The sequence below is a fragment of the Petromyzon marinus genome, unplaced genomic scaffold, assembly GCF_048934315.1.
Source record: "Petromyzon marinus isolate PM22_M1 ecotype Great Lakes invasive population unplaced genomic scaffold, UKy_Petmar_22M1.pri1.0 PM_Scaffold_8, whole genome shotgun sequence".
NCBI lineage: Eukaryota > Metazoa > Chordata > Hyperoartia > Petromyzontiformes > Petromyzontidae > Petromyzon > Petromyzon marinus.
The window spans coordinates 2,241,626-2,313,714 of record NW_027423688.1 but is presented as its reverse complement, the minus strand read 5'-3'; the positions used below and the strand labels follow the sequence as shown (position 1 = coordinate 2,313,714).

The following is a 72,089-nucleotide window of genomic DNA, read 5'->3' as shown; positions in this document are numbered from 1 at the left end:
CTCAGACAGAAATTGGGCCAGTTTGTAGGGAGGTGAGTTGATAGTGGAAACGATGGGTCGAAGTGGAGTATCTTCTTTATGGATTTTTGGAAGACCATATAATCTGGGTGGTCTATTAGCAGAAGGTTTTAGGGAGAACTGCTTGAATGGTTCGATTAGAGAAGTCGAATTGGTAATGATATTGTTTGTTTTTATAGCCAGGCAGTTGGTCGGATCTTTGTTGATTTTGGTGTAATTGCTATCATTAAAAGGTCCTGGATTATGTTGCTGAATGTGGTTTTATCCATGATGACAGTAGCATTGCCCTTGTCGGCTGAGAGGATGACTTTGTCCTCTCTATTTTTTAATTTGGTGAATTCAGAGCGCTCGTCCTTGCTGATGTTATTAATAGGATTCTTAGCATTTTTAAAGATGGTGGCAATTTTAAATCTTGCCACGTCTGTCGGGATGTGTCCCAAGCCTTTGAGGGCTACATCTACCTGGGTTTTTATATCATCCACTGGGATGTGTTTGAGGGTGACAGCAAAATTCAGCCCTCTAGCTAGTACCGATTTTAGGCTATCGGAGATTGTGCTGTTACTCTGATTAATAGCAGTCTTTTTTATGTGTGGATCTGGTTTCTTTTTTGACAAGTTATTGAATTTAGCAATAAGGTTAACCTTGCATTTGGAAGACATTGTTGTGGCAGAAGAAGCAGTCATGTTGTCTACAAGGTTCCAATCAGATGCGGACATTTTATCTTTTGATTTAAAGCTTTCGTGACTGCAGTAATTCATATTCTTAGTTTTTTCGGTAAAGTCACGTTGAAGGGAAACAACAAAATAATAAAATATATATAACAATAAAAAATTCTCACGACGTTTCGACCATAACTCAAACGGTCGTCTTCAGGTGTGTTGGACCAACACCTCGGCCGTGACAGATCATTGTTATAATTCAGTAGGCTCACATGACATTGACTTTTCCAAGACAGAGGTTCTTTGTAAGCCATCTGGCTTCCATGAGAGATTCGTTCATGAGGCTATCCACATATACAAGCACAGAGACAATTTCAACCGAGAAGATTGATTCTATCTTAGCAATCATTGGAAAGATTTGATAAACCATTTCAGGTCTTAATTGATTGTTCACGCTTACAGTGGCTTTCAGACAGCATACATTATAAAAAATAAAAAAATAAAAAAAATCGTCTCCCCCCTCCTCTTTTCAGAATATAGATGGACTAGTCCTAAATAAACTGCCAAATCGTTGCGCATGGCGCTAACGTTTTTTATAAATAAATAAATGCGCCGTTTACAAATAAATTTATGCAAACCAACACACCTGAAGACGACTGTTTGAGTTATGGTCGAAACGTCGTGAGAATTTTTTATTGTTTTATATATATATTATTATTTTGTTGTTTCCCTTCAACGTGACTTTACCGAAAAAACTAAGATTATGACTTTTTATCTGTTAATGTTAAGTGTGATTGTAGGAGACATTTGTCTAAATTATCAAGTTCAAGCCGGAGTATTCTTATCCTCTCTGAGATTAGAGAAAGGCTAGCTCTGAATAAGATCCGTTTAGAGTTGGGTTAAGTGACAGAAGCAGATGTGAGTTTAAATGTGGTCGGTATTATCTTGTTGTCGCGGCATCTCTTCAGAAAGGTGAGTGACTCGATCATGTGAGCCTTCTTGTCTCGCAGTCTGTTAATGGTTCTAACAGATGTGTGGAACCTATTTGCGTGGTTAGTTTATTAACCTTCCCCCACACTGTTGATTAGCACCATTGGCTACATGCGGTGCAAAATAATTTCAACATACATAGCTGGGATTGGCAAAAACATCCCAATCCTGAAATATTTACCCTATAAATTGCTCAAAATTAAGGTTCACACACCTGTTGTTGTTATTCTCCTCGTGCCTACAGAAATCCTGGCTCACTTTGGCCCTCACTTGACCGACCGCGAAAAGCTGGAGCTCGCAGCCATGCAAGAAGTGTGGTACTTTGCACTCGACAACAAACCCAAGGGATGCAACAGGCATGGATATGATGACGACGAACGTAATTACATTCTGGTGAGGCTCACCACAAAACTACAGCCTTGGGGGCGGTCACAGGGCCCAGAGGTAGCGGGGTTTGTGGCTTCTTATTATTGCACCTGAATTACCAACCAGGGCACACACCAACGCGCTTCAAAATCAGAATGTTTAATCCCGAGTAAAGCCCTTTTAGATAAGAAGCAATTTTTCAAGGGAATCTTCGCCAGCAGACAGTATCAAAGCATTCGACAATTACACCCACTCACACACTTACTCACCCACCCCCAGACGCACTCACTTGCTGACTCACTCACTCATTCACCCACTCAATCACTCACCGACCCACTCGCCCACTCACCAATGCACTCACCCGCACACATCTGAATTAGAAGTTTATTTCCCGAGTAAAGCCCATTGAGCTCAGAAGCTCTTTTTAAGGGTGACTCAGCCAGCAGACATCTGAGCATTCCAAATTATGGTTAAAAATAACTTCATAATTCCAAGCAATTTTTTTTGTTAAAATTACATTCGCACTTCTTAAACGTTGTGATTTTAACAATAGTCAGTTTAAATGATTGTACCTTTTGTTCAGTTCCGACATGATCACCTCAACTACCGCTATGAGGTGCTCAAGATGATTGGGGAAGGAGGTCAAGGCCAGGTGGTCCAGTGCCTTGACCACAAGAGGAACACCCTGGTAGCTGTAAAGATCCTGGTGTCACCGTCGAGGTAAGACTTCAGAGACGTGCCATCACGAGGCCGACGTTGTTAAGTCCATTGCCGTGCAATGCGGTGGTGACACTCATGCTTCACAGCGAGAAGGGGGGCCTTGGTTCGGCTCCTGACTCGGGCACCATCGTGTGTGGAGTGTGTACCTTCTACCCCTGTTCTGCATCGGTTCCTTCTAGGTACTCTGGTTTTTCGTCTCTAAAGCTTAAAATACATACACACAGTGTGAACTGGTATCGGCCAAAACATCCCATTGCTACAAGATTACCTCCACATTACAGTAAGTCATCATTTAATGCTGCAGATACATTCATGAAAAGTTCCGCGTTAATCGAAAAAGCATTGAGCGAAAAGAATCTCTCCATAAATAATGTAACAATAAAGTTTGCCGAGATGCAATGTATGCATACACTGTGAGATGATGATACCAATAACTGAGGCTATGCTATAGTAATAGGTTTTACCCTTTTAACTGGCACAAAAACTGACACCTTCTTTGGTTCTTTCGGTAATGTCACGTAGACTGAGAATAAAATAATAAAATAATACAATAAATTTTCTCACGACGTTTCGGCCACAACGCAAGCGGCCGTCTTCAGGTGAAAGTTACAGACCTGTCGGGACGACAGAGCTCAACACACCCGAGACGGCTTTTCTTAGAGCTTAGTCTCCACTGGTGTTGGACCAGAAGAGTGGAGACTAGGCTCTAAGAAAAGCCGTCTCGGGTGTGGACCAATCAAATTCAAGGACAGTGCATATTATTATCAGAGTTGTCTCTTTTGTTTGCATTTTGACTGCTTGTGTTGTGGTTATTGCAAACATGATGCCTTGAATAAAGGTGTCAGTTTTTGTGCCAGTTAAAAGGGTAAAACCTATTACTATATCTTGTTACTGGCAAAGGAGGTCTCATAATGAGGCTATGCTGTCACGTTACTTTTATCATTCCGAGTACTGTATCATACCGCTCAACAGTGCAGCTCAAAAAAGTATTTTGTTGTCGACTACTCACAAACCACGTCATGATGGGCTTATTCCGTGTTATAATGGGTGCGTATCTTGTTAGAATGTGCGTGTTCCATGTTGTAATGGTCGCGTTTCTTGTTACAACGGACACATTCTGCATTGTGTAAAAAGTGTTGAAGAACCACGTTATAACGAAAACGCGTTGTTTTAACGGGCGTTTGCATTTAGTTTTCCCGAATGACCAATCCGATTTGAATGGCTCTTCACCTTCAAATCCTATTGGGTACCCTACGCCAGCTCCTGCGCCCCGTATGGTACCAATGAGAGTCGAGAACGCTACTCTAGCTCACAATGCCGTTAGACCTGGTGAAAGTATATTTAATTATTAATTCTGAATAGCATTTGCCTCTGGGTGTCCCTTAAGCAAGTGTAAGTTATTAATTTGTGGACTTCCTCTGCGCAGCTCCAAGGAAGAAACATTGCAGAGGATGGAGCTCCAGATAGCTCTGGAACTTCAGAGTGAGGACAGCAATGAAGATTACAACGTCATCAAAGTCCTAAACAGCTTTGATTTCAGGGGACACCACTGCCTTGTCCTGGAGCTGTTGAAGTATGTACCGCGTGTTCCATCTCCCCCTCCCTCCGCTAATAGCGTGGTTAACTGATTAACTAAACAAACTTTTTTGTTTTCGTGGGAAAGTCCACTGACCTATTAGTTATTTTTTTGTAAGCGACCTGCCCACAAATGATAGCTTAACAAAGTAACTTATCACGTGGAAATGTACGGCAGCCAAATACTATGAATGCATGTCGATTCGAAATGTGGAGGGGAAAACCAGAGGACCTACAGAATAATCCACATGATCACAGGGAGAACATGCAAACTCCAAATGTACATGCGTCAGGTTCGGGATCAAACCCCACGACCTTACCAGGCGGAGTTGTTATCTTCTCCCCATGGATAACCCTCTACCACCTGGCAAAAATGCCAATGAAATCAAGTTGTCAAGTGGGCAAATGAGCCAACTAATTTGGTTCATCGACAAACCAACGACCTGAACCTACACTGAACTATGACTCTGAATATTGGTCGTGAACATGCACGAACAATATTAAGATTGTTGTTAGCAGAATCAGCACAGCATTTAAGGAGATGACACTGACACTGTGTTGGTGTTGTTTCTGCTTTTGTCTCTCTCACAGGGAGAGCCTTTATGATGTGATGAGAGAATCGGGGTTCCGGTTGGACATGGAAATGGTGAAAAGTTATACCAGGGGAATCCTCATGTTCCTGTCCCACATCTCTTCCAGGAACATAGTTCACGCGGACATCAAGCCAGTGAGTGGACACAGCATTCAGTATGATTTTGTTGCAGAGGCGTATTGTTAGTAGGGAATCGTTCCACGGAGAAAACCGGCCACATTAGTCACAAGGTCTATGCGTTCGCTGTTTCCATCTAACTGGAAGGAGGCAGGGTCATTGTACCCCTGGTGAAGATAATGCGGTATGAATTAAACTGTAGTGTAGAGTCGTGTCGGTATTGGGGACTCACCATAGACAAAACCGGCAACGTTGATCACAGCGTTGCCCCAGTCCTTCGGAGACAGAAACTGGAGCAAATAAAGACTATTTCCTAAGTGTGCCAAACGTGTATTTTGACCTGACAGCTGCCCGTTGTCGGCTTCCACACTGCGAATGGAAAACTTCCGAAGACAAACGCGCGGTGGATAGCGTCATGGAATACGCGAGCTCTCATGTGTAGCTTTTGGTCCGTAACCCGTTAAAGGGCACTCTTGCAGCTGTGAGCTCAATGCACTCTCCTGTCAGAGGAACCATGATCAGTTGTCAATAGAGCTGCCCTCCTTTACTTCGATGGTCCCTTAGAGTGCTTTGAACATGAGCCTCAAATCAAATCTTTTTTCTAGATGCAATTGAAAGGGGCAACCCCCAGTAATAGCTGTCAACAAACATCAAATGTTGCACTTGACTGACGCTCGTTGACGGCACTACGCCTCGTCTAGTTCCCCTGTTTAGCGTAGGTGGTGGTACGTGATCGTTCCACTGCTGGCTGAATGTTATCGGCATAACCTCTGCATTTGAATTCATTCTGCCCCTTCTCCTGCAGGAAAATGTTCTCATCAAGGACACCGTGACCGGCACTGTGAGGGTCACGGACTTTGGCACGAGCTTTTTTGTGGAAAGTCAACGTGAGTGACCTCTCCTGGGTGTGTGAGCGTCTGCGTGTGGGTGTTTGTCTGATTGTGGATATGTGTGAGTATCTGCATCTCTGTACATGTGACTGTTCATGTGTGTGATGAAGATGCTGTTTAAGAAACAGTGAGTACACAAAAACATATATGTGTTGTTCTTGTGATTGGTGTGCAGCTATGAATGTTGGTGGGACTCTGGAATACTCGGCTCCGGAGCTGCACTTGGGCTACAGCTTGACCTGTGGCGTAGACATGTGGGCGCTGGGTTGCACGGTGGCGGAGTTGGCGACGGGCAGGCAATTATTTCAGTCCGACAGTGACAAAGATTACCTCCCGCGCTGCATTGAGGTATTTCCCACTGGGCGTCCATCCGCTCGTGATGCCCCTCTCTTTCCTTGGAGTCGTGGGTTTTGGGGGTGGCAGGAGGGGAGGTGGCCACTTAGTGATCTGGCGAATAGCGGCCGTCGTATGTTGTGTATGAGTGTACACGTGTCCATCTTGTACGTGTGAGGGGAGCAGTAGTGTAGCGGTTTGCATGCTGCGCTCATGGCCCACACTAGTGATGATTATCTGAACCGGTCCTGGGCCTCCCTTAGTTAGACTCAGCCTTAAATGAGTACCTAGTGCAGTGTGTAAAATACCTGGGTCAATGTGGCCCACCACCCCCTGTCTCTGTGTGCCATAATGCTTGCCCTCAACAAGCGCTGCTGCTGTTGTTACGCTATACTAACAGCACTTGCCCCTACAGTCAGCCGAGGATACACGGGTGACCTTTGTCTTTGTCTCAACCATGTGCAGATTCTGGGAATGCCTCCACGATACATGGTGAATTCAGCTCCCGACAGAAGGCAGTTTTTTGGTGAGTTAAAGGGTGGTGCGAGTGACGGACCGGATTCAGTTTTAAGAAGAGGCCTGCGGCTGTTGTTATTTTTTTGGTGGGAGGGGGGGGGGGGAATGGCCTCTTTTTATTTTAAATTCCTTGGGTGAGTGGGTGGGTAAGTCGGTGTGTGGGCAAGTAGGTTGTAGGGTAAGTGGGCGAATTGGTCAGTGGGTAAGCGGGTGGGCGGGTGAGTGGGAGGTGGTTCGGTGATTGGGTAGGTGAGTGAGTGATTGTGTAGGTGGAAGAGTGGGTGGGTGGGTGAGTAGGTTGATGGATGGGTCGGTAAGTGGGTAAGTAGGTGACGTGGTGGTTGGTGACTGCATCTGTCCCGCTGTGCATGGCTCCCGCAGACCGTCAAGGGAAGATGTTGTGCCCAGGCAAGAAAAGGGTACCGGGGAGCTTCCCACTTGAAAGTGTGCTCAAAAGCCACGACCCGGCGTTTGTGGAATTCGTCAGCTTCTGTCTGCGGTAAGACACACCCACCACCCCCTCCCAATGAGGATCCCCCCCCCCCTCCAATTGATCGGCGATCACTCTCCACCGATCGCCAGGAAAATGTGGAGCTGAGTGGGACTGCCGATGTGCAGTACCACCGGTGTCAAGATCGCCCTCTGTGGAGGATGGGGAGGTCCGTGCAAGACGCTGCTGGCCAATGCGATGCTCGGGGCATTTTTAGTCTACTGGGCATCAGAGGATTGCCACTGTTCCTGCTGCTTCCGCTGCTGCCGTGCATTCCTGACCTTGTAGGAGAAGGGAAGCAACTTCAATGCTCTCACCACGCTTCTCTCACTACGTGTGGCGCGTGTGTCTCCCACGCGTCTCTCAACAGATGGGTTCCGGATTCTCGTATGACGCCAGCGCAGGCGCTGGATCACAGCTGGCTCCGGACCGCGGCCACCAGCACCACCAGCAATGCCACCACCACTGCTACTCCTGGCCGTGTCCAGTGCTTTGGAGCTGCTGAACGACGGTAACCCACATTCTGCTGACCAATTTTCAAGGCAGTCCATAGAGAGGTGTGGGGCCCAGGGCAAGTCACAACTCCCACATGGAGAAAGTGGCCCAAGTATGGGCATCAAACCCAGGTCCCTCTTTGGCTGTGAGTTCCAGCCCTGCCGCCCACAAACTAACACACGGAGAGTTCAAATCTCACCTGTACATTCGGTTATATACGGATGTATTTTTATAATTGCTTTCTGGGTGAGGACAAATAATGAAGTGGCCATATCTTTGCCATGTAGGTAACCCTTCATCCACTGTGACATCGCCAGCTCCCCCCCTCCCCCCCGATGGTGGGGGAGGGGATGGCTGCGATCTCTGCTGTAGCAGTAAGTTGGAACAATGTCGTGCGCATATCTTCACAGAGCGGAGCCGGCGCTGCCCCCATTCTCTTTGCTCGCCTGGGCCTCTGATTGGAGGCTGAAGGTTGTGGAGGAAGAGGAAACCCAGGTGGAGGAGCTGGTGTTGCAGGAGGAAGAGACCCTGGTGGAGGAGCTGGTGGTGCAAGAGGAGGAGACTCTGGTGGAAGAGCTGGTGGTGCAGGAGGAGGAGACCTTGGTTGAGGAGCTGGTTTTGCAGGAGGAGGAGGCCTTGGTGGAGGAGCTGGTGGTGCAGGAGGAGGAGACTCTGGTGGAGGAGCTGGTGGTGCAGGAGACCTTGGTGGAGGAGCTGGTTTTGCAGGAGGAGGAGACCTTGGTGGAGGAGCTGGTTTTGCAGGAGGAGGAGACCTTAGTGGAGGAGCTGGTTTTGCCAGAGGAGGAGACTCTGGTGGAGGAGCTGGTGGTGCAGGAGGAGGACACCCTGGTGGAGGAGATCGTTGTGGAAGAGATGGTGGTGGAGGAGAAGGAGAAAACAAGGAAAGAGGATCAAGTGATGGTGATGCAGGAGAAGAGGAAGCCAGGGGGCCTGGCCCGCATGGGGAGAGTCATCCACTCACTCCTCCGACGCGTGCTGCTGTGTGGTGGTCGGTCCACCGCACAGTAGAGATGGAGGTGGTCGTTGATCGGTCTGATCCATGACCACTATCACCACACCTACCACACACACCCTGTACCCACCCACCCCGTGACACCCACCATCCACCACACTCCACACACACCCTGCACCCACCCCATGACACCCGCCACACTCCACACACACCCTGCACCTACCCACACTGTGACACCCACCACCCACCACACTCCACACACACCCTGCACCCACCCACCCCGTGACACCCACCATCCACCACACTCCACACACACACCCTGCACCCACCCACCCCGTGACACCCGCCACCCACCACACTCCACACACACACCCTGCACCCACCCACCCCGTGGCACCAACCACCCATCACACACCACACACACCCTGCACCCATCCACCCCGTGACACCCACCATCCACCACATTCCACACACACCCTGCACCCACCCACCCCGTGACACCCATCACCCACCACACACCCTGCACCCACCCACCCCGTGACACCCACCACACTCCACACACCCTGCACCCACCCACACCGTTACACCCACCACACACCACACTCCACACACCCTGCACCCACCCACCCCGTGACACCCACCACACTCCACACACCACAAACCCTGCACCCACCCACCCCGTGACACCCGCCACCCACCACACTCCACACACACACCCTGCACCCACCCACCCCGTGACACCCGCCACCCACCACACTCCACACACACACCCTGCACCCACCCACCCCGTGGCACCAACCACCCATCACACACCACTCACACCCTGCACCCATCCACCCCGTGACACCCACCATCCACCACATTCCACACACACCCTGCACCCACCCACCCCGTGACACCCATCACCCACCACACACCCTGCACCCACCCACCCCGTGACACCCACCACACTCCACACACCCTGTACCCACCCACGCCGTGACACCCACCACACACCACACTCCAAACACCCTGCACCCACCCACCCCGTGACACCCACCACACTCCACACACCACACACCCTGCAACCACCCACCCCGTGACACCCACCACACACCAAACACCCTGCACCCACCCACCCCCTTGACACCCACCACCCACCACAATCCACTCACACCCTGCACCCACCCACCCTGTGACACCCAACACACTCCACACACCCTGCACTCACCCACCCCATGACACCCACCACTCACCACACACCCTGCAACCACCCACCCCGTGGCACCCATCACCCACCACACACCCTGTACCCACCCACCCCATGACACCCACCACCCACCACACTCCACACACACCCTGCACCCACCCACCCCGTGACACCCATCACCCACCACATACCCTGCACCCACCCACCCCGTGACACGCACCACCCACCACACTCCACACACCCTGCACCCACTCACCCTGTGACACCAACCACACTCCACACACACCCTGCACCCACCCCGTGACACCCACCAGCCACCACACTCCACACACACCCTGCACCCACCTACCCCGTGACAACCACCACACACCACACTCCACACAAAGGGTTAAGGGTTTTGAGGGTTACGTGTTTAAAGGATTAGGGGTGGAGAGATCTAGGGGTTTATAGAATTATGGTTTTAACAGTAAAGGGGTATAGAGTGTTAGGGGGTTTGGGATTTTTTGTTGTATTTGGGTTATGGTTTCAAAAGGTGAGGAGTTTAGATGGATAGGGTTTTATGGGTAAATCGGTTTAAAGGGTTAGGGATTTAGAGGATTATAAGTTAAGGGTTTAGAGGTTTACAGGGTGATGGGTTTAGGGGTTTAGAGGGTTAGGTATTTAGAGGGTGTGTGGTTTAGAGGTTTAGGGGTTTAGAGGCTGAGGGTTTTAAGGGTAAAATGTTTTAGAGGTTTAGCGGTTTAGAAGGTGATTAGCTTAGAGGGTTAGGGTTTTAGAGGGGTACAGTTTAGAAGGTTATGGGTTTATAGGGTTATAATTGTAAGGAGTTTGGTGTCCTGAGGTTTAGACGATTTATGAGTTTCGATTGTTAAAGGGTTAGTGGTTTAGAGGGCTTGGAGTTTATAAGGTTACGTGTTAAGGGTTTAGAGGTTTTTTAGGGGATAAGCGTCTTCGATGTTTTGGGGGTTTCTAGGGTTATGGTGTTTAGGGGTTGAGCGTTTTAGGGGTTGAGGATTTTAAGGGTTAGGGGTTTAGAGGGTTGGTGTTTAGAGGGTTAGGGGTGCAGAGATCTAGGGCTTTTGAGAATTCGGATTTTAACGGTAAAGCGGTTTAGAGTGTTAGGGGGTTTGGGGTTTCAGGGTATTTGGGTTCTGGTTTCAAAGGGTGAGGAGTTTAGAAAGGATTTGATTTAATGGGTAAAGGCGTTTAGAGGGTTTGGGATTTAGAGGATTATAAGTTGAGCCGTTTAGAGGTTTACAGGGTTATGGGTTTAGGGGTTTAGAGGTTTAGGGGGTTAGAGGGTGAAGGTTTTAAGGATAAAGGGGTTTAGAGTGTTATGGGTTTCGAGAAGTAGCTGTTTAATGGGTTTATGGGTTTCGATTGTTATAGGTTAAGTGGTTTAGAGGGTTAGGAACTTAGAAGTTTCGGGGTGTTTCGGGGATAAGGGGTTTCGTGGTTTATAGACTTCGAGGGTTTAGGGGTTGAGAGTGTTAGCGCTTGAGGGGATTCAAGGGTTAGGGGTTTAGAGGGTTAGGGTTTTAAGGTTAAAGGGCTTTATAGTGTTAGGTGTTTAGAGGATTGGGCTATTAGTGGTGTAGGAGTTTAGAGGGTGAGGGGTTTAGCAGGTTAGGTGCCGAGAGGGTTTCGGTTTTAGGGGTTGCGGAGTTTAGAGGGTTTGGTGTTTAGACAGTTAGAGTTTTGGGGGTTTATGGGTGGGGTTTTCGAGGGAGAGGTTTTTAGACAGTTAGGGTTTTAAGGGTAAGGTCGTTTAGAGGATTAGGTGTTTAGAATGTTAGAGTTTAGAAGATTTTGGGGTAAAGAGGGTTGGGGGTTTAGAGAGTTAGGTGTTTAGAGATGTATGGGTTTCGATTGTTAGAGGTTGAATGGTTTAGATGGTTAGGAGTTTAGGAGGTTATAATTGTATGTGTTTAGGGGTTTAGAGGTATGGGGGTTTTGAGGGTTAGGGGTTTATAGGGTAATGGGGTTTAGCGGTTTAGAGGGTTATGGGTTTTGGGATTTGGGAGTTTAGAGGGTTTAACACCAAGACTTTGACAACTAATATTATCCATACTAAAGGTGTTTTGGATTTCTCTCCAACACTTAATGGCACTTTTTTATTGTCATGACAAACTTTACTAATTGGCTGTGTCGGGTGGTGTCTGGTTTAACGACACATTTATATTTACACGATCTAACCCGAAAATATATTTATTATGCGTTTAGAGGGTTAGGGGCTTAGAGTGTTATGTGTTTAGAGGGTTAGCGTTTTAGGGGTATAGGTGTTTTAAGGGTTAGGTGTCTTGAGGGTTAGTTCTTTAGAGGGTATGGGTGTTAAATGTAGATTTGAAGTTTTCGTGACTGCAGGGATCCATACTCTTTGGTTCTTTCGGTAAAGTCACATAGGTAGAAATAAAATAAAACAAATCGCGACGTTTTTATCGCAACACAAGCGATCTTCATCAGGTGGGACAAAACACAAGCGATCTTCATCAGGTGGGACAACCACAGCAAGAAATGCTGAAGTCGGCGGGAGAGCTGCCATGGCAAGAGGTTATATAGTTAAGAGTGGGGGGAAGAGGTAAGGGGACAGAGAGAAAAGGGGGGGGGGTGTGGGGTAGGAAAAGGGGGGGGGCACGTAAGCGCTAGGGGAAGAGGACGTTAGGCTGGTGGGGGGACATGGGCGGGGCAGCAGTAAAACCGGCAGGTAATGATGGAAACAACAACACAAGTTAAGGCATTACCTGGTTGATAACATCCTTCCAGTGATTGTTTAATTTGTATCCATCTTCTCGGTTGAAGTTTTGTCTGAAACATGGCAGAACCAATACCTCTGCCGTAGTGGCCATTGTTATAACGCTGTAGGCTCGCATGATATTGTTATTTTCGGAGGCCAAGGACAAAACTTCAATCGAGAAGATGGATACAAATTAAACAATCACTGGAAGGATGTTATCAACCAGGTAATGCCTTAACTTGTGTTGTTGTTTCCATCATTACCTGCCGATTACTGCTAGCCCCGCCCACGTCCCCCCACCCCAGCCTCACGTCCTCTTCTCCTAGCGCTCACGCGGCCCCCCTTCCTCTCCCTACCCCACACCCTCCCCTCTCTCTCTCCCCCCTTGCCTCCTCCCCCATCTCATACCTGTATAACCTCTTGCCACGGCAGCTCTCCCGCCGACTTCAGCATTTTCTTGCTGTGGTTGTCCCACCTGAAAATATCACTTATGTTGCGATCGAAACGTCGTGATTTGTTTAATTTTATTTAATTTATACCTACGTGACTTTACCGAAAGAACCAAAGAGTATGGATTCCTGCAGTCACGAAAGCTTCAAATAAATATTAAAATAGTTTAGTTTAATTTGTTTATTTTTGAACAGTTTGTCTTTCCTGTCATTTTTTGTATTTTTTTAGTTATGTTCTGACCTGCCCGATTGGACAGCTGTGAAAACAGATCTTTGTAGCTCATCGATTTCATCCAGTGTAAATAAATATTCAGATTTAAATTCTATTGACCTCTGTGCGAGTCTATGGATTTCTGAGTTTGTGGGCCTCTGTGAATGTATGGGTCTCTGTCTGAGTCTATGGATCCCTGTGTCAGTATATAGGGTCGCCGTATGAGTCTGAGTGTCTGAAGGAATGTATGGGTCCCTGTTGGAGTCTATGGGTTTCTGGTTCTGGGTCTGAGTGGGAATCTATGGTTCTCTGAGTATGGTTGTTTGTGCGAGTCTTAAGTGCACAAACTGAACTTAAAAAGGGCATTGAGGGGTGCGGAATCCAAGTTGACTATTAAGCTCCCCGCAGTGCAAGCCAGCTCTCTAGTCGTGTCATCATACAGCCCCTGTAATTCTTTATAATAATAATTAGACTTACTCCAGGAAAGCCACGCTGAGTCATAGTAAGGTCCTGAATTTGTTTTTTATTGTAAGATCTTTTCAATCAATGAATAACGAATGCTTACACAAGTGGGGGGAAACCGGAGCACCCGGAGAAAACAAACGTATGTGAAGGGGCAGCAGGCAGCATTTTAAACCGTACAGGTGACGATGGCGATGATCCCACTTGCTATAATGCCTTCTCCTGGCCAGTCAGATGCTTTCTCCTGGCCAGCCAGGAGAAGGCACCTCAATGTCCACGGGAAGGGGGTTTCACAATATTTACTGTGTGATCCACCAACCCTTGCTGCCTTCTACAGTGCTGGATCGCAGGCTTGCGTCACCACCTTCTGGCGAGTATTTGTAGTTATTATTTAAAGCTATATAGCACTCACAAGAACGACTCAAGAGGCACGAGGAGCCACAGACATGCAGGAAGGAAGCCACGTGGTGAGCCAGCACCAACGATTGTCCAGGCTCTACGGTACTCTATGTATGGAGGCATTATTGGCTAATTAATAACGAGTGTTTGTACAAGTGGGGGAAATCGGAGCACCCAGAGAAAAGCCACGTGTGTGAAGGGCAGCATTTTAAACCGTACAGGTGACGATGGCGATGAGTCCACTTGCTGTACTGCCTTCTCCTGGCGAGGCAGGTTATGCACCTCGACTTCCACGGGAAGAGGATTTCACAACATCATTGTGCGGTGATTTACGAACCCTCGCTGCCTTCCCCAGTGCTGGATTTGAGACGTGCACCACTAACACCAGGCGAATGATAACAACAACAATAACTATACTTATTACTTGGTAGCAACAGGCGAAAGAAAACAACAGGCAAATTATAACAGTCCAATTAAAACAGGCGAATGATAACAGGCAAATGAAAACAGGCGAATGATAACAGGCGAATGATAACAACAGGCGTATGTTTAGAACAGGCGAGTAATAACAACAATTATTATTACACTTAGAACTTGATAACAACAATATTTATACTTATAACGTGATCAAGCAGGCCTCAGAGGTGCGAGGAACCACAGACAATCAGGAAGGAAGCCACTTGGTAAGCTGGCACCAACGATTGCCCAAGCTCTGTGACCCTATTGATACGTTTTTATCGACCAGATAGGGAGCGTTACGTGTGGGGGGGAAACCGCCCCCTTCGGTGCCTCCATGGTCCAATAGCTGGTCTTCTTGGCGCCACGGTCCCGAGCCCCCTAAAAGTTCCTCATGGAGCAAATCAACGGGTGGGCCATTGCCTTGTCAGGGCTCATTCATTGCTCCGGATCCCACCTGAAAATGCCAGGCGCAGATCCCCACATCATTAAAGCCACGGGTGCATTTATCCCAGATATAAACAATTGCAAACTATTTGACTATTTTTTTTTTACTTTAACCAGGCAAGGCCCACTGAGCTATACAGCTCTCTTTCAGAAGCGGCCACACAATTACAGCTCAACAAATTGGCTTATTACGTGGACATTAGTAGCCAAATACTCTAAACATGTGTTAATAAATGTGGAGGGAAAACCCGGAGGATCCGGAGAAAAATACACGCGACCACGGGGAGATAACATACAAACTCCAAATACAAAGGTGTCAGGGTAAGGATTTAATACACGACCTCCTGTATACCCTACAAAATAGTTAACATCTCGCCACCGTGGCGCCCAATTCTGATCACATGACATAGCAAAACGAACGTCGCGGTGCATAGCAATAATTCAATTGGGCAATTACTGAGCGTTCATAAACGTGAGGGGATACAGGAGTACCCAGAGAAAACCCACTCGTGCAAGGGGGCAACCCTCTATCCCATGCAGACAGAGATGGTGCTTATCCCACTTGTTGTACTGCCTTCTCCTGGCCAGCCAGGATATGCCACCTCAACACCCACTACACCATGAACTTTGTGAACCGAGTTCAATGATAGCGATGGTGTCACCATCGCTATCATTGAAGACCTGGTTCATCAAGGACTGCATACTGATGTACCCCCCCTGGTGAGACATTGCTTAACCAACACTTACTTCACCTGGAATGGAACTTTCTACAAACAAACTGAGGGCACCCCAATGGTCTCCCCCCTATCTCCGGTTGTAGCCAACGTATTCATGGAAAAATTTGAAACTGACGCCATCCAGACTGCCACTCTACGCCCGACCTTATGGAAGAGGTACGTTGATGACACCTTTGTCATCTGGCCACATGGCCAGCCTGCTCTAGACCAATTCCGCGACCACATCAATTCCATACACCCAGCCATCAGATTTACCATGGAGGTCGAAAAAGATGGCAAACTACCCTTTTTGGATGTCTTAATTAAAAGAAGACATGATGGTTCAATGAGCCACTCTGTCTACAGGAAAGCTACCCATACAGATGCTTACTTGAAACCGGATTCCCACCACCATCCATCCCAAAAAAACTCCCTCATCAAGACTCTATACCATAGAGCCCAATGCATTTCCGACCAGGAACACATTACCAGTGAACTCAAGCACGTACACCAGGCTCTCAGGGCTAATGGCTACTCCGACTACACAATCCGCAAAGCCATCACTCCAGTCATGAAGAAGGATCCTCTTGTGGAGCCACTCAAAACCATCACCTTACCCTACATTGCAGGGGTCACTAAAAAGATCTCCAAAATCCTGAACAAACACAAGATCCAGGTCCGATTCAACACAGTACATAAAATCCGTGATTTAGTTCCATCTGTAAAAGATGCTGTTCCAGACATACAGTACCCGGGCGTTTACAAACTAAAGTGCCTCTGTGGTAGTAGCTACATTGGAGAAACCAAAAGACATATCTCGGACCGCATCCGCGAACACAAAGCAGACTTGAAACACGGTAGGACGAACGCCTCTGCCGTGGCAGATCACTGTTATAATTCAGTGGGCTCACATGACATTGACTTCTCCAAGACGGAGGTTCTTTGCAAACCAACCGGCTACCATGAGAGATTCGTTCATGAGGCCATTCACATATACAAGCACAGAGACAATTTCAACCGAGAAGATGGATTTAGGCTTAGTAACCACTGGAAAGATGTTTTAAATCATTTCTGTTCTTAATTAATTGTATTTTTACGATGACCTTCAGACCGCAGCTCTTTCGCCAGCCTTGCCTCTTAATACCTCTCACACCACGGTTAATGGTATAGTTTTACAATATGGAGCATACTAGGGCCTCGCAGCTGTCTCTCTCCCTCTCCTCTGTTCCGACCATGGACGAACTCGTCCGTCTGAACGGGACCCGTAGCTATCCGTGGGGCTGAAATTTGAGGGTAAGAATCCACCCATTTTTTCGCCATATAGCATTGTGATATATAACGACTTATTGTTGGTAGCTTAGCTGATTGGAGAATATAGAGTTTATTGATAACATGAAGGTAATTTATATTTTAGTTTTTATTGGTTCACTATATAGTACTGTGAATAGCTCAGATGTGTAGTCATTTCTGTGACCAGTCACTAGCTAATCACTCAGTTGTTTCAATGCTGGATTCGCCTAGTTATTTCAATGCTAAATTCTCCTGTTTGATTTGTACTAAGGGCCTCGGTGAATGTGTATGCTCTGACTTTAACGTAGCTATTTCTGCAGCAGGTACAAGCTAACCACTCAGCTATCTCAATGCTAAATTCTATGCTAATTCCATTGTCAAGATGTGTATGCCTTAACTTAGCTATTTCAATGCTAAATTCTATGCTAATCCCTTTAACAATGGGTGCCTCTGCGGGTGTGTATGCTTTAACTTTTAACATAGCTATTTCTGTGACCAGTCACAAGCTAATCATTCAGCCATTTCAATGCTAAAATCTATGCTAATTCCTTTGTCAAGGCGCTTTGTTCCTCTCACACAGCTTAAAGGCCGTATCTGAACGTGGCTCTTTCACTCCAGCGCTGTCCTACCAGACAGTCTCGCTCCCTTCACCTGATGAAGGCCGCTTGTGTTGTGGCCGAAACGTCGTGAGAATATTATTGTGTTATTTTATTTTATCAATTTATTATTTTATTATCATTCTACGTGACTTTACCGAAAGAACCAAAGAAGATGAATCATTGCAGTCACGAAAGCTTTAAATCGAAACTCTAAACATGTGTTAATAAATGTGGAGGGAAAACCCGGAGGATCCGGAGAAAAATACACGCGACCACGGGGAGATAACATACAAACTCCAAATACAAAGGTGTCAGGGTAAGGATTTAATACACGACCTCCTGTATACCCTACAAAATAGTTAACATCTCGCCACCGTGGCGCCCAATTCTGATCACATGACATAGCAAAACGAACGTCGCGGTGCATAGCAATAATTCAATTGGGCAATTACTGAGCGTTCATAAACGTGAGGGGATACAGGAGTACCCAGAGAAAACCCACTCGTGCAAGGGGGCAACCCTCTATCCCATGCAGACAGAGATGGTGCTTATCCCACTTGCTGTACTGCCTTCTCCTGGCCAGCCAGGATATGCCACCTCAACACCCACTACACCATGAACTTTGTGAACCGAGTTTAAATTTCTGGCCACGGCGAACATCAGTGGCTATCTCCCTCTTCCTCTCTCGTCCCTGCTATTATCTCCCTCTTCTTCCCGCGTCCCTCCCACTATCTACCTCTCCAATCCGTCCCACCATCTTCCTCCCTCGTCCCTCCCACCATCTCCCACTTCCTCCCCAGTACCTTCCACTATCTCCCTCTTCCTCCCACTTGGCTCTACTATCTCCCTCTTCTCCCGTCCCTCGCACCATCTCCCTTTTCTTCCCCCATCCTTCCCACTATCTCCCTCTGCATCTCCAATCCCTCGCACTCTCTCCCTCTTCTTTCCCCTTCCTTCCCACTATCACCTTCTTACTCTAACCGATCTGCCTAATCCTCCCAAATCACTCCCACTATCTCCCTCTACTTCCCCAGTCGCTCCAACTATCTCCCTCTTCATTCCCCTTTCCTGCCACTATCTCCCTCTTCCACTCCCTTCCCTCCCACTATCTCCCTCTTCCTCTCCCGTCCCCCCCGCTATCTCCTTATTTCTCTCCCATCCCTCCCACTTTCTTCCTCCCCCGTCCCTCCCACTATCTTCTCATCCTCCCCCATCCATCCCACGATCTTCCTCATCCTCTCCCGTACCTTCCGCACCTTCCTTATTTAACACCATCAGGTTCGCAGACTCGCCTTCGCTTCTCCCAAGTCAAATAGCCTAGCTTAGACACAACCCTCACCATGTTACACTGACGGCATCGACCGAGACAGCCAACAACTATCCGGCCGCCCAATTATCTAGTGAAGACGGCAGCGACAAAGTCGGCAAAGACAGTGCCAACGAGACGACTCCACTTCCCAGAACCTGCAACCACGAGCTCTCGCTCTCCGCTGCTTTTATCCGACTCGGCGCGGCCTGGCTCCGCCCTGGCCGCGCCTCCCTTCTCCAACCCACGAGCGGGTTCCAGGGTCTTCCAGACAGGGTCTCTGTGATCCTTGCCCCAGTGCCTCCGCCCTGCTGACAAACACGCGTGAGGCTCACTGGCGTGTGTACTCCCCGTCCACCGCAGTTGCCGCTGCTGGACAACAACTATTACTCTACAGTTGTACTGCCCTTCTGTACCGTGCCCCCGAGCCATCAACACGGACTCACAGCATCAACACAGACTCACATGATCAACACAGACTCCCACGATCAACACTCACAGCATCAATACGGACTCACACCATCAACACGGAAACACAGGGTCAGTGAGCGAGATGGCGGATGAGTGCATACATGATGTGAGTGGTGGTGAGTTCAAGTTGAGCACCCAGTTTTAAATCTCATTTACTCCCACCACCCTACACACCCTACATACAACAGTCGGAAGTAAATGCCTACACACCCTACATACAATCGTCAGTAGTAGGAGTGGGGAGAAGAGGGCATCAGTGGGGGCGAGGCATGAAGCGTTGAGAAGCCCTCAGATACTCCATAAAACCCCGAGTTTCATGGAGTATAATTTTCAGCATTACAGTTCCATTTTTTTTACGTTAACAAATGTCTCGCGATATATTACACCGTATAGGTAACTAGATTGGGCGAGGGATGGTCTTTTTTGTTGAACAATCAATAAAGCTACGGTGTCGTACTGTGCCCATATCCGTGTACGGTACTGTGCACTAAAGGAATAAAAATCGAGCGGCTGAACCTCACTGCCTCCTTACCGGAGGCTGTAAACATCAAGTGACCTGAAAACTGCGATGGGACGTGAAAGACAACATGGAGAGACAAGAGGGCGCCACGTGTGTTCTTCCATGCCAGCAGCAGCATCATCGCAGGCAATGAGGTTCAAATGGGCACAGGAACTTTGAGGTGGACCCACGAGTGGTCGAGCCACAGGGGCGCGCAATAGGCGACCTCTATACGCTTGGCGCAATCCGCACCGTCATTTCACGGAGCCCTTGTCCGCTCGACGAGTGCGACGACGCCGTCCCACCGTCATTCGGCGCCTCGTGGTGACATCACAACAGCAAAGCGACAGATGTTGATTATTCATTTCTTGAGGCAATTCGAGGGCCCGGTTACATCACGTTGTGATACACGCACACACCGTCAACATATACTACACCGGTCATAAAAAAAAAGCAGGGGATAAAAAGGTGGGGGAGCGGACCCGACCACAGGTATTGTTTAAAAGACGTCAAGCGGACCGGTGGTTTTAAATGCAAGTCCATGCAAACACCAACATCCGAACGATTGTACCAATAAATCCTGAACCTTCTGGAAGATTTCAGCTCCCGCTGGTTTGGATCAGGGTGATGTTGGGGCAAATTCCATTAATTGGGAAAGGTGGCAATCTTGTGGGAATGTCCTCGCCAGAGAAGAAACTTGTCGTTTCATCCAACGTCCCATTAGCGAGATCCAGAGCGTGACGGACTCATATGGAGTCGGCCTCCTGTAATTTTTCTGGTCTCATTCTCACCATAGGTGAAAGCAGAGCCACACATCAACGTGCCAATGGGGCCACGGTTGAAGTGGTGGGGCCACGGTTGAAGTGGCGGTGGCCACGGGTCATGTGGCCTCGATGTATTTTCCATGTTGAAGGCCGATTGCCCCAAACATTGCCCGTCATATGCAGTGTCACTGAATAACGTGTGAAACATACTGTAGCATATACAACATTTTATTTTCTTCATACATTAAATACAATAAACACAATAAACATGAAATGCATATAGGACATTTATAACTCTCTCAATGACCAAACTTGTATTTTATGAACACACTTATACAAGCAAAATATGACAAAAGTGTTCCAGATTACAGTTTCAATTGAGACTGAAATCCGGAATCATTACCCCCTACTGACAGACTAATAATACCCGCTCGCAGGCCAAGTGCTGATTCACCTTGGGGCCTCGCCTGGTATAGAGGTCGTGGGTTAAATCCCGACGCCTGTATATCTGGAGTTTGCATGTTCTCCCCGTGACCGCGTGGATTTTTCTCTGGGTCCTTCGGTTTTTCCCTCCACATTTAGAAACATGCGTTTAAAAGTATTTGGCTGCTATATATTTCTGCGTGACAAGCCACTTTATAGCGCTTTCATTTGTGGCCCGGTCGTTCCTGAAAGAGAGCTATACAGCTGAGTGGGCCTTACCTGGTAAAATAAAAAGAGATTAGTTTTGTTAGTTTATTTTGTGCCACAGGGGGACAGCTACGGGGGGGGGGGGTGCCCATTAAAATGGTCGAGATGAGATGCAACTTAAGGCGCTTGTGACTTCCCAAAAATATTATTTATGGCAGGTTTTCACATCTAAACATCCCGGGTGGCATTGAAGCCAAGAGCTCCCACCCTAGGTGAGTAGCTACGAGAGCGGTGCTGTGCACGGCGACACGCCACTTTCTCCATCTGCCTGACTTGGTATTTTCTTTTTTGTTACTTAAATAAATGTTAATGTTTCGTTTTGTGTACGCGTGTATGTACACCGTTTGGGGAGCGGTGGTGCAGCAGTTAGCGCACTACGAACTCAGCCATCTGAGTACGTGGTGTGGGGTGTGTATAACATCGCAAAACTGGGGAGGACAAAGGCAGCCAGACGTGGGGCTGGCCACACAACCACTTCTGTGCCATGCCGGCCATCATAGGTGCTACCCGTTAACAGCACTTGCCCCAGCAATCTGTTAACGGCGATACGGAGTACCTTTGTCTTTTTGTGCAATTGTGTGCTTCTGTGTGCGACGCATGCGACGATGTGCATGTTTGTGTTTGATAAATGTACATCCGCAATGTGTGTGTGACGCGTATGATGCGCGTGTGTGACGACGGTTGGAACAGCGATTCACGCACTGCCCTATCCACGCGGCGACCTCTCCTCAACGTCTCGAGCCTCGGCGGAGAGCGCCGCGAGGTTCGACTCCAACTCCGGCTTTCCAGGGACAAACCCCCCCCCCCCAATGCCCCTCCCCCCAGGCCCATGGGGGGGGGGGAAGTCGCTCCCCTCCCTCACTCCACGCTCAGGAACTTCCTCTTCTTCGCCGTGTTCATGTACGGTCGCCAAGGCCACTCCACCTCGGCGGTGGCCGCGTTGTCCAGCGTGCCCAGTTTAATCTCATAGACTGCGCGACACACAAAAGCAAAGATTACCCCCATGCAGCCTTTAACAGACGGCGTGGGAAAAGCGCTGTTCGTGTGTTAGCATGTAGGAAAGCCAGCACGGCACACCAAGGGGTGGGTGTGGGTGGCCAGCATTACGTCCGATCATCTTTGAATTTACACATCGCATCCGGGGTGGGGGAATGCGAGTCGGGTCACGGTACAGCGAATGCTACCAGAGCAGCGACCCCACCGACTCAAGTTCCGATCCGCTCTACAAGTCACCCGCGGGCCACCTAGCCCGAGGCTAGACTCTTACATTCAGCCCATCATCCTCTCAGGGGTCGATAAAATTTACAACCACTTCGTAGGGAAGTCCACAAGGAATGTGGAATTTCCACCGCCTCTGCTGGGGTGTAAAGTGGAGACGAGTAACAATGTGTCAGGCAGACTTACGCTCCATCTCGAATCACGGTCCCACCTCCTTCAACTCGATGTCCTTGCCGTCGCGCTTGTAGACGTTGTGCCTGTTGGGAGGGGGGAAGGGGGGCACAGAAGTCACGGGAGGGGTCGCGGCAAGTCACACGGACGGCGCTGGACTCTCATTACGCGTCCTCGCAGACGTTTGCCAGTTAGAGGCCAGCGGCCACCCTGTTTAAAACTGCGGATGCATTAACAAATGAACAACATTACGCGCCTTCAGCTTCAGAGATGGCGTTAAATAAAAACTCTGTACTGTTGCTCGAAAACTAAAGTAAAACGAAACTATTTTTATTTTACCACTGAGCTATGTAGCTCTTTTTCACATAAAAATATATAGCAGCAAAATACTCGAAATTCAAGTTTCTAAATGCGTAGGGAAAAACCCGGAGGACCCGGAGAAAAATCAAAGTGACCAGGAGGAGAACATGCAAACTCCGAATATACAGGCGGACACACAGCACCTGGCCCAAAAGTCTGCTCACTCTTTCCCATTCCGAGACATCTGCAAGTTGCCGGGTGGTAGGTGTCACGTTCACCGCTGAATCTCGGTACGCGCGAGCGGCTCGGCGTTAATTTTATTTATAGAGGCGTAGCGCTGCTGTTTTTAAAAGGCGTTGCCCTCACCGCAGAGAACCGTAGTGACACGACCGGCACTCTATGGAACAAAACTGTGCCACACGCCCTCCCGCATAGTCTTATGGGAGCAAAAGGTATGTCTTCAGGTCAGAAGACGTACTTGAGTTTTTCTTACGGTTCCGTTTCGACGACGTATATGTACATCATGGAAATGAGAAAGGGTTATAGCCTATACGAGGGATCTTTGTGCTTTGGGGATGGGGGAGGAAGATGTGGGTGAGACTGGCACGGTGCCCGCACGCACCCTCTTTCCGAGTCGCGACGTGAAGTTGTGCATCACGAGGTGTGGGAATGCCTCGGACATCATGTCCACGTCCGGATGTCGTGCCGCATCACCACGCTCGAGAGTGTCAAGTACACCGTGGTATCGTACCACGTGTCACATGAACAGCATGCCGGAAAGTTAGACACACCACAGGTGTCACACAGACTGTACTGGAGAGTTAAACAGACTGCCCTTCCATCTGCGGCATCATACCACATCACACCACATACACAGTTAAAACACCACAATTCCATGTCTGCAGCGTCATACTACACACCGCACATCGTACGCACAGCTAAATACACCTCCATCCCCGTCTGTTGCACCGCATCACACACGTCACACCATGCATCACACCGGGGAGCGGGAGCGGAGTGGCTATCTCATTACACTACAAATCCGGTGACCTGACTTCGATTTCCGGTGTGTCCAAGCATCGACAGTGGGGAGACAAAAGGGGCCAGATGCGGTAATGACCACACCACCCACCCCGCCGTGTGCCCTGCCGGCCTTCGTAGGTCGCTCGACAAACAGCATTTGCCCTGACAGCCTGTTAAAGGCTACACGGGGGAGCTTTGTCGACTGCGGTGCGTGCGCGTGCCTGGCATACCGCGGTGCTCATGCAGGACGTTGAAGTCGTTGACGGCGTTGGCGCAGCACGCCCACACCAGCGCCTGCAGCTTGTGGCCTCCGTGGTTCATCGGCTGAGCGTTCGGCAGGATCAGCTTCATCTCCTGCGGTGGTGGTGGGAGGGTGGTGGTGGTGTGGTAACATGACAGCAAGCGGTCACACGCCGAGTCCACTCTTCCCACCGGCGTCCGTCCCGGCCACGCTGCGTTCGCCCCCCCACCTCCCCGCCCCCCCACTGTATCCGACTCGGGTTGTGTTGTTTGTTTTTTCCATTGCGGAAGCCGAGCCGAGCCGTGCCGGTATACGGGGTCGCCAAACCCCGTGTTGGCACAACTGGGATGCACCATTGGAAAAACTTTACTATTTTTATTTTACCAGGTAAGGCCCACTGAGCTATGCAGCTCTTTTCCAAAAGCGACCTGGCCACAAATCATAGCTCAACTAAGTGGCTTATCGCCATGTGGAAATTTATAGCAGCCAAATACTCTTAAACGGACGTTGATTCTAAATGCGGAGGGAAAAACCGGAGGACCTGGAGAGAAATCCACGCGACTCCTCGGAAAGAGGCACGCAACTCCAAATATACAGCAGGCATCAGGGTCAGGATTGAACCTGCGACCTCCTGTATACCAGGTGAGGGAGTTAACATCTCGCCACAGTGGCGCCCCCAATGGTACATCTTTCCGTGACCACCGACCGTGCGTAGTGCTACAGTAGATACATTTTCGATGAATGGAAGGGATCGGTCATCGCGAAAAGGCGGACTGAATCGCGAGGAATGAAGTTGACAAAAGCTGCATGCACCAAACCAAAGTGTCCAACGCTCCACCACTTACGACCCCCCCCCCCCCCCACACAGCCTCCACCTTTCATCAACAACCAGATTTCTTCTGGTTAACTCAACGGATGCGAGTTGTCTCACACTGCACAAGCCCGATGATTGGTCGACACGACTCGTGTGAGGTGCAAGGAACTGATTCTAAAGCCGATAGAGAACACGTGTGTGTGTGCGGTAATTTAGCAGTTAGCATGCTGCCCCACAAACCTAGTGACCCGAGGTTTATTTCCGTTCATGGCCAACACCAGTGGCGATTATCTGAACTGGTCCTGGGCCTCCCCTAGATCAACTCAGCCTCAAACGAGTACCTAGTGCGGTGTTTAAACATCATTACCAGAGAGATAAAGGTGGCCAGTTGTGGTGCTAGCCACCTACACCCTCGCAAACAGCACCTGTCCCAAAAACCTGTTAAGGCTATATGGGGGACCTCTGTCTTTGCGCGCTTGTACACATGCAATACACGAGGACCCACATTCCTCGTGTGACTCCAAACCCTGTAGCCCCTGTGACCCCGTGCCCGCACCTTGATGAACTGCTTGAGGAGGGAGCTGGGGTCGCGTGAGGTCGTCGCCATGATGTGTGGGTCCTTCACGCCGGCTCAGCGGTACTCGTCATCCATGTGGCTGCTCACTCCTACTGACACGGGGGGGGGGGGGGGGGTGGATAGAAAGAGGTGGTAGATGGGGCAGGGGGGACGGAGAGGGTAGGTTATCATTTGCCATACTTCACCGTGCAGGTGAGTGAAGGTGTGTGTGTGGGTGGATGGAAGGAGCGAGAATATCACTCTGCAGTGATCGCGTTGATTTTGTGTAGCGAGCTGAGCAATAATGAGACCTGGATGAGTCCCAATTGCAAGAGTGGGTGGGTGATATGGCAGGTGAGTGGGTAAATTGAGTAAAATGATGAGTGAGTGAATGAGTGCGTCAGTGCATGTTAAACCTCTTTGTTACAGCACGTAGCCAACCGTGGTAATCGGAAGTGTGACAAACTAACCACAAAAAGTAGTTCTCAAGAAATGAGTTTGTCAATCTAGACGATGATTTAAAAGTGCAAAGCTCCAGTGGCTTCCTAATATTGTAAGGAAGACCACTCCAGAAGGAAGACTGCTCCAGAAGCACACGTTATGTGGTGACCACGGCCTTCATTTGACATTCCACAAAAATTTACGCCAGCCATCACACACACACGGCCGACTCTTTTTCCACGTTCACGCCACGGGATTTTTCAAAGTCCACTTGGGAAGCAATCGCCGTGCAGTATTTACGGTCAACGCAACTGCAGCATTAAACCCATTAAACCGGTGGGGGGGGGGGGGGGTTGAGGGCCCGCCGTTCTCGAACCGCGAACCTCCGCGGCAAAACACGGTGCCACCGCTTGGCAGGAAGGACCGACGGCGAGCCGGGGATGCGCGCCAACTCGGCGTGTCTAGCGGGCGGAGACGCACGACGCTTATCCCTCTGCCTCGGGAGTCTCGCGGGAAGGAAGAGAGAGAGAGATGCGAGGAGACGTGATGGTGAGGGATGTGAGATCACCCTCCCCTCCCTGGTCGAACTCCACGGCCTTCTGGAGTTCAAGCGCCTCCCACCGCAGGTCCGTAGGCAGCACCAGGTTTTCTTCGGTGACGACGTCAGGGGGACAGGGGGCAGTGGGTGGGGGGCGGGCAGGGGAGAATTAACAAGGAAGAAAAATCATGCGCACGCATGGATTCATTCGGAAATGCTTTCCAACGCGCGGTTGTCTTCTCGCCTGTATTGTCAGACCGTCTTGTCCCATCTTAGTCCGTCTTGCGTGTCTCATTGTCTCTAGATCCGTCTCTAGTCTGTCTTGCGTGTCTGAACGTCTCTAGTCTGTCTCGCTGTCTCTCGTTTGTCTTGTCGTCGCGAGCCCATCTCTAGATCCGTCTCGCCGCCCGTTACCATCGAGCGCCCTCTTGAGCCGCGCCTTCTCCTCTACGAGGACCTTCTTGGCCTCCTGCGCCTTGCGGTAGAGGTACTCGCCGTGCAGTTGCGCCTCCTCAGCTGCACCACCAAACAAAGACAAAGATCCCCCATGTAGCCTTCGACAGGACTGTCGGGTGCAAGTGCTGTTAACGAGCAGCACCTTTGATACACGAAGGGGGGTAGGTGGCCAGCACCACATCCGGCCGCCTTAATTTCCCCAGTGGCGATGTTTACACAACGCACCAGGTACTCATTTGAGGCTGAGTTGACCAAGGGGAGGCCCAGGAACGGAATCGTCACCAGTGTTGGCCGTGAGCGGGAATTGAACTCGGGTCGCTGGGTTAGTAGTGCAGCGTAGTGCTAATCGCGAGACGACCATAAACAACAACCGCCATTCGCCACGAAGTGGTGGAGATGTCACCACGGCGCTCGTGCCAGGCTACGTGCAGGTTAAGGCCACATGAAGCGTCGAACGCCCGCTGGCAGCAGGAGGTCACAGACAGACAGACCCAGGTTGCCATTGGTTGCTTCACTGAGATGACTGGCCGATGCACCACCTGTGCCCCCTACTGTGCTACACTACCGCTCCCACCTACACAAACTCTCTTGGGCTATACTCTTTGGTTCTTTCGGTAAAGTCACATAGGCATAAAATATAAAATAAATTAAATCACGACGTTTCGGGCGCAACACAAGCGTCCATCATCAGGTGGGACAAACCACAGCAAGAAACAATTGCCGACGTGGGCAAAAGAGCTGCTGTAAACAAGAGACTATATAGGTAAGAGAAGGGGGGAGGATCAGGGAGGAGAGATAGAGAGGGGGGGTATGAGGGGAGTGCTGAAGAGAGCGGGGCTGGGAGTGGGAAGCTTAAGAAATTAGAGATGCAGAAAGTTAAGGCAACACCATAAAGCAGTTAAGGTTTTACCTGGTTAATAACATTCTTCCAATGATTACTCAATTTGTATCCATCTTCTCGGTTGAAGTTATGTCTGTGTTTATATATCTGGATGGCTTGATGAACAAACCTTTGATAGTAGCCCGAAGGTTTGCAGAGCGGCACCACGATACTCCTAGCGACGTCGTTGATTAATGTCTGTAATTAATATCGATGGTGAATCTCTGTAATTAATATCGATGATTCGATTCCACGAGAACAGATTCCACAAGAATCGATTCCACAACTATTTTAGTAAAGCGAAGTACGCGATTCGATTCAAACGTGTTCGTTCCGGTCTCATCAGAATCGGTATTGATTCTGTGCTGGAGGAATCCAATGAGCTATAAAGCTCTTTGATCACAGATGTGCCAGTAGGGGGCACGGGGTCAAACGTCACAACAACAAACAATACAAAAACGATAGGAGTGCAAAGGGAATGGTAGCAAACCACTAAAAATAGATGAAATAAACCATATAAGTTCATACTCTTTGGTTCTTTCGGTAAGAAGTCTCGCTCTCCGTTCCACCCACTACAACTGGCGTCAGAAGTAGCCAAATAGTAAGATGAATCGCTATAATGGAGACGTGAAGAAAAACTCGTACCAGGGCTCCAGTGGAAGAGGAGGACGACTCAACACCACTGGGGTTGGCAGCCCCGGAAGGGGGAGGAGAAGCGACGACGGCCGAGCTGCTCACTGCCCGGCCGCCCGGCGGCTCACCCCCGTCGGAGAGGGCGCTTCAGGTGGCTCACTCCCGCCTCGCCCAACTCCTGCACGCGGCGGCATCCATCCTCGACGAAATACATCGCGGGTTATAACCACAACAAATATAATCACAATCACTGCGACCATAATCGCCGTAACCACAAATATAATCATAACCACCAGCTACATAACCACAAGTATAAACACTACTGCCACAAATATAACCATAACCACCACAACCATAACAACCAACATAACTACCACAACAACCACAATGATGCTGATACACTCTCACACCATGTGGGTCCCCTTGTCTCCTTGTGTCTCCCTGTGGGTGAGTGGATGGGTTGGCGAGAGAGTCGGTGGGTTGGCAAGAGAGTCGGTGGGTTGGTGAGAGAGTGGGTGGGTGGCAGAGTGAGTGACCGGTGGCAGAGTGAGTGACCGGTGGCAGTGGGTGACCGGTGACTAAGTGGGTGGGTGGCAGTGGGTGACCGGTGACCAAGTGGGTGGGTGGCAGTGGGTGACCGGTGACGAAGTGGGTGAGAGAGTGGGTGGCTGAGTGGGTGGCCGAGTGGGTGGCTGAGTGAATTGGTGAGTGGATGAGTGCCAGAGTGGGTGGGTGAATGGCTGAGTGGGTGGGTGAGAATCAGTATGTTTTTGCTGGAGGAATCCGATGAGCTATGAAGCTCTTTTTCATAGATGCCCAGAGAGTGGCTGAGTGGGTGGCTGAGTGAGTGTCGGTGGGTGTGAGTGGGAATGAAATCTAACCTGCACCTCTGCATTGCAAATCCAGCGAGCTAACGCCCTGCGTGTGGTGGGGTAAAGTGTGGGCATGGCCACTTTGCTCCAACACGTCCGGACCAGCGTGGAAGAGTAGACCAAATACCTCTATATAGCGGTCTCTAGTGGATGCCTTTTCCAGCAGCAGGCGATTCGCATCCACAACAAACCCGTCCCTCCAGGGATAAAAACACACGGCAGTCTGGGAGTGCCTCTCATCAGCTATGGCTCAACACGAGGGCCACTCTGGGGCCGGTTTCCACCGTCAGCGCCTCATCATCAGCAGCAGCAGGGCCGGGCTCTGCTTGAAGCAGCGCCGTGAACTCAGCAGGCGTCTAGGACGTGACGGCTGTGGGCCAGGCGCCTCCTCCTCTGTCTCCCCCCACCACCGCCGCCACTGCTGATGTGTGCACACCGCGCGAGGTTCTCACCTTCAGGCTGAGTCGACGTAGAGGAGGCCCAGCGAGCCGCCGCTTCAGAAGCTTTCGCGAGCCACTGACGGTGGCCGTGAGCGGGAAACCAAATCAGCCGCTCGCCACCCACAATCCACAGCGCGCGCCGCCTCCACTCGCCCCCTGCCTGACTGTAAGTAGCAGCGGGGGGAGGGGGGTGGGCAATGGGGGCGTGAGGGGGGGGGGTTTGAGGGGGAGCATGGGCGGGGGTTGCCAGGGGGGGCAAGGGGGGTCGCGAGGGGGGGGATGCTTGGGGGGGGGGTTGTGAAGGGGGAGGGGCAGGGGGGGAAAGAGGGAGCATGGGGGAGGAGCTTAGGTGAGGGGGAGGAGCTAATGGCTATTACACCACGCCGCGTCTCGCGCCACGTGCTTCCCCTGGCAGTTTGGCCGTTAGGCGTGGAACCGAGCTGTGGGTGAGTGGTGGCTGTGGTGGTGTGAGTCTTTCTACGTGAGTCTGTGTGTGAGTCTCTCTAAGTGAGTCTGTGTGTGAGTCTCTCTGTGTGAGTCTGTGTACGTGTGTGTGGGTCTGTGTGAGTCTGTGTGTAGCAGTGACCCGGTCTCAAATGAGTACCTGGTGCGATGCGTAAACATCGCCACTGGGGAGACAAAGGCGGTCGGGCGTGGTGCTAACCACCCACCCCTTCGTTTACCGTGCCGGCCTTCATACGTACTGCTTGCTAACAGCACTTGCCCCTACAGCCTGTTAAGGCTCTATGAGGATCGTTGTCTTTGGTGTCCTGTATTAGCAGGAGGAGGAGTGGTGGTGTTAATGTTGGTGGTATTAGTGGTGGTGGTGTTAGTGATGGTGGTGTTAGTGGTGGTGTTTGTGGTCTTAATAATGGTGGTGTTGGTGTTAGTGATGGTGGTGTTAGTGGTGGTGGTTGTTCGAGGTATTGTTGCTGGTGTTAGTGATGGTGGTGTTGGTGGTATTAGTGGTGGTCGTGTTAGTGATGGTGGTATTATTGGTGGTAGTGTTAGTGGTGGTGGTGTTAGTGGTAGTGGTGTTGGTGGTGGTGGAGTTGATGTTGGTGGTGGTGTTTTTAGGGTTCGTAGTGTTAGTGGTGGTGTTAGGAGTGGTGTTAGTGCTGGTGTTAGTTGTGGTGTTAGTTGAGGGGAGCGGTAGTGTAGCGGTTAACGTGCTGCGCTACAAACCTGGCGACCCGGGTTCGATTTCCGCTCACGGCCAACACCAGCAACGATTATCTGAACCGGTCCTGGGCCTCCCCTAGGTAGACTCAGCCTCAAATGAATACCTGGTACGATGTGTAAACATCGCCGCTAGGGAGACAAAGGCGGCCAGGCGTGGTGTTATCCACCCACCCCCTCGTGTGCCATGCCGACCTTTATAGGTGCTCGCTAGCAGAAATTGCCCCTACAGTATATTCAGGCTATACGGGGGATCTGTCTTTGTTAGTGGTGGTGGTGTTAGTAGTGGTGTTAGTGGTGGTGCTAGTGGTGGTGTTTGTCGCGGTGTTGCTGGTGTCCGAACAAAGGAGCGATGGTCACAACAACGACCTTTGACCTGGGCGGCTGAAATGTAGCACGTTGGCACAGTCATCTCAGTCAGTCAACTCTTGGCACCTGGGTCTGACCTGTGACCTGTCAGTGAGCCTTCAGCATTTCACGTGGTCTCAAAGTGCACCTGGCCTGGCATTTGCTGCTGCTTAGTGGCAAATGGCGGTCTTTGTTGTTTTTGTTGTGTTTCGTGTTGTGGGTGAGTGGTGAGGTTGTGAGTCTGTGATGATGATGTGAGTCCATGTTGATGATGAGAGTCCGCATTGTGACATGACACGTGTTTAGACATGAGTATTGTCGCACACCATCGGTTTTGTGTGACCCTCACCTGCGTCTCCCGCTCTCCACGCAGAGACCCGGACCGTGCGAGAAACGCAGTGAGCTCTGAGCACCCTACTCTGCAAGTTGCTGCCATGGAGGTACGTGTGGCTCTTCAACTCGTGTGGTAAAATATGGGTGGACGTGTGTTTTCCCCTCGACTTGTGCCTACCTGTCACCTACCTGTATACCTGGATGTGCTTCTCCTTGTCCGCCTGAGTATGTGTATGTCTATCAGAGTGTGTCTCCGAGATCCTGTTGGTGTGCCTGCCTGTCTACGCGTGAGCATTTACAGCACTATTATCTATCCACTGATGAATGAGAATGCCTTCCTCCCTGAGACCTTGCTACCCCTCAAATGCTGTGATGGAATAATCCGCCAAGCGCCGATTTTGTCGCACCATCTCTCTGGTGGCTCTCCTCTCCGATGTGTTTCCTTCCTTGGCTGCCGCTCCGTTATTATTCTTCACTATCAGCCATTGTTGTCCCTCCTTGCCATGGCTCGTCATGCCCGATCCCCAATCACTCTTTAACAATTTGAACAATCCCTGCGTGTGACCTCAAAATCCACGCATCTTTCATTGTTAATCCAAGCATGGCATCTGATATTGGCCAAATATTCCAATGCTGAGAAACGACAACATCTCGGCAGGACCCTCCTGATTGTGGAGCCCAGGATCTCAGAGATGCTGGCTCAGTGCTCGCCTTCTGCACTTGCTCCAACATCTTAATCAAGCCTATGTGGTGGACCTTTGTCTTTGTGTGTGTGTAGATGAGCCGAGCTGGAGAGGCTCGGAGTAATGACACGTCTTGCACCACGTGGAGTGCGCTGTCCTCAGACGGCACCGGCTCCATCTGTAGCAAATCGCCGAAAGGTAAGAACAGTAATGAGGGACGTCACAGTGGCCACGGTAAATAGTGGGACATCATGATGGCCATGTTGCATGGGGGACGTCACAGTGCCTTTGGTGTATGAGAGATTTTATGGTGATTGTATGGGTGATATCAAGATAGCAATGCTACATGGGGGACTTAATGGTAATCATGTTTTGATTTAAAGCTTTCGTGGCTGCAGGGATTCATATTCTTGGTTCTTTCGGTAAAATCACGTAGAAGGGCAACAATAAAATTATAAAAATATAAAACAATAAAAATCTCACGACGTTTCGACTGCAACACAAGTAATCATCATCAGGTGTGAAAACCACAGCAAGAACCACAGCAAGAAAAATTGAAATTTTCTTGCTGTGGTTTTCACACCTGATGATGATTGCTTGTGTTGCAGTCGAAACGTCGTGAGAATTGTATTATTTTATTATTTTATTGTTTCCCTTCTACGTGACTTTACCGAAAGAACCAATAATATGGTAATCATGTTGCATTAGAGACTGCATCATGGTTGCCATGTTACATGGGGGACTTCATGGTGGCCATGTTGCATGGGGATAATTATCTGTGCTCTGGCCTCAGTACTGAAACAACATCAAACGCTTTCAGAATTGCTTCTGCGGCCATCTTGAATGCTCTTCCAATATTAGGAAACACTGAAGCTATCCGCGTTTAAATCATCAAGTTTGACAACTAATATCTATACTCATTCGCTCTTTCGGTAATGTCACCTAGGTAGAAATAAAATCAAACAAATCACGACGTTTCTATCGCAACACAATCAATCTTCATCAGGTGGAACAACCACAGCAATAATAAAATGCTGAAGTAGGTGAGAGAGCTGCTGTGGCAAGAGGTTATCGGTAAGAAAGGGGGGAGGAGCAAGCGGGGGAGAGAGAGGGGAGCTGCAGGGGAGAAGAAGTGAGGCTGGGGGGGGACGTAGGCGGAGGTAGAAGTGGTAAGCTGAGTATGGGACATGGTGGGAAAGTAAATCTGAAAAATCTACTAGTACCTGGCGCGTGTGATGGAAACAACCACAACCAGTTAAGGCTTTACCTAGTTAAAAACATCCATCGAATGATTGCTCAATTTGTATCCATCTTCTCGGTTGAAGTTATGTCTATGTTTGTATATCTGGATGGCTTCATGAAAAAACCTTTGATAGTTACCTGAAGGTTTGCAGAGTACCTTGGTCTCGGAAAAAAACAATATCACGCGAGCCCACAGCGTTATAACAATGGTCAGACACGGCAGAGGTATTGGTTCTGCGATGTTTCAGATCTGCCTTGTGTTCGCTAACACGGTCCGCGACATGTCAATTCGTTTTCCCAATGTAACTGCTACCGCAGGTACAACTCAGTTTGTCGACTCCAGGATATTGCATGTCAGGATGGGATTAGATCACGGATTTTGTGTACTGTATTGAATCGGACTTGGATCTTGTGTTTGTTTAAGATTTTGGAAATATTTTTGGTAACACCTGCTATGTATGGTAAAGTGATGGTCTTGATAGGCGTCTCAGTGGATTGTTTCTACATGGTTGGAGAAACAGCTTTGCGAATAATGCTGTCCCAGTACCCATTCATCTTAAGAGTCTGGTGTACGTGTTCCAGTTCACTGGCTTGGTGGTGTTGGTTGCAAATGCAGTGGCCCTATGGTGTAGTGGTTTGATGAGGGAATTCTTCTGCGCCGGATGGTGGTGGGAATTAGGTTTTAGATAGGTCTCTTCTCAAACAAAACATCCAGGAATTAGTAGCTTACCATCATTCTCCACTTCCATGGTGAATTTGATGGATGGGTGTATGGAATTTATGTTGTTGAGAAATTGATTCAATGTTGGCAGGCCATGTGGCCAAATGACGAAAGTGTGATCTACGTATCTCTTCCACAAGGAAGGACGTTGGGTGCATGTCTGGATGACATCAGTTTCAAATTTCTCCATGAAAACATTCGCTATCACTGGTGATAAGGGGGGACCCATGTGGGTACCTTCATTTTGTTTGTAGAAAGTACCATTCCTGGTGAAGTAAGTGCTGGTTCAGCGTTTCTACTGCTGCATGCATTTTTTTTCCGCCTGAGGACGACCGCTTGTGTTGCGATCGAAACGTCGTCATTTATTTTATTTTATCCATATGTGACTTTACCGAAAAAAACAAAGAGGAAGTGTTAGTAAGGCAGTTCCTAACCAAAGTTGGTACATCAGCATTCAGTCCATGTTGGACCAAGTCTTCAATTATTGCTAAGGTGTCAGGTACAGGAACCTTGGTGAACAGAAAGACTACATCAAAGCTGACGAGCAAATCATCTGGGGACAGTGAAATGCCTTTGATTAGAGAGATAAAGTGAGCTGAGTTTCATACTGCTGAGGTAGTCTTGCCCGTGAATGGAAGCAAGGTCTCAGACAGAAATTGGGCCAGTTTGTAGGGAGGTGAGTTGATAGTGGAAACGATGGGTCGAAGTGGAGTATCTTCTTTATGGATTTTTGGAAGACCATATAATCTGGGTGGTCTATTAGCAGAAGGTTTTAGGGAGAACTGCTTGAATGGTTCGATTAGAGAAGTCGAATTGGTAATGATATTGTTTGTTTTTAAAGCCAGGCAGTTGGTCGGATCTTTGTTGATTTTGGTGTAATTGCTATCATTAAGAAGGTCCTGGATTATGTTGCTGAATGTGGTTTTATCCATGACGACAGTAGCATTGCCCTTGTTGGCTGAGAGGATGACTTTGTCCTCTCTATTTTTTAATTTGGTGAGTTCAGAGCGCTCGTCCTTGCTGATGTTATTAATAGGATTCTTAGCATTTTTAAAGATGGTGGCAATTTTAAATCTTGCCACGTCTGTCGGGATGTGTCCCAAGCCTTTGAGGGCTACATCTACCTGGGTTTTTATATCATCCACTGGGATGTGTTTGAGGGTGACAGCAAAATTCAGCCCTCTAGCTAGTACCGATTTTAGGCTATCAGAGATTGTGCTGTTACTCTGATTAATAGCAGTCTTTTTTATGTGTGGATCTGGTTTCTTTTTTTACAAGTTATTGAATTTAGCAATAAGGTTAACCTTGCATTTGGAAGACATTGTTGTGGCAGAAGAAGCAGTCATGTTATCTACAAGGTTCCAATCAGATGCGGACATTTTATCTGTTAATGTTAAGTGTGATTGTAGGAGACATTTGTCTAAATTATCAAGTTCAAGCCGGAGTAGTCTTATCCTCTCTGAGATTAGAGAAAGGCTAGCTCTGAATAAGATCCGTTTAGAGTTGGGTTAAGTGACAGAAGCAGATGTGAGTTTAAATGTGGTCGGTATTATCTTGTTGTCGCGGCATCTCTTCAGAAAGGTGAGTGACTCGATCATGTGAGCCTTCTTGTCTCGCAGTCTGTTAATGGTTCTAACAGATGTGTGGAACCTATTTGCGTGGTTAGTTTATTAACCTTCCCCCACACTGTTGATTAGCACCATTGGCTACATGCGGTGCAAAAGAATTTCAACATACATAGCTGGGATTGGCAAAAACATCCCAATCCTGAAATATTTACCCTATAAATTGCTCAAAATTTAGGTTCACACACCTGTTGTTGTTATTCTCCTCGTGCCTACAGAAATCCTGGCTCACTTTGGCCCTCACTTGACCGACCGTGAAAAGCTGGAGCTCGCAGCCATGCAAGAAGTGTGGTACTTTGCGCTCGACAACAAACCCAAGGGATGCAACAGGCATGGATATGATGACGACGAACGTAATTACATTCTGGTGAGGCTCACCACAAAACTACAGCCTTGGGGGCGGTCACAGGGCCCAGAGGTAGCGGGGTTTGTGGCTTCTTATTATTGCACCTGAATTACCAACCAGGGCACACACCAACGCGCTTCAAAATCAGAATGTTTAATCCCGAGTAAAGCCCTTTTAGATAAGAAGCAATTTTTCAAGGGAATCTTCGCCAGCAGACAGTATCAAAGCATTCGACAATTACACCCACTCACACACTTACTCACCCACCCCCAGACGCACTCACTTGCTGACTCACTCACTCATTCACCCACTCAATCACTCACCGACCCACTCGCCCACTCACCAATGCACTCACCCGCACACATCTGAATCAGAAGTTTATTTCCCGAGTAAAGCCCATTGAGCTCAGAAGCTCTTTTTAAGGGTGACTCAGCCAGCAGACATCTGAGCATTCCAAATTATGGTTAAAAATAACTTCATAATTCCAAGCAATTTTTTTTGTTAAAATTACATTCGCACTTCTTAAACGTTGTGATTTTAACAATAGTCAGTTTAAATGATTGTACCTTTTGTTCAGTTCCGACATGATCACCTCAACTACCGCTATGAGGTGCTCAAGATGATTGGGGAAGGAGGTCAAGGCCAGGTGGTCCAGTGCCTTGACCACAAGAGGAACACCCTGGTAGCTGTAAAGATCCTGGTGTCACCGTCGAGGTAAGACTTCAGAGACGTGCCATCACGAGGCCGACGTTGTTAAGTCCATTGCCGTGCAATGCGGTGGTGACACTCATGCTTCACAGCGAGAAGGGGGGCCTTGGTTCGGCTCCTGACTCGGGCACCATCGTGTGTGGAGTGTGTACCTTCTACCCCTGTTCTGCATCGGTTCCTTCTAGGTACTCTGGTTTTTCGTCTCTAAAGCTTAAAATACATACACACAGTGTGAACTGGTATCGGCCAAAACATCCCATTGCTACAAGATTACCTCCACATTACAGTAAGTCATCATTTAATGCTGCAGATACATTCATGAAAAGTTCCGCGTTAATCGAAAAAGCATTGAGCGAAAAGAATCTCTCCATAAATAATGTAACAATAAAGTTTGCCGAGATGCAATGTATGCATACACTGTGAGATGATGATACCAATAACTGAGGCTATGCTATAGTAATAGGTTTTACCCTTTTAACTGGCACAAAAACTGACACCTTCTTTGGTTCTTTCGGTAATGTCACGTAGACTGAGAATAAAATAATAAAATAATACAATAAATTTTCTCACGACGTTTCGGCCACAACGCAAGCGGCCGTCTTCAGGTGAAAGTTACAGACCTGTCGGGACGACAGAGCTCAACACACCCGAGACGGCTTTTCTTAGAGCTTAGTCTCCACTGGTGTTGGACCAGAAGAGTGGAGACTAGGCTCTAAGAAAAGCCGTCTCGGGTGTGGACCAATCAAATTCAAGGACAGTGCATATTATTATCAGAGTTGTCTCTTTTGTTTGCATTTTGACTGCTTGTGTTGTGGTTATTGCAAACATGATGCCTTGAATAAAGGTGTCAGTTTTTGTGCCAGTTAAAAGGGTAAAACCTATTACTATATCTTGTTACTGGCAAAGGAGGTCTCATAATGAGGCTATGCTGTCACGTTACTTTTATCATTCCGAGTACTGTATCATACCGCTCAACAGTGCAGCTCAAAAAAGTATTTTGTTGTCGACTACTCACAAACCACGTCATGATGGGCTTATTCCGTGTTATAATGGGTGCGTATCTTGTTAGAATGTGCGTGTTCCATGTTGTAATGGTCGCGTTTCTTGTTACAACGGACACATTCTGCATTGTGTAAAAAGTGTTGAAGAACCACGTTATAACGAAAACGCGTTGTTTTAACGGGCGTTTGCATTTAGTTTTCCCGAATGACCAATCCGATTTGAATGGCTCTTCACCTTCAAATCCTATTGGGTACCCTACGCCAGCTCCTGCGCCCCGTATGGTACCAATGAGAGTCGAGAACGCTACTCTAGCTCACAATGCCGTTAGACCTGGTGAAAGTATATTTAATTATTAATTCTGAATAGCATTTGCCTCTGGGTGTCCCTTAAGCAAGTGTAAGTTATTAATTTGTGGACTTCCTCTGCGCAGCTCCAAGGAAGAAACATTGCAGAGGATGGAGCTCCAGATAGCTCTGGAACTTCAGAGTGAGGACAGCAATGAAGATTACAACGTCATCAAAGTCCTAAACAGCTTTGATTTCAGGGGACACCACTGCCTTGTCCTGGAGCTGTTGAAGTATGTACCGCGTGTTCCATCTCCCCCTCCCTCCGCTAATAGCGTGGTTAACTGATTAACTAAACAAACTTTTTTGTTTTCGTGGGAAAGTCCACTGACCTATTAGTTATTTTTTTGTAAGCGACCTGCCCACAAATGATAGCTTAACAAAGTAACTTATCACGTGGAAATGTATAGCAGCCAAATACTATGAATGCATGTCGATTCGAAATGTGGAGGGGAAAACCAGAGGACCTACAGAATAATCCACATGATCACAGGGAGAACATGCAAACTCCAAATGTACATGCGTCAGGTTCGGGATCAAACCCCACGACCTTACCAGGCGGAGTTGTTATCTTCTCCCCATGGATAACCCTCTACCACCTGGCAAAAATGCCAATGAAATCAAGTTGTCAAGTGGGCAAATGAGCCAACTAATTTGGTTCATCGACAAACCAACGACCTGAACCTACACTGAACTATGACTCTGAATATTGGTCGTGAACATGCACGAACAATATTAAGATTGTTGTTAGCAGAATCAGCACAGCATTTAAGGAGATGACACTGACACTGTGTTGGTGTTGTTTCTGCTTTTGTCTCTCTCACAGGGAGAGCCTTTATGATGTGATGAGAGAATCGGGGTTCCGGTTGGACATGGAAATGGTGAAAAGTTATACCAGGGGAATCCTCATGTTCCTGTCCCACATCTCTTCCAGGAACATAGTTCACGCGGACATCAAGCCAGTGAGTGGACACAGCATTCAGTATGATTTTGTTGCAGAGGCGTATTGTTAGTAGGGAATCGTTCCACGGAGAAAACCGGCCACATTAGTCACAAGGTCTATGCGTTCGCTGTTTCCATCTAACTGGAAGGAGGCAGGGTCATTGTACCCCTGGTGAAGATAATGCGGTATGAATTAAACTGTAGTGTAGAGTCGTGTCGGTATTGGGGACTCACCATAGACAAAACCGGCAACGTTGATCACAGCGTTGCCCCAGTCCTTCGGAGACAGAAACTGGAGCAAATAAAGACTATTTCCTAAGTGTGCCAAACGTGTATTTTGACCTGACAGCTGCCCGTTGTCGGCTTCCACACTGCGAATGGAAAACTTCCGAAGACAAACGCGCGGTGGATAGCGTCATGGAATACGCGAGCTCTCATGTGTAGCTTTTGGTCCGTAACCCGTTAAAGGGCACTCTTGCAGCTGTGAGCTCAATGCACTCTCCTGTCAGAGGAACCATGATCAGTTGTCAATAGAGCTGCCCTCCTTTACTTCGATGGTCCCTTAGAGTGCTTTGAACATGAGCCTCAAATCAAATCTCTTTTCTAGATGCAATTGAAAGGGGCAACCCCCAGTAATAGCTGTCAACAAACATCAAATGTTGCACTTGACTGACGCTCGTTGACGGCACTACGCCTCGTCTAGTTCCCCTGTTTAGCGTAGGTGGTGGTACGTGATCGTTCCACTGCTGGCTGAATGTTATCGGCATAACCTCTGCATTTGAATTCATTCTGCCCCTTCTCCTGCAGGAAAATGTTCTCATCAAGGACACCGTGACCGGCACTGTGAGGGTCACGGACTTTGGCACGAGCTTTTTTGTGGAAAGTCAACGTGAGTGACCTCTCCTGGGTGTGTGAGCGTCTGCGTGTGGGTGTTTGTCTGATTGTGGATATGTGTGAGTATCTGCATCTCTGTACATGTGACTGTTCATGTGTGTGATGAAGATGCTGTTTAAGAAACAGTGAGTACACAAACACATATATGTGTTGTTCTTGTGATTGGTGTGCAGCTATGAATGTTGGTGGGACTCTGGAATACTCGGCTCCGGAGCTGCACTTGGGCTACAGCTTGACCTGTGGCGTAGACATGTGGGCGCTGGGTTGCACGGTGGCGGAGTTGGCGACGGGCAGGCAATTATTTCAGTCCGACAGTGACAAAGATTACCTCCCGCGCTGCATTGAGGTATTTCCCACTGGGCGTCCATCCGCTCGTGATGCCCCTCTCTTTCCTTGGAGTCGTGGGTTTTGGGGGTGGCAGGAGGGGAGGTGGCCACTTAGTGATCTGGCGAATAGCGGCCGTCGTATGTTGTGTATGAGTGTACACGTGTCCATCTTGTACGTGTGAGGGGAGCAGTAGTGTAGCGGTTTGCATGCTGCGCTCATGGCCCACACTAGTGATGATTATCTGAACCGGTCCTGGGCCTCCCTTAGTTAGACTCAGCCTTAAATGAGTACCTAGTGCAGTGTGTAAAATACCTGGGTCAATGTGGCCCACCACCCCCTGTCTCTGTGTGCCATAATGCTTGCCCTCAACAAGCGCTGCTGCTGTTGTTACGCTATACTAACAGCACTTGCCCCTACAGTCAGCCGAGGATACACGGGTGACCTTTGTCTTTGTCTCAACCATGTGCAGATTCTGGGAATGCCTCCACGATACATGGTGAATTCAGCTCCCGACAGAAGGCAGTTTTTTGGTGAGTTAAAGGGTGGTGCGAGTGACGGACCGGATTCAGTTTTAAGAAGAGGCCTGCGGCTGTTGTTATTTTTTTGGTGGGAGGGGGGGGGGAATGGCCTCTTTTTATTTTAAATTCCTTGGGTGAGTGGGTGGGTAAGTCGGTGTGTGGGCAAGTAGGTTGTAGGGTAAGTGGGCGAATTGGTCAGTGGGTAAGCGGGTGGGCGGGTGAGTGGGAGGTGGTTCGGTGATTGGGTAGGTGAGTGAGTGATTGTGTAGGTGGAAGAGTGGGTGGGTGGGTGAGTAGGTTGATGGATGGGTCGGTAAGTGGGTAAGTAGGTGACGTGGTGGTTGGTGACTGCATCTGTCCCGCTGTGCATGGCTCCCGCAGACCGTCAAGGGAAGATGTTGTGCCCAGGCAAGAAAAGGGTACCGGGGAGCTTCCCACTTGAAAGTGTGCTCAAAAGCCACGACCCGGCGTTTGTGGAATTCGTCAGCTTCTGTCTGCGGTAAGACACACCCACCACCCCCTCCCAATGAGGATCCCCCCCCCCCTCCAATTGATCGGCGATCACTCTCCACCGATCGCCAGGAAAATGTGGAGCTGAGTGGGACTGCCGATGTGCAGTACCACCGGTGTCAAGATCGCCCTCTGTGGAGGATGGGGAGGTCCGTGCAAGACGCTGCTGGCCAATGCGATGCTCGGGGCATTTTTAGTCTACTGGGCATCAGAGGATTGCCACTGTTCCTGCTGCTTCCGCTGCTGCCGTGCATTCCTGACCTTGTAGGAGAAGGGAAGCAACTTCAATGCTCTCACCACGCTTCTCTCACTACGTGTGGCGCGTGTGTCTCCCACGCGTCTCTCAACAGATGGGTTCCGGATTCTCGTATGACGCCAGCGCAGGCGCTGGATCACAGCTGGCTCCGGACCGCGGCCACCAGCACCACCAGCAATGCCACCACCACTGCTACTCCTGGCCGTGTCCAGTGCTTTGGAGCTGCTGAACGACGGTAACCCACATTCTGCTGACCAATTTTCAAGGCAGTCCATAGAGAGGTGTGGGGCCCAGGGCAAGTCACAACTCCCACATGGAGAAAGTGGCCCAAGTATGGGCATCAAACCCAGGTCCCTCTTTGGCTGTGAGTTCCAGCCCTGCCGCCCACAAACTAACACACGGAGAGTTCAAATCTCACCTGTACATTCGGTTATATACGGATGTATTTTTATAATTGCTTTCTGGGTGAGGACAAATAATGAAGTGGCCATATCTTTGCCATGTAGGTAACCCTTCATCCACTGTGACATCGCCAGCTCCCCCCCTCCCCCCCGATGGTGGGGGAGGGGATGGCTGCGATCTCTGCTGTAGCAGTAAGTTGGAACAATGTCGTGCGCATATCTTCACAGAGCGGAGCCGGCGCTGCCCCCATTCTCTTTGCTCGCCTGGGCCTCTGATTGGAGGCTGAAGGTTGTGGAGGAAGAGGAAACCCAGGTGGAGGAGCTGGTGTTGCAGGAGGAAGAGACCCTGGTGGAGGAGCTGGTGGTGCAAGAGGAGGAGACTCTGGTGGAAGAGCTGGTGGTGCAGGAGGAGGAGACCTTGGTTGAGGAGCTGGTTTTGCAGGAGGAGGAGGCCTTGGTGGAGGAGCTGGTGGTGCAGGAGGAGGAGACTCTGGTGGAGGAGCTGGTGGTGCAGGAGACCTTGGTGGAGGAGCTGGTTTTGCAGGAGGAGGAGACCTTGGTGGAGGAGCTGGTTTTGCAGGAGGAGGAGACCTTAGTGGAGGAGCTGGTTTTGCCAGAGGAGGAGACTCTGGTGGAGGAGCTGGTGGTGCAGGAGGAGGACACCCTGGTGGAGGAGATCGTTGTGGAAGAGATGGTGGTGGAGGAGAAGGAGAAAACAAGGAAAGAGGATCAAGTGATGGTGATGCAGGAGAAGAGGAAGCCAGGGGGCCTGGCCCGCATGGGGAGAGTCATCCACTCACTCCTCCGACGCGTGCTGCTGTGTGGTGGCCGGTCCACCGCACAGTAGAGATGGAGGTGGTCGTTGATCGGTCTGATCCATGACCACTATCACCACACCTACCACACACACCCTGTACCCACCCACCCCGTGACACCCACCACACTCCACACACACCCTGCACCCACCCACCCCGTGACACCCACCATCCACCACACTCCACACACACCCTGCACCCACCCCATGACACCCGCCACACTCCACACACACCCTGCACCTACCCACACTGTGACACCCACCACCCACCACACTCCACACACACCCTGCACCCACCCACCCCGTGACACCCACCATCCACCACACTCCACACACACACCCTGCACCCACCCACCCCGTGACACCCGCCACCCACCACACTCCACACACACACCCTGCACCCACCCACCCCGTGGCACCAACCACCCATCACACACCACACACACCCTGCACCCATCCACCCCGTGACACCCACCATCCACCACATTCCACACACACCCTGCACCCACCCACCCCGTGACACCCATCACCCACCACACACCCTGCACCCACCCACCCCGTGACACCCACCACACTCCACACACCCTGCACCCACCCACACCGTTACACCCACCACACACCACACTCCACACACCCTGCACCCACCCACCCCGTGACACCCACCACACTCCACACACCACACACCCTGCACCCACCCACCCCGTGACACCCGCCACCCACCACACTCCACACACACACCCTGCACCCACCCACCCCGTGACACCCGCCACCCACCACACTCCACACACACACCCTGCACCCACCCACCCCGTGGCACCAACCACCCATCACACACCACTCACACCCTGCACCCATCCACCCCGTGACACCCACCATCCACCACATTCCACACACACCCTGCACCCACCCACCCCGTGACACCCATCACCCACCACACACCCTGCACCCACCCACCCCGTGACACCCACCACACTCCACACACCCTGTACCCACCCACGCCGTGACACCCACCACACACCACACTCCAAACACCCTGCACCCACCCACCCCGTGACACCCACCACACTCCACACACCACACACCCTGCAACCACCCACCCCGTGACACCCACCACACACCAAACACCCTGCACCCACCCACCCCCTTGACACCCACCACCCACCACAATCCACTCACACCCTGCACCCACCCACCCTGTGACACCCAACACACTCCACACACCCTGCACTCACCCACCCCATGACACCCACCACTCACCACACACCCTGCAACCACCCACCCCGTGGCACCCATCACCCACCACACACCCTGTACCCACCCACCCCATGACACCCACCACCCACCACACTCCACACACACCCTGCACCCACCCACCCCGTGACACCCATCACCCACCACATACCCTGCACCCACCCACCCCGTGACACGCACCACCCACCACACTCCACACACCCTGCACCCACTCACCCTGTGACACCAACCACACTCCACACACACCCTGCACCCACCCCGTGACACCCACCAGCCACCACACTCCACACACCCCCTGCACCCACCCACTCCGTGACACCCACCACCCACCACACTCCACACACACCCTGCACCCACCTACCCCGTGACAACCACCACACACCACACTCCACACAAAGGGTTAAGGGTTTTGAGGGTTACGTGTTTAAAGGATTAGGGGTGGAGAGATCTAGGGGTTTATAGAATTATGGTTTTAACAGTAAAGGGGTATAGAGTGTTAGGGGGTTTGGGATTTTTTGTTGTATTTGGGTTATGGTTTCAAAAGGTGAGGAGTTTAGATGGATAGGGTTTTATGGGTAAATCGGTTTAAAGGGTTAGGGATTTAGAGGATTATAAGTTAAGGGTTTAGAGGTTTACAGGGTGATGGGTTTAGGGGTTTAGAGGGTTAGGTATTTAGAGGGTGTGTGGTTTAGAGGTTTAGGGGTTTAGAGGCTGAGGGTTTTAAGGGTAAAATGTTTTAGAGGTTTAGCGGTTTAGAAGGTGATTAGCTTAGAGGGTTAGGGTTTTAGAGGGGTACAGTTTAGAAGGTTATGGGTTTATAGGGTTATAATTGTAAGGAGTTTGGTGTCCTGAGGTTTAGACGATTTATGAGTTTCGATTGTTAAAGGGTTAGTGGTTTAGAGGGCTTGGAGTTTATAAGGTTACGTGTTAAGGGTTTAGAGGTTTTTTAGGGGATAAGCGTCTTCGATGTTTTGGGGGTTTCTAGGGTTATGGTGTTTAGGGGTTGAGCGTTTTAGGGGTTGAGGATTTTAAGGGTTAGGGGTTTAGAGGGTTGGTGTTTAGAGGGTTAGGGGTGCAGAGATCTAGGGCTTTTGAGAATTCGGATTTTAACGGTAAAGCGGTTTAGAGTGTTAGGGGGTTTGGGGTTTCAGGGTATTTGGGTTCTGGTTTCAAAGGGTGAGGAGTTTAGAAAGGATTTGATTTAATGGGTAAAGGCGTTTAGAGGGTTTGGGATTTAGAGGATTATAAGTTGAGCCGTTTAGAGGTTTACAGGGTTATGGGTTTAGGGGTTTAGAGGTTTAGGGGGTTAGAGGGTGAAGGTTTTAAGGATAAAGGGGTTTAGAGTGTTATGGGTTTCGAGAAGTAGCTGTTTAATGGGTTTATGGGTTTCGATTGTTATAGGTTAAGTGGTTTAGAGGTTTAGGAACTTAGAAGTTTCGGGGTGTTTCGGGGATAAGGGGTTTCGTGGTTTATAGACTTCGAGGGTTTAGGGGTTGAGAGTGTTAGCGCTTGAGGGGATTCAAGGGTTAGGGGTTTAGAGGGTTAGGGTTTTAAGGTTAAAGGGCTTTATAGTGTTAGGTGTTTAGAGGATTGGGCTATTAGTGGTGTAGGAGTTTAGAGGGTGAGGGGTTTAGCAGGTTAGGTGCCGAGAGGGTTTCGGTTTTAGGGGTTGCGGAGTTTAGAGGGTTTGGTGTTTAGACAGTTAGAGTTTTGGGGGTTTATGGGTGGGGTTTTCGAGGGAGAGGTTTTTAGACAGTTAGGGTTTTAAGGGTAAGGTCGTTTAGAGGATTAGGTGTTTAGAATGTTAGAGTTTAGAAGATTTTGGGGTAAAGAGGGTTGGGGGTTTAGAGAGTTAGGTGTTTAGAGATGTATGGGTTTCGATTGTTAGAGGTTGAATGGTTTAGATGGTTAGGAGTTTAGGAGGTTATAATTGTATGTGTTTAGGGGTTTAGAGGTATGGGGGTTTTGAGGGTTAGGGGTTTATAGGGTAATGGGGTTTAGCGGTTTAGAGGGTTATGGGTTTTGGGATTTGGGAGTTTAGAGGGTTTAACACCAAGACTTTGACAACTAATATTATCCATACTAAAGGTGTTTTGGATTTCTCTCCAACACTTAATGGCACTTTTTTATTGTCATGACAAACTTTACTAATTGGCTGTGTCGGGTGGTGTCTGGTTTAACGACACATTTATATTTACACGATCTAACCCGAAAATATATTTATTATGCGTTTAGAGGGTTAGGGGCTTAGAGTGTTATGTGTTTAGAGGGTTAGCGTTTTAGGGGTATAGGTGTTTTAAGGGTTAGGTGTCTTGAGGGTTAGTTCTTTAGAGGGTATGGGTGTTAAATGTAGATTTGAAGTTTTCGTGACTGCAGGGATCCATACTCTTTGGTTCTTTCGGTAAAGTCACATAGGTAGAAATAAAATAAAACAAATCGCGACGTTTTTATCGCAACACAAGCGATCTTCATCAGGTGGGACAAAACACAAGCGATCTTCATCAGGTGGGACAACCACAGCAAGAAATGCTGAAGTCGGCGGGAGAGCTGCCATGGCAAGAGGTTATATAGTTAAGAGTGGGGGGAAGAGGTAAGGGGACAGAGAGAAAAGGGGGGGGGTGTGGGGTAGGAAAAGGGGGGGGGCACGTAAGCGCTAGGGGAAGAGGACGTTAGGCTGGTGGGGGGACATGGGCGGGGCAGCAGTAAAACCGGCAGGTAATGATGGAAACAACAACACAAGTTAAGGCATTACCTGGTTGATAACATCCTTCCAGTGATTGTTTAATTTGTATCCATCTTCTCGGTTGAAGTTTTGTCTATACCCTGGAGTCTACAAACTGAGTTGTAACTTCGGCCGCAGTTACGTTGGAGAAATAAAACGACACGTCTCGGACCGTGTTCGCGAACACAAGGCGGATCTGAAACATGGCAGAACCAATACCTCTGCCGTAGTGGCCATTGTTATAACGCTGTAGGCTCGCATGATATTGTTATTTTCGGAGGCCAAGGACAAAACTTCAATCGAGAAGATGGATACAAATTAAACAATCACTGGAAGGATGTTATCAACCAGGTAATGCCTTAACTTGTGTTGTTGTTTCCATCATTACCTGCCGATTACTGCTAGCCCCGCCCACGTCCCCCCACCCCAGCCTCACGTCCTCTTCTCCTAGCGCTCACGCGGCCCCCCTTCCTCTCCCTACCCCACACCCTCCCCTCTCTCTCTCCCCCCTTGCCTCCTCCCCCATCTCATACCTGTATAACCTCTTGCCACGGCAGCTCTCCCGCCGACTTCAGCATTTTCTTGCTGTGGTTGTCCCACCTGAAAATATCACTTATGTTGCGATCGAAACGTCGTGATTTGTTTAATTTTATTTAATTTATACCTACGTGACTTTACCGAAAGAACCAAAGAGTATGGATTCCTGCAGTCACGAAAGCTTCAAATAAAGATTAAAATAGTTTAGTTTAATTTGTTTATTTTTGAACAGTTTGTCTTTCCTGTCATTTTTTGTATTTTTTTAGTTATGTTCTGACCTGCCCGATTGGACAGCTGTGAAAACAGATCTTTGTAGCTCATCGATTTCATCCAGTGTAAATAAATATTCAGATTTAAATTCTATTGACCTCTGTGCGAGTCTATGGATTTCTGAGTTTGTGGGCCTCTGTGAATGTATGGGTCTCTGTCTGAGTCTATGGATCCCTGTGTCAGTATATAGGGTCGCCGTATGAGTCTGAGTGTCTGAAGGAATGTATGGGTCCCTGTTGGAGTCTATGGGTTTCTGGTTCTGGGTCTGAGTGGGAATCTATGGTTCTCTGAGTATGGTTGTTTGTGCGAGTCTTAAGTGCACAAACTGAACTTAAAAAGGGCATTGAGGGGTGCGGAATCCAAGTTGACTATTAAGCTCCCCGCAGTGCAAGCCAGCTCTCTAGTCGTGTCATCATACAGCCCCTGTAATTCTTTATAATAATAATTAGACTTACTCCAGGAAAGCCACGCTGAGTCATAGTAAGGTCCTGAATTTGTTTTTTATTGTAAGATCTTTTCAATCAATGAATAACGAATGCTTACACAAGTGGGGGGAAACCGGAGCACCCGGAGAAAACAAACGTATGTGAAGGGGCAGCAGGCAGCATTTTAAACCGTACAGGTGACGATGGCGATGATCCCACTTGCTATAATGCCTTCTCCTGGCCAGTCAGATGCTTTCTCCTGGCCAGCCAGGAGAAGGCACCTCAATGTCCACGGGAAGGGGGTTTCACAATATTTACTGTGTGATCCACCAACCCTTGCTGCCTTCTACAGTGCTGGATCGCAGGCTTGCGTCACCACCTTCTGGCGAGTATTTGTAGTTATTATTTAAAGCTATATAGCACTCACAAGAACGACTCAAGAGGCACGAGGAGCCACAGACATGCAGGAAGGAAGCCACGTGGTGAGCCAGCACCAACGATTGTCCAGGCTCTACGGTACTCTATGTATGGAGGCATTATTGGCTAATTAATAACGAGTGTTTGTACAAGTGGGGGAAATCGGAGCACCCAGAGAAAAGCCACGTGTGTGAAGGGCAGCATTTTAAACCGTACAGGTGACGATGGCGATGAGTCCACTTGCTGTACTGCCTTCTCCTGGCGAGGCAGGTTATGCACCTCGACTTCCACGGGAAGAGGATTTCACAACATCATTGTGCGGTGATTTACGAACCCTCGCTGCCTTCCCCAGTGCTAGATTTGAGACGTGCACCACTAACACCAGGCGAATGATAACAACAACAATAACTATACTTATTACTTGGTAGCAACAGGCGAAAGAAAACAACAGGCAAATTATAACAGTCCAATTAAAACAGGCGAATGATAACAGGCAAATGAAAACAGGCGAATGATAACAGGCGAATGATAACAACAGGCGTATGTTTAGAACAGGCGAGTAATAACAACAATTATTATTACACTTAGAACTTGATAACAACAATATTTATACTTATAACGTGATCAAGCAGGCCTCAGAGGTGCGAGGAACCACAGACAATCAGGAAGGAAGCCACTTGGTAAGCTGGCACCAACGATTGCCCAAGCTCTGTGACCCTATTGATACGTTTTTATCGACCAGATAGGGAGCGTTACGTGTGGGGGGGAAACCGCCCCCTTCGGTGCCTCCATGGTCCAATAGCTGGTCTTCTTGGCGCCACGGTCCCGAGCCCCCTAAAAGTTCCTCATGGAGCAAATCAACGGGTGGGCCATTGCCTTGTCAGGGCTCATTCATTGCTCCGGATCCCACCTGAAAATGCCAGGCGCAGATCCCCACATCATTAAAGCCACGGGTGCATTTATCCCAGATATAAACAATTGCAAACTATTTGACTATTTTTTTTTTACTTTAACCAGGCAAGGCCCACTGAGCTATACAGCTCTCTTTCAGAAGCGGCCACACAATTACAGCTCAACAAATTGGCTTATTACGTGGACATTAGTAGCCAAATACTCTAAACATGTGTTAATAAATGTGGAGGGAAAACCCGGAGGATCCGGAGAAAAATACACGCGACCACGGGGAGATAACATACAAACTCCAAATACAAAGGTGTCAGGGTAAGGATTTAATACACGACCTCCTGTATACCCTACAAAATAGTTAACATCTCGCCACCGTGGCGCCCAATTCTGATCACATGACATAGCAAAACGAACGTCGCGGTGCATAGCAATAATTCAATTGGGCAATTACTGAGCGTTCATAAACGTGAGGGGATACAGGAGTACCCAGAGAAAACCCACTCGTGCAAGGGGGCAACCCTCTATCCCATGCAGACAGAGATGGTGCTTATCCCACTTGTTGTACTGCCTTCTCCTGGCCAGCCAGGATATGCCACCTCAACACCCACTACACCATGAACTTTGTGAACCGAGTTCAATGATAGCGATGGTGTCACCATCGCTATCATTGAAGACCTGGTTCATCAAGGACTGCATACTGATGTACCCCCCCTGGTGAGACATTGCTTAACCAACACTTACTTCACCTGGAATGGAACTTTCTACAAACAAACTGAGGGCACCCCAATGGTCTCCCCCCTATCTCCGGTTGTAGCCAACGTATTCATGGAAAAATTTGAAACTGACGCCATCCAGACTGCCACTCTACGCCCGACCTTATGGAAGAGGTACGTTGATGACACCTTTGTCATCTGGCCACATGGCCAGCCTGCTCTAGACCAATTCCGCGACCACATCAATTCCATACACCCAGCCATCAGATTTACCATGGAGGTCGAAAAAGATGGCAAACTACCCTTTTTGGATGTCTTAATTAAAAGAAGACATGATGGTTCAATGAGCCACTCTGTCTACAGGAAAGCTACCCATACAGATGCTTACTTGAAACCGGATTCCCACCACCATCCATCCCAAAAAAACTCCCTCATCAAGACTCTATACCATAGAGCCCAATGCATTTCCGACCAGGAACACATTACCAGTGAACTCAAGCACGTACACCAGGCTCTCAGGGCTAATGGCTACTCCGACTACACAATCCGCAAAGCCATCACTCCAGTCATGAAGAAGGATCCTCTTGTGGAGCCACTCAAAACCATCACCTTACCCTACATTGCAGGGGTCACTAAAAAGATCTCCAAAATCCTGAACAAACACAAGATCCAGGTCCGATTCAACACAGTACATAAAATCCGTGATTTAGTTCCATCTGTAAAAGATGCTGTTCCAGACATACAGTACCCGGGCGTTTACAAACTAAAGTGCCTCTGTGGTAGTAGCTACATTGGAGAAACCAAAAGACATATCTCGGACCGCATCCGCGAACACAAAGCAGACTTGAAACACGGTAGGACGAACGCCTCTGCCGTGGCAGATCACTGTTATAATTCAGTGGGCTCACATGACATTGACTTCTCCAAGACGGAGGTTCTTTGCAAACCAACCGGCTACCATGAGAGATTCGTTCATGAGGCCATTCACATATACAAGCACAGAGACAATTTCAACCGAGAAGATGGATTTAGGCTTAGTAACCACTGGAAAGATGTTTTAAATCATTTCTGTTCTTAATTAATTGTATTTTTACGATGACCTTCAGACCGCAGCTCTTTCGCCAGCCTTGCCTCTTAATACCTCTCACACCACGGTTAATGGTATAGTTTTACAATATGGAGCATACTAGGGCCTCGCAGCTGTCTCTCTCCCCCTCCTCTGTTCCGACCATGGACGAACTCGTCCGTCTGAACGGGACCCGTAGCTATCCGTGGGGCTGAAATTTGAGGGTAAGAATCCACCCATTTTTTCGCCATATAGCATTGTGATATATAACGACTTATTGTTGGTAGCTTAGCTGATTGGAGAATATAGAGTTTATTGATAACATGAAGGTAATTTATATTTTAGTTTTTATTGGTTCACTATATAGTACTGTGAATAGCTCAGATGTGTAGTCATTTCTGTGACCAGTCACTAGCTAATCACTCAGTTGTTTCAATGCTGGATTCGCCTAGTTATTTCAATGCTAAATTCTCCTGTTTGATTTGTACTAAGGGCCTCGGTGAATGTGTATGCTCTGACTTTAACGTAGCTATTTCTGCAGCAGGTACAAGCTAACCACTCAGCTATCTCAATGCTAAATTCTATGCTAATTCCATTGTCAAGATGTGTATGCCTTAACTTAGCTATTTCAATGCTAAATTCTATGCTAATCCCTTTAACAATGGGTGCCTCTGCGGGTGTGTATGCTTTAACTTTTAACATAGCTATTTCTGTGACCAGTCACAAGCTAATCATTCAGCCATTTCAATGCTAAAATCTATGCTAATTCCTTTGTCAAGGCGCTTTGTTCCTCTCACACAGCTTAAAGGCCGTATCTGAACGTGGCTCTTTCACTCCAGCGCTGTCCTACCAGACAGTCTCGCTCCCTTCACCTGATGAAGGCCGCTTGTGTTGTGGCCGAAACGTCGTGAGAATATTATTGTGTTATTTTATTTTATCAATTTATTATTTTATTATCATTCTACGTGACTTTACCGAAAGAACCAAAGAAGATGAATCATTGCAGTCACGAAAGCTTTAAATCGAAACTCTAAACATGTGTTAATAAATGTGGAGGGAAAACCCGGAGGATCCGGAGAAAAATACACGCGACCACGGGGAGATAACATACAAACTCCAAATACAAAGGTGTCAGGGTAAGGATTTAATACACGACCTCCTGTATACCCTACAAAATAGTTAACATCTCGCCACCGTGGCGCCCAATTCTGATCACATGACATAGCAAAACGAACGTCGCGGTGCATAGCAATAATTCAATTGGGCAATTACTGAGCGTTCATAAACGTGAGGGGATACAGGAGTACCCAGAGAAAACCCACTCGTGCAAGGGGGCAACCCTCTATCCCATGCAGACAGAGATGGTGCTTATCCCACTTGCTGTACTGCCTTCTCCTGGCCAGCCAGGATATGCCACCTCAACACCCACTACACCATGAACTTTGTGAACCGAGTTTAAATTTCTGGCCACGGCGAACATCAGTGGCTATCTCCCTCTTCCTCTCTCGTCCCTGCTATTATCTCCCTCTTCTTCCCGCGTCCCTCCCACTATCTACCTCTCCAATCCGTCCCACCATCTTCCTCCCTCGTCCCTCCCACCATCTCCCACTTCCTCCCCAGTACCTTCCACTATCTCCCTCTTCCTCCCACTTGGCTCTACTATCTCCCTCTTCTCCCGTCCCTCGCACCATCTCCCTTTTCTTCCCCCATCCTTCCCACTATCTCCCTCTGCATCTCCAATCCCTCGCACTCTCTCCCTCTTCTTTCCCCTTCCTTCCCACTATCACCTTCTTACTCTAACCGATCTGCCTAATCCTCCCAAATCACTCCCACTATCTCCCTCTACTTCCCCAGTCGCTCCAACTATCTCCCTCTTCATTCCCCTTTCCTGCCACTATCTCCCTCTTCCACTCCCTTCCCTCCCACTATCTCCCTCTTCCTCTCCCGTCCCCCCCGCTATCTCCTTATTTCTCTCCCATCCCTCCCACTTTCTTCCTCCCCCGTCCCTCCCACTATCTTCTCATCCTCCCCCATCCATCCCACGATCTTCCTCATCCTCTCCCGTACCTTCCGCACCTTCCTTATTTAACACCATCAGGTTCGCAGACTCGCCTTCGCTTCTCCCAAGTCAAATAGCCTAGCTTAGACACAACCCTCACCATGTTACACTGACGGCATCGACCGAGACAGCCAACAACTATCCGGCCGCCCAATTATCTAGTGAAGACGGCAGCGACAAAGTCGGCAAAGACAGTGCCAACGAGACGACTCCACTTCCCAGAACCTGCAACCACGAGCTCTCGCTCTCTGCTGCTTTTATCCGACTCGGCGCGGCCTGGCTCCGCCCTGGCCGCGCCTCCCTTCTCCAACCCACGAGCGGGTTCCAGGGTCTTCCAGACAGGGTCTCTGTGATCCTTGCCCCAGTGCCTCCGCCCTGCTGACAAACACGCGTGAGGCTCACTGGCGTGTGTACTCCCCGTCCACCGCAGTTGCCGCTGCTGGACAACAACTATTACTCTACAGTTGTACTGCCCTTCTGTACCGTGCCCCCGAGCCATCAACACGGACTCACAGCATCAACACAGACTCACATGATCAACACAGACTCCCACGATCAACACTCACAGCATCAATACGGACTCACACCATCAACACGGAAACACAGGGTCAGTGAGCGAGATGGCGGATGAGTGCATACATGATGTGAGTGGTGGTGAGTTCAAGTTGAGCACCCAGTTTTAAATCTCATTTACTCCCACCACCCTACACACCCTACATACAACAGTCGGAAGTAAATGCCTACACACCCTACATACAATCGTCAGTAGTAGGAGTGGGGAGAAGAGGGCATCAGTGGGGGCGAGGCATGAAGCGTTGAGAAGCCCTCAGATACTCCATAAAACCCCGAGTTTCATGGAGTATAATTTTCAGCATTACAGTTCCATTTTTTTTACGTTAACAAATGTCTCGCGATATATTACACCGTATAGGTAACTAGATTGGGCGAGGGATGGTCTTTTTTGTTGAACAATCAATAAAGCTACGGTGTCGTACTGTGCCCATATCCGTGTACGGTACTGTGCACTAAAGGAATAAAAATCGAGCGGCTGAACCTCACTGCCTCCTTACCGGAGGCTGTAAACATCAAGTGACCTGAAAACTGCGATGGGACGTGAAAGACAACATGGAGAGACAAGAGGGCGCCACGTGTGTTCTTCCATGCCAGCAGCAGCATCATCGCAGGCAATGAGGTTCAAATGGGCACAGGAACTTTGAGGTGGACCCACGAGTGGTCGAGCCACAGGGGCGCGCAATAGGCGACCTCTATACGCTTGGCGCAATCCGCACCGTCATTTCACGGAGCCCTTGTCCGCTCGACGAGTGCGACGACGCCGTCCCACCGTCATTCGGCGCCTCGTGGTGACATCACAACAGCAAAGCGACAGATGTTGATTATTCATTTCTTGAGGCAATTCGAGGGCCCGGTTACATCACGTTGTGATACACGCACACACCGTCAACATATACTACACCGGTCATAAAAAAAAAGCAGGGGATAAAAAGGTGGGGGAGCGGACCCGACCACAGGTATTGTTTAAAAGACGTCAAGCGGACCGGTGGTTTTAAATGCAAGTCCATGCAAACACCAACATCCGAACGATTGTACCAATAAATCCTGAACCTTCTGGAAGATTTCAGCTCCCGCTGGTTTGGATCAGGGTGATGTTGGGGCAAATTCCATTAATTGGGAAAGGTGGCAATCTTGTGGGAATGTCCTCGCCAGAGAAGAAACTTGTCGTTTCATCCAACGTCCCATTAGCGAGATCCAGAGCGTGACGGACTCATATGGAGTCGGCCTCCTGTAATTTTTCTGGTCTCATTCTCACCATAGGTGAAAGCAGAGCCACACATCAACGTGCCAATGGGGCCACGGTTGAAGTGGTGGGGCCACGGTTGAAGTGGCGGTGGCCACGGGTCATGTGGCCTCGATGTATTTTCCATGTTGAAGGCCGATTGCCCCAAACATTGCCCGTCATATGCAGTGTCACTGAATAACGTGTGAAACATACTGTAGCATATACAACATTTTATTTTCTTCATACATTAAATACAATAAACACAATAAACATGAAATGCATATAGGACATTTATAACTCTCTCAATGACCAAACTTGTATTTTATGAACACACTTATACAAGCAAAATATGACAAAAGTGTTCCAGATTACAGTTTCAATTGAGACTGAAATCCGGAATCATTACCCCCTACTGACAGACTAATAATACCCGCTCGCAGGCCAAGTGCTGATTCACCTTGGGGCCTCGCCTGGTATAGAGGTCGTGGGTTAAATCCCGACGCCTGTATATCTGGAGTTTGCATGTTCTCCCCGTGACCGCGTGGATTTTTCTCTGGGTCCTTCGGTTTTTCCCTCCACATTTAGAAACATGCGTTTAAAAGTATTTGGCTGCTATATATTTCTGCGTGACAAGCCACTTTATAGCGCTTTCATTTGTGGCCCGGTCGTTCCTGAAAGAGAGCTATACAGCTGAGTGGGCCTTACCTGGTAAAATAAAAAGAGATTAGTTTTGTTAGTTTATTTTGTGCCACAGGGGGACAGCTACAGGGGGGGGGGGGGTGCCCATTAAAATGGTCGAGATGAGATGCAACTTAAGGCGCTTGTGACTTCCCAAAAATATTATTTATGGCAGGTTTTCACATCTAAACATCCCGGGTGGCATTGAAGCCAAGAGCTCCCACCCTAGGTGAGTAGCTACGAGAGCGGTGCTGTGCACGGCGACACGCCACTTTCTCCATCTGCCTGACTTGGTATTTTCTTTTTTGTTACTTAAATAAATGTTAATGTTTCGTTTTGTGTACGCGTGTATGTACACCGTTTGGGGAGCGGTGGTGCAGCAGTTAGCGCACTACGAACTCAGCCATCTGAGTACGTGGTGTGGGGTGTGTATAACATCGCAAAACTGGGGAGGACAAAGGCAGCCAGACGTGGGGCTGGCCACAAAACCACTTCTGTGCCATGCCGGCCATCATAGGTGCTACCCGTTAACAGCACTTGCCCCAGCAATCTGTTAACGGCGATACGGAGTACCTTTGTCTTTTTGTGCAATTGTGTGCTTCTGTGTGCGACGCATGCAACGATGTGCATGTTTGTGTTTGATAAATGTACATCCGCAATGTGTGTGTGACGCGTATGATGCGCGTGTGTGACGACGGTTGGAACAGCGATTCACGCACTGCCCTATCCACGCGGCGACCTCTCCTCAACGTCTCGAGCCTCGGCGGAGAGCGCCGCGAGGTTCGACTCCAACTCCGGCTTTCCAGGGACAAACCCCCCCCCCCCAATGCCCCTCCCCCCAGGCCCATGGGGGGGGGGGAAGTCGCTCCCCTCCCTCACTCCACGCTCAGGAACTTCCTCTTCTTCGCCGTGTTCATGTACGGTCGCCAAGGCCACTCCACCTCGGCGGTGGCCGCGTTGTCCAGCGTGCCCAGTTTAATCTCATAGACTGCGCGACACACAAAAGCAAAGATTACCCCCATGCAGCCTTTAACAGACGGCGTGGGAAAAGCGCTGTTCGTGTGTTAGCATGTAGGAAAGCCAGCACGGCACACCAAGGGGTGGGTGTGGGTGGCCAGCATTACGTCCGATCATCTTTGAATTTACACATCGCATCCGGGGTGGGGGAATGCGAGTCGGGTCACGGTACAGCGAATGCTACCAGAGCAGCGACCCCACCGACTCAAGTTCCGATCCGCTCTACAAGTCACCCGCGGGCCACCTAGCCCGAGGCTAGACTCTTACATTCAGCCCATCATCCTCTCAGGGGTCGATAAAATTTACAACCACTTCGTAGGGAAGTCCACAAGGAATGTGGAATTTCCACCGCCTCTGCTGGGGTGTAAAGTGGAGACGAGTAACAATGTGTCAGGCAGACTTACGCTCCATCTCGAATCACGGTCCCACCTCCTTCAACTCGATGTCCTTGCCGTCGCGCTTGTAGACGTTGTGCCTGTTGGGAGGGGGGAAGGGGGGCACAGAAGTCACGGGAGGGGTCGCGGCAAGTCACACGGACGGCGCTGGACTCTCATTACGCGTCCTCGCAGACGTTTGCCAGTTAGAGGCCAGCGGCCACCCTGTTTAAAACTGCGGATGCATTAACAAATGAACAACATTACGCGCCTTCAGCTTCAGAGATGGCGTTAAATAAAAACTCTGTACTGTTGCTCGAAAACTAAAGTAAAACGAAACTATTTTTATTTTACCACTGAGCTATGTAGCTCTTTTTCACATAAAAATATATAGCAGCAAAATACTCGAAATTCAAGTTTCTAAATGCGTAGGGAAAAACCCGGAGGACCCGGAGAAAAATCAAAGTGACCAGGAGGAGAACATGCAAACTCCGAATATACAGGCGGACACACAGCACCTGGCCCAAAAGTCTGCTCACTCTTTCCCATTCCGAGACATCTGCAAGTTGCCGGGTGGTAGGTGTCACGTTCACCGCTGAATCTCGGTACGCGCGAGCGGCTCGGCGTTAATTTTATTTATAGAGGCGTAGCGCTGCTGTTTTTAAAAGGCGTTGCCCTCACCGCAGAGAACCGTAGTGACACGACCGGCACTCTATGGAACAAAACTGTGCCACACGCCCTCCCGCATAGTCTTATGGGAGCAAAAGGTATGTCTTCAGGTCAGAAGACGTACTTGAGTTTTTCTTACGGTTCCGTTTCGACGACGTATATGTACATCATGGAAATGAGAAAGGGTTATAGCCTATACGAGGGATCTTTGTGCTTTGGGGATGGGGGAGGAAGATGTGGGTGAGACTGGCACGGTGCCCGCACGCACCCTCTTTCCGAGTCGCGACGTGAAGTTGTGCATCACGAGGTGTGGGAATGCCTCGGACATCATGTCCACGTCCGGATGTCGTGCCGCATCACCACGCTCGAGAGTGTCAAGTACACCGTGGTATCGTACCACGTGTCACATGAACAGCATGCCGGAAAGTTAGACACACCACAGGTGTCACACAGACTGTACTGGAGAGTTAAACAGACTGCCCTTCCATCTGCGGCATCATACCACATCACACCACATACACAGTTAAAACACCACAATTCCATGTCTGCAGCGTCATACTACACACCGCACATCGTACGCACAGCTAAATACACCTCCATCCCCGTCTGTTGCACCGCATCACACACGTCACACCATGCATCACACCGGGGAGCGGGAGCGGAGTGGCTATCTCATTACACTACAAATCCGGTGACCTGACTTTGATTTCCGGTGTGTCCAAGCATCGACAGTGGGGAGACAAAAGGGGCCAGATGCGGTAATGACCACACCACCCACCCCGCCGTGTGCCCTGCCGGCCTTCGTAGGTCGCTCGACAAACAGCATTTGCCCTGACAGCCTGTTAAAGGCTACACGGGGGAGCTTTGTCGACTGCGGTGCGTGCGCGTGCCTGGCATACCGCGGTGCTCATGCAGGACGATGAAGTCGTTGACGGCGTTGGCGCAGCACGCCCACACCAGCGCCTGCAGCTTGTGGCCTCCGTGGTTCATCGGCTGAGCGTTCGGCAGGATCAGCTTCATCTCCTGCGGTGGTGGTGGGAGGGTGGTGGTGGTGTGGTAACATGACAGCAAGCGGTCACACGCCGAGTCCGCTCTTCCCACCGGCGTCCGTCCCGGCCACGCTGATTTCGCCCCCCCCACTTCCCCGCCCCCCCACTGTATCCGACTCGGGTTGTGTTGTTTGTTTTTTCCATTGCGGAAGCCGAGCCGAGCCGTGCCGGTATACGGGGTCGCCAAACCCCGTGTTGGCACAACTGGGATGCACCATTGGAAAAACTTTACTATTTTTATTTTACCAGGTAAGGCCCACTGAGCTATGCAGCTCTTTTCCAAAAGCGACCTGGCCACAAATCATAGCTCAACTAAGTGGCTTATCGCCATGTGGAAATTTATAGCAGCCAAATACTCTTAAACGGACGTTGATTCTAAATGCGGAGGGAAAAACCGGAGGACCTGGAGAGAAATCCACGCGACTCCTCGGAAAGAGGCACGCAACTCCAAATATACAGCAGGCATCAGGGTCAGGATTGAACCTGCGACCTCCTGTATACCAGGTGAGGGAGTTAACATCTCGCCACAGTGGCGCCCCCAATGGTACATCTTTCCGTGACCACCGACCGTGCGTAGTGCTACAGTAGATACATTTTCGATGAATGGAAGGGATCGGTCATCGCGAAAAGGCGGACTGAATCGCGAGGAATGAAGTTGACAAAAGCTGCATGCACCAAACCAAAGTGTCCAACGCTCCACCGCTTACGACCCCCCCCCCCCCACCACACAGCCTCCACCTTTCATCAACAACCAGATTTCTTCTGGTTAACTCAACGGATGCGAGTTGTCTCACACTGCACAAGCCCGATGATTGGTCGACACGACTCGTGTGAGGTGCAAGGAACTGATTCTAAAGCCGATAGAGAACACGTGTGTGTGTGCGGTAATTTAGCAGTTAGCATGCTGCCCCACAAACCTAGTGACCCGAGGTTTATTTCCGTTCATGGCCAACACCAGTGGCGATTATCTGAACTGGTCCTGGGCCTCCCCTAGATCAACTCAGCCTCAAACGAGTACCTAGTGCGGTGTTTAAACATCATTACCAGAGAGATAAAGGTGGCCAGTTGTGGTGCTAGCCACCTACACCCTCGCAAACAGCACCTGTCCCAAAAACCTGTTAAGGCTATATGGGGGACCTCTGTCTTTGCGCGCTTGTACACATGCAATACACGAGGACCCACATTCCTCGTGTGACCCCAAACCCTGTAGCCCCTGCGACCCCGTGCCCGCACCTTGATGAACTGCTTGAGGAGGGAGCTGGGGTCGCGTGAGGTCGTCGCCATGATGTGTGGGTCCTTCACGCCGGCTCAGCGGTACTCGTCATCCATGTGGCTGCTCACTCCTACTGACACGGGGGGGGGGGTGGATAGAAAGAGGTGGTAGATGGGGCAGGGGGGACGGAGAGGGTAGGTTATCATTTGCCATACTTCACCGTGCAGGTGAGTGCAGGTGTGTGTGTGGGTGGATGGAAGGAGCGACCAGGAATGGTTGAGAATATCACTCTGCAGTGATCGCGTTGATTTTGTGTAGCGAGCTGAGCAATAATGAGACCTGGATGAGTCCCAATTGCAAGAGTGGGTGGGTGATATGGCAGGTGAGTGGGTAAATTGAGTAAAATGATGAGTGAGTGAATGAGTGCGTCAGTGCATGTTAAACCTCTTTGTTACAGCACGTAGCCAACCGTGGTAATCGGAAGTGTGACAAACTAACCACAAAAAGTAGTTCTCAAGAAATGAGTTTGTCAATCTAGACGATGATTTAAAAGTGCAAAGCTCCAGTGGCTTCCTAATATTGTAAGGAAGACCACTCCAGAAGGAAGACTGCTCCAGAAGCACACGTTATGTGGTGACCACGGCCTTCATTTGACATTCCACAAAAATTTACGCCAGCCATCACACACACACGGCCGACTCTTTTTCCACGTTCACGCCACGGGATTTTTCAAAGTCCACTTGGGAAGCAATCGCCGTGCAGTATTTACGGTCAACGCAACTGCAGCATTAAACCCATTAAACCGGTGGGGGGGGGGGGGGGGTTGAGGGCCCGCCGTTCTCGAACCGCGAACCTCCGCGGCAAAACACGGTGCCACCGCTTGGCAGGAAGGACCGACGGCGAGCCGGGGATGCGCGCCGACTCGGCGTGTCTAGCGGGCGGAGACGCACGACGCTTATCCCTCTGCCTCGGGAGTCTCGCGGGAAGGAAGAGAGAGAGAGATGCGAGGAGACGTGATGGTGAGGGATGTGAGATCACCCTCCCCTCCCTGGTCGAACTCCACGGCCTTCTGGAGTTCAAGCGCCTCCCACCGCAGGTCCGTAGGCAGCACCAGGTTTTCTTCGGTGACGACGTCAGGGGGACAGGGGGCAGTGGGTGGGGGGCGGGCAGGGGAGAATTAACAAGGAAGAAAAATCATGCGCACGCATGGATTCATTCGGAAATGCTTTCCAACGCGCGGTTGTCTTCTCGCCTGTATTGTCAGACCGTCTTGTCCCATCTTAGTCCGTCTTGCGTGTCTCATTGTCTCTAGATCCGTCTCTAGTCTGTCTTGCGTGTCTGAACGTCTCTAGTCTGTCTCGCTGTCTCTCGTTTGTCTTGTCGTCGCGAGCCCATCTCTAGATCCGTCTCGCCGCCCGTTACCATCGAGCGCCCTCTTGAGCCGCGCCTTCTCCTCTACGAGGACCTTCTTGGCCTCCTGCGCCTTGCGGTAGAGGTACTCGCCGTGCAGTTGCGCCTCCTCAGCTGCACCACCAAACAAAGACAAAGATCCCCCATGTAGCCTTCGACAGGACTGTCGGGTGCAAGTGCTGTTAACGAGCAGCACCTTTGATACACGAAGGGGGGTAGGTGGCCAGCACCACATCCGGCCGCCTTAATTTCCCCAGTGGCGATGTTTACACAACGCACCAGGTACTCATTTGAGGCTGAGTTGACCAAGGGGAGGCCCAGGAACGGAATCGTCACCAGTGTTGGCCGTGAGCGGGAATTGAACTCGGGTCGCTGGGTTAGTAGTGCAGCGTAGTGCTAATCGCGAGACGACCATAAACAACAACCGCCATTCGCCACGAAGTGGTGGAGATGTCACCACGGCGCTCGTGCCAGGCTACGTGCAGGTTAAGGCCACATGAAGCGTCGAACGCCCGCTGGCAGCAGGAGGTCACAGACAGACAGACCCAGGTTGCCATTGGTTGCTTCACTGAGATGACTGGCCGATGCACCACCTGTGCCCCCTACTGTGCTACACTACCGCTCCCACCTACACAAACTCTCTTGGGCTATACTCTTTGGTTCTTTCGGTAAAGTCACATAGGCATAAAATATAAAATAAATTAAATCACGACGTTTCGGGCGCAACACAAGCGTCCATCATCAGGTGGGACAAACCACAGCAAGAAACAATTGCCGACGTGGGCAAAAGAGCTGCTGTAAACAAGAGACTATATAGGTAAGAGAAGGGGGGAGGATCAGGGAGGAGAGATAGAGAGGGGGGGTATGAGGGGAGTGCTGAAGAGAGCGGGGCTGGGAGTGGGAAGCTTAAGAAATTAGAGATGCAGAAAGTTAAGGCAACACCATAAAGCAGTTAAGGTTTTACCTGGTTAATAACATTCTTCCAATGATTACTCAATTTGTATCCATCTTCTCGGTTGAAGTTATGTCTGTGTTTATATATCTGGATGGCTTGATGAACAAACCTTTGATAGTAGCCCGAAGGTTTGCAGAGCGGCACCACGATACTCCTAGCGACGTCGTTGATTAATGTCTGTAATTAATATCGATGGTGAATCTCTGTAATTAATATCGATGATTCGATTCCACGAGAACAGATTCCACAAGAATCGATTCCACAACTATTTTAGTAAAGCGAAGTACGCGATTCGATTCAAACGTGTTCGTTCCGGTCTCATCAGAATCGGTATTGATTCTGTGCTGGAGGAATCCAATGAGCTATAAAGCTCTTTGATCACAGATGTGCCAGTAGGGGGCACGGGGTCAAACGTCACAACAACAAACAATACAAAAACGATAGGAGTGCAAAGGGAATGGTAGCAAACCACTAAAAATAGATGAAATAAACCATATAAGTTCATACTCTTTGGTTCTTTCGGTAAGAAGTCTCGCTCTCCGTTCCACCCACTACAACTGGCGTCAGAAGTAGCCAAATAGTAAGATGAATCGCTATAATGGAGACGTGAAGAAAAACTCGTACCAGGGCTCCAGTGGAAGAGGAGGACGACTCAACACCACTGGGGTTGGCAGCCCCGGAAGGGGGAGGAGAAGCGACGACGGCCGAGCTGCTCACTGCCCGGCCGCCCGGCGGCTCACCACCGTCGGAGAGGGCGCTTCAGGTGGCTCACTCCCGCCTCGCCCAACTCCTGCACGCGGCGGCATCCATCCTCGACGAAATACATCGCGGGTTATAACCACAACAAATATAATCACAATCACTGCGACCATAATCGCCGTAACCACAAATATAATCATAACCACCAGCTACATAACCACAAGTATAAACACTACTGCCACAAATATAACCATAACCACCACAACCATAACAACCAACATAACTACCACAACAACCACAATGATGCTGATACACTCTCACACCATGTGGGTCCCCTTGTCTCCTTGTGTCTCCCTGTGGGTGAGTGGATGGGTTGGCGAGAGAGTCGGTGGGTTGGCAAGAGAGTCGGTGGGTTGGTGAGAGAGTGGGTGGGTGGCAGAGTGAGTGACCGGTGGCAGAGTGAGTGACCGGTGGCAGTGGGTGACCGGTGACTAAGTGGGTGGGTGGCAGTGGGTGACCGGTGACCAAGTGGGTGGGTGGCAGTGGGTGACCGGTGACGAAGTGGGTGAGAGAGTGGGTGGCTGAGTGGGTGGCCGAGTGGGTGGCTGAGTGAATTGGTGAGTGGATGAGTGCCAGAGTGGGTGGGTGAATGGCTGAGTGGGTGGGTGAGAATCAGTATGTTTTTGCTGGAGGAATCCGATGAGCTATGAAGCTCTTTTTCATAGATGCCCAGAGAGTGGCTGAGTGGGTGGCTGAGTGAGTGTCGGTGGGTGTGAGTGGGAATGAAATCTAACCTGCACCTCTGCATTGCAAATCCAGCGAGCTAACGCCCTGCGTGTGGTGGGGTAAAGTGTGGGCATGGCCACTTTGCTCCAACACGTCCGGACCAGCGTGGAAGAGTAGACCAAATACCTCTATATAGCGGTCTCTAGTGGATGCCTTTTCCAGCAGCAGGCGATTCGCATCCACAACAAACCCGTCCCTCCAGGGATAAAAACACACGGCAGTCTGGGAGTGCCTCTCATCAGCTATGGCTCAACACGAGGGCCACTCTGGGGCCGGTTTCCACCGTCAGCGCCTCATCATCAGCAGCAGCAGGGCCGGGCTCTGCTTGAAGCAGCGCCGTGAACTCAGCAGGCGTCTAGGACGTGACGGCTGTGGGCCAGGCGCCTCCTCCTCTGTCTCCCCCCACCACCGCCGCCACTGCTGATGTGTGCACACCGCGCGAGGTTCTCACCTTCAGGCTGAGTCGACGTAGAGGAGGCCCAGCGAGCCGCCGCTTCAGAAGCTTTCGCGAGCCACTGACGGTGGCCGTGAGCGGGAAACCAAATCAGCCGCTCGCCACCCACAATCCACAGCGCGCGCCGCCTCCACTCGCCCCCTGCCTGACTGTAAGTAGCAGCGGGGGGAGGGGGGTGGGCAATGGGGGCGTGAGGGGGGGGGGTTTGAGGGGGAGCATGGGCGGGGGTTGCCAGGGGGGGCAAGGGGGGTCGCGAGGGGGGGGATGCTTGGGGGGGGGGTTGTGAAGGGGGAGGGGCAGGGGGGGAAAGAGGGAGCATGGGGGAGGAGCTTAGGTGAGGGGGAGGAGCTAATGGCTATTACACCACGCCGCGTCTCGCGCCACGTGCTTCCCCTGGCAGTTTGGCCGTTAGGCGTGGAACCGAGCTGTGGGTGAGTGGTGGCTGTGGTGGTGTGAGTCTTTCTACGTGAGTCTGTGTGTGAGTCTCTCTAAGTGAGTCTGTGTGTGAGTCTCTCTGTGTGAGTCTGTGTACGTGTGTGTGGGTCTGTGTGAGTCTGTGTGTAGCAGTGACCCGGTCTCAAATGAGTACCTGGTGCGATGCGTAAACATCGCCACTGGGGAGACAAAGGCGGTCGGGCGTGGTGCTAACCACCCACCCCTTCGTTTACCGTGCCGGCCTTCATACGTACTGCTTGCTAACAGCACTTGCCCCTACAGCCTGTTAAGGCTCTATGAGGATCGTTGTCTTTGGTGTCCTGTATTAGCAGGAGGAGGAGTGGTGGTGTTAATGTTGGTGGTATTAGTGGTGGTGGTGTTAGTGATGGTGGTGTTAGTGGTGGTGTTTGTGGTCTTAATAATGGTGGTGTTGGTGTTAGTGATGGTGGTGTTAGTGGTGGTGGTTGTTCGAGGTATTGTTGCTGGTGTTAGTGATGGTGGTGTTGGTGGTATTAGTGGTGGTCGTGTTAGTGATGGTGGTATTATTGGTGGTAGTGTTAGTGGTGGTGGTGTTAGTGGTAGTGGTGTTGGTGGTGGTGGAGTTGATGTTGGTGGTGGTGTTTTTAGGGTTCGTAGTGTTAGTGGTGGTGTTAGGAGTGGTGTTAGTGCTGGTGTTAGTTGTGGTGTTAGTTGAGGGGAGCGGTAGTGTAGCGGTTAACGTGCTGCGCTACAAACCTGGCGACCCGGGTTCGATTTCCGCTCACGGCCAACACCAGCAACGATTATCTGAACCGGTCCTGGGCCTCCCCTAGGTAGACTCAGCCTCAAATGAATACCTGGTACGATGTGTAAACATCGCCGCTAGGGAGACAAAGGCGGCCAGGCGTGGTGTTATCCACCCACCCCCTCGTGTGCCATGCCGACCTTTATAGGTGCTCGCTAGCAGAAATTGCCCCTACAGTATATTCAGGCTATACGGGGGATCTGTCTTTGTTAGTGGTGGTGGTGTTAGTAGTGGTGTTAGTGGTGGTGCTAGTGGTGGTGTTTGTCGCGGTGTTGCTGGTGTCCGAACAAAGGAGCGATGGTCACAACAACGACCTTTGACCTGGGCGGCTGAAATGTAGCACGTTGGCACAGTCATCTCAGTCAGTCAACTCTTGGCACCTGGGTCTGACCTGTGACCTGTCAGTGAGCCTTCAGCATTTCACGTGGTCTCAAAGTGCACCTGGCCTGGCATTTGCTGCTGCTTAGTGGCAAATGGCGGTCTTTGTTGTTTTTGTTGTGTTTCGTGTTGTGGGTGAGTGGTGAGGTTGTGAGTCTGTGATGATGATGTGAGTCCATGTTGATGATGAGAGTCCGCATTGTGACATGACACGTGTTTAGACATGAGTATTGTCGCACACCATCGGTTTTGTGTGACCCTCACCTGCGTCTCCCGCTCTCCACGCAGAGACCCGGACCGTGCGAGAAACGCAGTGAGCTCTGAGCACCCTACTCTGCAAGTTGCTGCCATGGAGGTACGTGTGGCTCTTCAACTCGTGTGGTAAAATATGGGTGGACGTGTGTTTTCCCCTCGACTTGTGCCTACCTGTCACCTACCTGTATACCTGGATGTGCTTCTCCTTGTCCGCCTGAGTATGTGTATGTCTATCAGAGTGTGTCTCCGAGATCCTGTTGGTGTGCCTGCCTGTCTACGCGTGAGCATTTACAGCACTATTATCTATCCACTGATGAATGAGAATGCCTTCCTCCCTGAGACCTTGCTACCCCTCAAATGCTGTGATGGAATAATCCGCCAAGCGCCGATTTTGTCGCACCATCTCTCTGGTGGCTCTCCTCTCCGATGTGTTTCCTTCCTTGGCTGCCGCTCCGTTATTATTCTTCACTATCAGCCATTGTTGTCCCTCCTTGCCATGGCTCGTCATGCCCGATCCCCAATCACTCTTTAACAATTTGAACAATCCCTGCGTGTGACCTCAAAATCCACGCATCTTTCATTGTTAATCCAAGCATGGCATCTGATATTGGCCAAATATTCCAATGCTGAGAAACGACAACATCTCGGCAGGACCCTCCTGATTGTGGAGCCCAGGATCTCAGAGATGCTGGCTCAGTGCTCGCCTTCTGCACTTGCTCCAACATCTTAATCAAGCCTATGTGGTGGACCTTTGTCTTTGTGTGTGTGTAGATGAGCCGAGCTGGAGAGGCTCGGAGTAATGACACGTCTTGCACCACGTGGAGTGCGCTGTCCTCAGACGGCACCGGCTCCATCTGTAGCAAATCGCCGAAAGGTAAGAACAGTAATGAGGGACGTCACAGTGGCCACGGTAAATAGTGGGACATCATGATGGCCATGTTGCATGGGGGACGTCACAGTGCCTTTGGTGTATGAGAGATTTTATGGTGATTGTATGGGTGATATCAAGATAGCAATGCTACATGGGGGACTTAATGGTAATCATGTTTTGATTTAAAGCTTTCGTGGCTGCAGGGATTCATATTCTTGGTTCTTTCGGTAAAATCACGTAGAAGGGCAACAATAAAATTATAAAAATATAAAACAATAAAAATCTCACGACGTTTCGACTGCAACACAAGTAATCATCATCAGGTGTGAAAACCACAGCAAGAACCACAGCAAGAAAAATTGAAATTTTCTTGCTGTGGTTTTCACACCTGATGATGATTGCTTGTGTTGCAGTCGAAACGTCGTGAGAATTGTATTATTTTATTATTTTATTGTTTCCCTTCTACGTGACTTTACCGAAAGAACCAATAATATGGTAATCATGTTGCATTAGAGACTGCATCATGGTTGCCATGTTACATGGGGGACTTCATGGTGGCCATGTTGCATGGGGATAATTATCTGTGCTCTGGCCTCAGTACTGAAACAACATCAAACGCTTTCAGAATTGCTTCTGCGGCCATCTTGAATGCTCTTCCAATATTAGGAAACACTGAAGCTATCCGCGTTTAAATCATCAAGTTTGACAACTAATATCTATACTCATTCGCTCTTTCGGTAATGTCACCTAGGTAGAAATAAAATCAAACAAATCACGACGTTTCTATCGCAACACAATCAATCTTCATCAGGTGGAACAACCACAGCAATAATAAAATGCTGAAGTAGGTGAGAGAGCTGCTGTGGCAAGAGGTTATCGGTAAGAAAGGGGGGAGGAGCAAGCGGGGGAGAGAGAGGGGAGCTGCAGGGGAGAAGAAGTGAGGCTGGGGGGGGACGTAGGCGGAGGTAGAAGTGGTAAGCTGAGTATGGGACATGGTGGGAAAGTAAATCTGAAAAATCTACTAGTACCTGGCGCGTGTGATGGAAACAACCACAACCAGTTAAGGCTTTACCTAGTTAAAAACATCCATCGAATGATTGCTCAATTTGTATCCATCTTCTCGGTTGAAGTTATGTCTATGTTTGTATATCTGGATGGCTTCATGAAAAAACCTTTGATAGTTACCTGAAGGTTTGCAGAGTACCTTGGTCTCGGAAAAAAACAATATCACGCGAGCCCACAGCGTTATAACAATGGTCAGACACGGCAGAGGTATTGGTTCTGCGATGTTTCAGATCTGCCTTGTGTTCGCTAACACGGTCCGCGACATGTCAATTCGTTTTCCCAATGTAACTGCTACCGCAGGTACAACTCAGTTTGTCGACTCCAGGATATTGCATGTCAGGATGGGATTAGATCACGGATTTTGTGTACTGTATTGAATCGGACTTGGATCTTGTGTTTGTTTAAGATTTTGGAAATATTTTTGGTAACACCTGCTATGTATGGTAAAGTGATGGTCTTGATAGGCGTCTCAGTGGATTGTTTCTACATGGTTGGAGAAACAGCTTTGCGAATAATGCTGTCCCAGTACCCATTCATCTTAAGAGTCTGGTGTACGTGTTCCAGTTCACTGGCTTGGTGGTGTTGGTTGCAAATGCAGTGGCCCTATGGTGTAGTGGTTTGATGAGGGAATTCTTCTGCGCCGGATGGTGGTGGGAATTAGGTTTTAGATAGGTCTCTTCTCAAACAAAACATCCAGGAATTAGTAGCTTACCATCATTCTCCACTTCCATGGTGAATTTGATGGATGGGTGTATGGAATTTATGTTGTTGAGAAATTGATTCAATGTTGGCAGGCCATGTGGCCAAATGACGAAAGTGTGATCTACGTATCTCTTCCACAAGGAAGGACGTTGGGTGCATGTCTGGATGACATCAGTTTCAAATTTCTCCATGAAAACATTCGCTATCACTGGTGATAAGGGGGGACCCATGTGGGTACCTTCATTTTGTTTGTAGAAAGTACCATTCCTGGTGAAGTAAGTGCTGGTTCAGCGTTTCTACTGCTGCATGCATTTTTTTTCCGCCTGAGGACGACCGCTTGTGTTGCGATCGAAACGTCGTCATTTATTTTATTTTATCCATATGTGACTTTACCGAAAAAAACAAAGAGGAAGTGTTAGTAAGGCAGTTCCTAACCAAAGTTGGTACATCAGCATTCAGTCCATGTTGGACCAAGTCTTCAATTATTGCTAAGGTGTCAGGTACAGGAACCTTGGTGAACAGAAAGACTACATCAAAGCTGACGAGCAAATCATCTGGGGACAGTGAAATGCCTTTGATTAGAGAGATAAAGTGAGCTGAGTTTCATACTGCTGAGGTAGTCTTGCCCGTGAATGGAAGCAAGGTCTCAGACAGAAATTGGGCCAGTTTGTAGGGAGGTGAGTTGATAGTGGAAACGATGGGTCGAAGTGGAGTATCTTCTTTATGGATTTTTGGAAGACCATATAATCTGGGTGGTCTATTAGCAGAAGGTTTTAGGGAGAACTGCTTGAATGGTTCGATTAGAGAAGTCGAATTGGTAATGATATTGTTTGTTTTTAAAGCCAGGCAGTTGGTCGGATCTTTGTTGATTTTGGTGTAATTGCTATCATTAAGAAGGTCCTGGATTATGTTGCTGAATGTGGTTTTATCCATGACGACAGTAGCATTGCCCTTGTTGGCTGAGAGGATGACTTTGTCCTCTCTATTTTTTAATTTGGTGAGTTCAGAGCGCTCGTCCTTGCTGATGTTATTAATAGGATTCTTAGCATTTTTAAAGATGGTGGCAATTTTAAATCTTGCCACGTCTGTCGGGATGTGTCCCAAGCCTTTGAGGGCTACATCTACCTGGGTTTTTATATCATCCACTGGGATGTGTTTGAGGGTGACAGCAAAATTCAGCCCTCTAGCTAGTACCGATTTTAGGCTATCAGAGATTGTGCTGTTACTCTGATTAATAGCAGTCTTTTTTATGTGTGGATCTGGTTTCTTTTTTTACAAGTTATTGAATTTAGCAATAAGGTTAACCTTGCATTTGGAAGACATTGTTGTGGCAGAAGAAGCAGTCATGTTATCTACAAGGTTCCAATCAGATGCGGACATTTTATCTGTTAATGTTAAGTGTGATTGTAGGAGACATTTGTCTAAATTATCAAGTTCAAGCCGGAGTAGTCTTATCCTCTCTGAGATTAGAGAAAGGCTAGCTCTGAATAAGATCCGTTTAGAGTTGGGTTAAGTGACAGAAGCAGATGTGAGTTTAAATGTGGTCGGTATTATCTTGTTGTCGCGGCATCTCTTCAGAAAGGTGAGTGACTCGATCATGTGAGCCTTCTTGTCTCGCAGTCTGTTAATGGTTCTAACAGATGTGTGGAACCTATTTGCGTGGTTAGTTTATTAACCTTCCCCCACACTGTTGATTAGCACCATTGGCTACATGCGGTGCAAAATAATTTCAACATACATAGCTGGGATTGGCAAAAACATCCCAATCCTGAAATATTTACTCTATAAATTGCTCAAAAGTTTGGTTCACACACCTGTTGTTGTTATTCTCCTCGTGCCTACAGAAATCCTGGCTCACTTTGGCCCTCACTTGACCGACCGCGAAAAGCTGGAGCTCGCAGCCATGCAAGAAGTGTGGTACTTTGCACTCGACAACAAACCCAAGGGATGCAACAGGCATGGATATGATGACGACGAACGTAATTACATTCTGGTGAGGCTCACCACAAAACTACAGCCTTGGGGGCGGTCACAGGGCCCAGAGATAGCGGGGTTTGTGGCTTCTTATTATTGCACCTGAATTACCAACCAGGGCACACACCAACGCGCTTCAAAATCAGAATGTTTAATCCCGAGTAAAGCCCTTTTAGATAAGAAGCAATTTTTCAAGGGAATCTTCGCCAGCAGACAGTATCAAAGCATTCGACAATTACACCCACTCACACACTTACTCACCCACCCCCAGACGCACTCACTTGCTGACTCACTCACTCATTCACCCACTCAATCACTCACCGACCCACTCGCCCACTCACCAATGCACTCACCCGCACACATCTGAATCAGAAGTTTATTTCCCGAGTAAAGCCCATTGAGCTCAGAAGCTCTTTTTAAGGGTGACTCAGCCAGCAGACATCTGAGCATTCCAAATTATGGTTAAAATAACTTCATAATTCCAAGCAAATGTTTTTGTTAAAATTACATTCTCACTTCTTAAACGTTGTGATTTTAACAATAGTCAGTTTAAATGATTGTACCTTTTGTTCAGTTCCGACATGATCACCTCCACTACCGCTATGAGGTGCTCAAGATGATTGGGGAAGGAGGTCAAGGCCAGGTGATCCAGTGCCTTGACCACAAGAGGAACACCCTGGTAGCTGTAAAGATCCTGGTGTCACCGTCGAGGTAAGACTTCAGAGACGTGCCATCACGAGGCCGACGTTGTTAAGTCCATTGCCGTGCAATGCGGTGGTGACACTCATGCTTCACAGCGAGAAGGGGGGCCTTGGTTCGGCTCCTGACTCGGGCACCATCGTGTGTGGAGTGTGTACCTTCTACCACTGTTCTGCATCGGTTCCTTCTAGGTACTCTGGTTTTTCGTCTCTAAAGCTTAAAATACATACACACACAGTGTGAACTGGTATCGGCCAAAACATCCC

General features: G+C 49.3%; 1 protein-coding gene and 2 long non-coding RNA genes across 5 annotated transcripts; all 3 read right to left on the bottom strand.

Annotated features, from left to right (window-relative positions):
• Window positions 1-21,000: 21,000 nt before the first annotated feature.
• LOC142923856 (uncharacterized) lies at window positions 21,001-25,870 on the bottom strand. 2 transcript variants are annotated; one of them, XR_012940899.1, is made up of 5 exons: window positions 25,740-25,870; window positions 24,359-24,482; window positions 23,728-23,823; window positions 22,821-22,891; window positions 21,001-22,387 (listed from the first exon to the last, which is right to left on the bottom strand). It is a non-coding gene; the product is annotated as an uncharacterized LOC142923856 (long non-coding RNA). The 2 variants fall into 2 exon arrangements; XR_012940898.1 differs by lacking the exons at window positions 24,359-24,482; window positions 25,740-25,870 and having other exon boundaries at window positions 23,728-23,941.
• A 29,763-nt stretch (window positions 25,871-55,633) lies between these two features.
• On the bottom strand, window positions 55,634-57,953 carry LOC142923847 (uncharacterized). The gene is made up of 2 exons (XR_012940886.1): window positions 57,456-57,953; window positions 55,634-57,022 (listed from the first exon to the last, which is right to left on the bottom strand). It is a non-coding gene; the product is annotated as an uncharacterized LOC142923847 (long non-coding RNA).
• A 345-nt stretch (window positions 57,954-58,298) lies between these two features.
• LOC142923846 (U3 small nucleolar ribonucleoprotein IMP4-like) lies at window positions 58,299-61,875 on the bottom strand. Of its 2 annotated transcripts, XM_076064830.1 has the most exons (3): window positions 61,210-61,875; window positions 60,377-60,486; window positions 58,299-59,117 (listed from the first exon to the last, which is right to left on the bottom strand). In XM_076064830.1, exons 2-3 carry the CDS (start codon window positions 60,425-60,427, stop codon window positions 58,944-58,946), a joined length of 225 nt encoding a protein of 74 aa, XP_075920945.1. In that variant the 5' UTR covers window positions 60,428-60,486; window positions 61,210-61,875; the 3' UTR covers window positions 58,299-58,943. The 2 variants fall into 2 exon arrangements, with proteins under 2 accessions (XP_075920945.1, XP_075920946.1); XM_076064831.1 differs by lacking the exon at window positions 61,210-61,875 and having other exon boundaries at window positions 60,377-61,170.
• Between the last annotated feature and the right edge of the window lie 10,214 nt (window positions 61,876-72,089).

Coding starts and splice junctions, on each gene's coding strand:
- LOC142923846 (XM_076064830.1), bottom strand. CDS start 60,427: ATGGCGACGACCTCACGCGACCCCAGCTCCCTCCTCAAGCAGTTCATC. Junction 59,118..60,376: donor TCCTCAAGCAGTTCATCAAG/GTGCGGGCACGG, acceptor CCACCACCGCAG/GAGATGAAGCTGATCCTGCC.